We start from the raw sequence: 72,089 nt of genomic DNA, 5'->3' as shown, positions 1-72,089 counted from the left end.
GCCTCAGTTTTCTCTGGTAACAATGAAGCAGAAAGGATGATATTTCTTCTCGTCCTTGGAGTTTCTGGTTATGCAGATTTTAAAAAATGAACTTGAGAAAGAAAATTACCAAGCATCACCTTAGGCTTCATAGTTATATTCCACAAGGAAATAACAAAAAGTGCTGATGGAAAATACCAGACTATGTTTTTTTTTTTTTTAAACCTTGCAAACATCTTTAGAGAATGTAACCTACTACCCCAAAAAATTACATTAACAAAATTACTTAGTTGTATAATTAGAGTATTCTACTAGCATACATAAATTCTGGAACTGAATGCTGTCATTTTTTATTTTAAAAAATATATCTTGTGATGGATGAATGATAATCACACCTGGAAACAGTTTTATAAATAAAAAAGTTAAATTGCATGAAATTATATTCAAAGGTGCTAATGAGTGTCAGTATTGCTTAAAAAGAGAAAAGATGATTTTTTAGACCTCAATATGTGCTCATGTGTTAACTAGATGTATTTTTTGCAGCCAATTTTGCTGTAGTTTAAATGCATAGAGATGGCATTTAAGCTTTTGAGCTGTGGTCATTTTTATTGTTTTTCATGATAACAGTTCCTCTAACCTTATTAACAAGCAATTCTCTCCCTAGAGTTTGTTGGGGCTTGAGCTACATACTACATACCAAGGCAAGCAGATGAAAAACTAAAACTCTGTCAACCTATTAATGCCTGTGTGATGCTTATTAAAACGGACGTGGTATCAAACCAGAGCCGCAGCTCATTTTCTTCTTCCCTGAATAGACTAATTTTGCGAATAAAATAAAACACTCAACTATTTAGTTTCCTATTGACAAAGTCATAAGACAGGATGACTTGAAAAATCATTTAGTGCATGGTTCTCATCCCAACTATACTGTAGACTGTGGCCATGGTACTTGTCGACCTCACTTGGCCAGCCACTTGAGGTCATGTTAATTTGTACCCGTGTAAAGAATATTTTCTTTTAGAGAGAGAGAGAGAAAAGAACATATTTCTGAATTGGTTAAAATAATGGAATTGACTGGTGTCTTCCAGTCTTTAATTTCTGAAGCACCAGGGCTAGTGGTTTACAAGTAGCACTAAAGTTAATTATTCATTTTCTTTTCTTCCAGTAGGAGTTGTAACTCACAGTTTTGATCCTCACTCTTTACCTCCCTTTCTCCCTCTTGGAATGATCTGGAGAGAAACTAGACCATTGCAAATAAACATCTGTCGAAGTCCCGTTCAGTTGATCCTGCCAATGGAATAAACAAAGACACATCTATTGCTGAAAAGGATTAAAATATATACATGAATGCTGGGATAAGACTCTTCTGCAAACCTATTGTCTTTGTATTGAGTAGGGCCAGAGCGGATCTATTTTGGCCTCCCAGGAAATGCTTGTGTCTGGGAAAATCCTACTAAAAGCTCAGGTGTTGTCCCAGGGAATATGCCACTAATTTGAAGGAATGTAGGGAGGTAGACTATAATTCTGCAAGTTACAATTTGGCTGGAGTGCCAAGATCGATACCTCTCTTTTTAATAAAATTACCAAGGGATTGTTAATGATCACAGGAAGTCTGACCAAGATTAGACTTTCAGAGCATTTATTACTTACTAAAGCTCTGACTGCATAAAACCTATAAGTGAGCCATCCTTTACTTAATTGGCTTTGCTTGCCAATCATAATGGCCATTTGGACTGACTATACAGTCAATAGAGTATATCTTTAATCGGTTTGAGTATATCAGATTGACCTTCCACTCTGTGGTCTGGAAGTGACATGGACACGGTAACATCAGAGTGGATCTTACTTGGTTAGTTGGACTTCCTAGGTGGCCAAATTACTTCTGTGAATGAATGGAGCACTTTTTTGAGAGTCACATGAACTCTTAAGTGATTAGCAAACTATATGGTTAACAGAGGAAAAACCTGAAGCCCAGGGAATAGCTGGAGTTGTGAGAATAATTTTTTTCTGTGCATCAGATAATCAATAAACAGTACCCTGAGGGTTTGAAGAGTTAATTTAATTTCTGAAGCTGTGAAAGTTACTCCTAGAGAGTAGTTTGGCATGCATGGAAAAGAGTTCAATGAACCATCATAGTCTTTTACAGTATCTGAGTTCACCTTTGAAATCTGTTTTGAAATGGTTTCCCATCTCTGATTTTAAATTTATCAAGTGTGAGCTTCTTGGTAGCATTTAAAAATCATAGAAATTAAAATCTTAGAAATTCTTTCCTGTTCTCAGTATCTTCTTTGAAATTTATCATATAGATTTTAAGATTCTCTATAAAAAAGGGTTTTTTTGTTTTGCTCTAAATTTTGTTTGTATCCTAATTATTTTTCAGGAAGAAGTGACAGCCGTACTTGAGTCATATTAACTGTATCTGAAATTTGTCTTCTAAAATTTCTCATTGTTAGTAACAACCTTAAGAATGCATTTGAAAGGATGAGATATGTGTTATCTGAGATACATAAGTTTGGTGCATTTTCAGTCCCTATTTTAAATGTATATATTTATTTGTAGTTGGACACGATGTCTTTACTTCACTTATTTATTTTTATGTGGTGCTGAGGATCGAACCCAGTGCCTCGCACGTGCTAGGCGAGCAATCTTCCGCTGAGCCACAACCCCAGCCCATCCCTATTTTAATACTGCTTATACTTCATGAATATAGTATGTTTATATAATGCTATATATTTTTGTCCTACAAATATATATAATTGTTGATGTGGTACACACTAAGCTCATAATAATGTTTGCTTATGGAGAGAAGGAAGTAGAGTTAGACCGGGAAGGAGAATAGAGAAAACATCAACTATATACGTAAGGTTTTATCTCTTTAGAAAAAAAGTATGACAAAAATATTAGCATATGTTAAAAGTATCTGATGTTCCATTCATACTAAATTCTTATCAATTGATTTTTGTTTAACTTCCTAAATTCTTGCTCTTTTTCTTTTTCTTCTTCAAAACCAGAAAATTACTTTGGCATTGTTTAAAGAATGATAAAAGTCTCATTTAGATATGGGTTGAAAAAGCCCTGCTAATTCATCAAAGCATTTATTTATTTAAAAAAAAACACACATTAGTTTAAGTCTGTCCCTCAGACTGTCACATCATTCTTAAGGGGCTTCTCATAGTCTTTAGACGACTCCATCTGCTCTTCTAAAAGGGGAACATCAAACTAGTTTGTTAGACGTGACACAATTAGATCTCAGATGCTCAGTTGCCTGACCATTTGTAAAAGCATTTTCTGGAAATTAGGAGGCGACCGCAGAATTCTGACTTTTTCTTCAAGGCTTTTATTTAATCTTGATTTTGTGCAACTTCTATTCTACTTCCTTTGTTGGGAACATGAATCATTTTGGTTCAAACTTATTTTCCCCACAGAATTTACACTCCCTGTAGTGCCCCCACAGGTAATTAATGCAAGGTGACTTCTTCACTTTCACATGCCTATCCATGTTTTTTGTTGAATTGTGTATGTTTGCATTAATGGCAGTTCTCCAGGAGTCAAGAGATGATTCCCCTAGACTTAAACATTATATAGGCCTGAAGAATTAATGCACACAGAGAATGAGCATGTATATATTTAATTAGACACATAGTAGGGATGACATCTTGAAAGGTCAGCCACCTTACCAACAGAGTCTCAGGATGACAGTACTTTGGTATAGTCACCATGTTTTAGATCAACAAACTCAGCATTGACAGTTTAGTCATATGGGCAAATCTGATTTATCCCAACTCTCAAAATACTGATGTATAAACCAGATGCCAGTTCATTAATTTATTCAGAGAAAGCCAATTTATTTTTTCATTCTTTCCTTGTAAGGGGCGCGGGGGGGGGGGGAAACATAAGACATTAAATTATAACCAGAAAGTTTGGCATTCGTGGTATCAGAGCAAGAGAGTTTGGTTGAATGGCCTTGATGTGAAATATCCCTATCTAAGACCAACTTATTTGGACTGATAACACCATTTGACCAGAGTGCTGCTTTCCCTAGGCTCTGCTTGATAAGCCCTAAGAAAGTCTTCCTCTTTGGACTCATATTTTCTAGACTTCTTGATATTTCTCATTTTTTTATTGTCTTATTTTTTTTCCAGACTGGTTGAAGTAAAATAATATGATGATGGATTTATGTTAATACTTTAGATAATGTATTTAATACTCAGATCACTGTCAGGTACAGAGAAGTAAATGTTTGTTATGGGTACTAGGGAATCTATTCATCTGAGTGGCAAAAGCTGGGATTCTGTAGTCAAAGCTTGGATTTTCAGCCAAGTTCTGCCATTGGAAGTGTATGGCCATAGGCAAGTTACTTAACACCTTTATGCTTTACTTCACTTAGGGAGAAGTAGGGAAAATAATTGTACCAATTTTATAGTTTTGTGGTGAGGACTAAATGAGATTAAGCACAGTGGCACTGAGTATGCATTTAACTTTGCATATTTTTATTAATATTACTGCAGTCTTTTGTTTCTCTCAAAACTCAACTGGTCATTATAGTTTTTATCTTTGGATAGTTACTTTATGTGTGACCATTCCACCTTGTCATGCATTTTATGTTGACAATGAAAGAGAAATTTCCCTCTAGATTTGTTAAATTCAGGTATGGAGATATTAAAAAAATAAAATTAGGTACATTAAAATCTTATTGAGTTTATTTGAGCATTCAGTGATTCATGAATCAGGCAGTCCCAGACCACAAATAGTTCAGTGCTCCAGAAAAGGAAACATTTATAAGGTGTTTGCAGAGCCAGTGCAAAGCAAATATATTTATTGGTTAAAATGGAAAGTTCCTAGTTAGAGATTAGTTGGTAGTTTCTGATTGGTTAGGCCTAAGTTTTTGTTTTGCTGCTTATATTGGGTTACAGTTTGCTTATGTAGGAAGTCAAGGGTCTGGAGCTGTCTCAGGCTAATGGCCTCCCAATCAAAAAAAAATTTTTTTTTAAACATGGATATACTAATTACAAAGTCTAAAAGTTGTAATAAAACAAGACTCTCAACAAGGTACCCTGACTCATTTGATATTATGCATAGTTCTTACTAAAGAGCATGGTAATTAGGGGGAAATGCTTGCTAGTTTACATGAGAGAGAACAATTTGTGCTGTTTTACAGAGCCAGGGAGTAACCTCCCTAGCTCTCTTACAGTTGACAAATGGTACCCATAGTTTCCTGAGGAAGAATCTACATTTAAGCATCTTTGTTACTATATAGCTATCCACATAGACTTACAGAGAAATATTCTGGATAAGACTGAGCTGGAGTTCACTTTCTCTCCTTGGCCCTCAAACATACCACCTTCTACAATTCTCTCCTGTGGGTCCTCTTCTCTCAAGGGTTCCTTACCAGAGTGTGGAAGTGTATAGTTCTTGGGTGGTGGGAGTCTTTCAACTTGTCCTTGAGTAAATTATGTTCTCTGGGGTTAGGCTGGCCTGAGAATGGTGGCCCAGCAACAATTGCTTCCAACTTTTCATGTTTTTACTCTCCTGTAGATTGGCACTCTGGGGCTTGTGACTACCTGTCACTGCCAACATGAGTTACTGTGTTAATAGGGGAGGCAGGAAGCCATTAGCCATCACATCTTTGGTGAAGAGCAAAAAACGAGAAATAACCATAACTTTTCCCCCAGATATTGATCTCTGTGTTCTTGAAGCATTTTTATATGTGCAATTGTGCAAAACTCAAGCTTCGGAAATAACTTTAAGAACTAATATGACAGATTCTAGACTCTGGATGGGTAACATATTTAAATACATTCAGTCACTCTGATAATTTGATTGATTTTCTAATGATAAATTTTCAATGTATTAATGGTATTTTCAAAATGATATTTAATGATATCATCTTAATGATATTTTTGAAAGAGAGGCAATCTGAGGCCATCATTCCTTTATCAATGTGATCCAGGGATGAAGAACTAAGGTGAGCCAGACATCAGGGTTGGGGAGGTGGGGGACATGGACTGTGAGTTATCTTTGTATCCTCAGTACTTACCAGACTTGAAGCGCAACAGGAAGGGTTAAAGTTAAGGAGTGAATAGGAGAAGGTAGCTGGGAGCGGGCAATCTGTGTGAGGCAATCTGTGCCAGAGCATTCTCCCCCAGTTTCCAAAGTTCTTGAGAAATGGGCCTCCTTGATTGTAGCCAAGGTCTCTCTTCCAGAAAATGAGGATCCTTGTGAAGGTGCTAGAAGGGGAGGGGACTGGTCTTTCACACTCCGTGTAGCCCAGCCTGATAAAGCCATGGATGACCATAATAGGATTTCAGCCCCTACTTCCCATATTTCTCCCACTTTTTGCTGATAGTTGAATATTTTCTTTAAACAGAAGATAGTCTTTCATTTTATAGAGCAGAAACAGAAAGGGACAGTGTGCATACTCCTCAGGTGGGCATCTACCTCCTTCTCTAAGCCATGTACTCATGGTCCAGGGCTTCCCCTTAACACTTCTTGTGGTCTCCCCACTCAGGAGCCTCCCAGGAGCCTCCCCTATTGCTGTAAACCACTGGGTTACCCAGAATCTTGGTTCTTAAAGCATGGTCCATGAACCGGCAGCATAAGCATCACCAGAAACTTGTTAGAAATGCAGACCCTTCAACCCCATCTGAAGTGAATGAGTCAGAATCTTCATTTTGACAGGATATCCAGATGGTTTGTGATTTGTATGAACATAGAAGTTTGAGACGCTGTGGCCTGAAATATATTTTTTTTTCTATATAGCCCTAACTGAAATCTGATTTATAAATAATGGTAAAGGTCTCAGGACTTTTAAATATCTCATTAGCCAATTAGTATTATCATGTCTTTGACAAATATTTATTGAGTACCTACAAGATTCTAGGTGCTCCATGTGCTAGGAGTTGGAGATATGGGAGCTAGTGCTACAGTACAGCAGGATTATAGAAACAAAACAAAACAAAGGAAAACACCAAAATAAAATAGATTTTATTTCCAGATTGTCCAAGGATAGGCCCTCTAATTAATTAATTATTTTTCTATTCACATCTTTCAATTTTCCCCACCCCGATTCCATGCACTGTGAGAAAAATATTTAGAACTTGAAATGTTGCCCTCTTTCCACTCCTCCCCTCTCCTCATTTCATAGTTGTTTTTGTTTTTTGCCAACATGCACACACATGAGTGGTGTTCTCAGCTCCAAATGGAAAGCAAATTATTTTTTTTAAAAAAAAGATGTAGGAGAGTATTTGCTTTTCCATTTTATCAGATGATTTTTCTACATAAGCATCTCCTCTTCTATAGACAATGTATCTCTCATTATTGCAGGGTATATTCTGGAATGTACCTTGTTTCAGTTGGGGTCTTTTTTTAGAGGGTGGAGGCAGGGAATCATTGACTTTGTTTTTTTTTTTTTAAACTCAGCCACACTTAATTAATTTTGAAGCATCTTCAAAAAGATGCTTGAAAATATAGTCCATAGTAGCATCACAGAATGTGAGCCCCAAAGATAACATTGAACAAGGATATCTTAGTGTATTTTCATGAGTTTAGAAGAACTGACTCTGGTGACTTCAGGAAAAGTCCTGGAGAAGAGTGTGAAGGAGCCAACTCCTCTATTGGGAAGACAGCTGCTGCTCCTGCTGCCAGGGCTCCTGCTGTCCCTGGAAGTCAAAATCTAGTTGATGAGAGGACAGGTCTTTCTGACAGTATCAGATGATGTGAAACACCCAATTTTCTTATGGGAATTCACGTCATTTCTCTGTGTTTTAAGAGAGTGTTCTAATGCATATTTCAAAAGATATATATATATATTTTTCTGTAAATGAAATGGAATTTCCAGCATTATTGCTTCTCCTCAGTAGATTTTGCTGTTTTAGACTTTCACTACCTTTGTCCACTGGAGTCTTAGCTGTCAGTGTGCTGACCCAGCAGGGTGCCTTGGTCTGAAGAGGCATGAATAGCATTTAAGTTGCTTACTCAGCATGTTATTTCTCTTGGGAGCAAAGTGCAGTGGTTTCTGGTCAATTTTTGAATTGATTTTAGGATGGTTTTAATGATTTCTAAAGTAGCATTTAATCCTATACATTTAGGCTTTGTTTGCCCTATGAAATCAGCTACTATGTGAAATTGTCTAAGGCAGCATTGGTCATCCTCTAAAGACACACGCACAAAACGACTAGAGAAAATTCTCTGCCAGTCTCTGCTTATAATCAAAGATTCATATGTGCCTGTTTGACTTTTTGAAAATTAAATTTCAGTGATTTCATCCTGTCAAAAATTAGATATTTCAAAAAATAAAAATATAACTTATACAAATACAAAGCACATATCAAAGAAATCATTTGTGTCTCTGGAGTAAAAATGCACAAGTTAGCATGTAATCTCTGAGACTGGGTTATGATCAATGGTTAACAGTAAGTGAAGAAAAAGTACATTCTTGCAGAGAATTAAGTAGACTTTTGGCAGACATATTAGAGAATGCCACAGTATGACACTGAAAAGGCAAATTGTCTCTGTTTTTAGGTTTATTTTCAAGTTTTGGATAATTTTCCTCCTCTTAATCCAATTATAAATAATCTCCAAATAGTATTCTTGACCACTAAAAGGATCAGAGGAATATATTCTGTTGTTCTATGGCAGTGTGGGGTGAATATAATTAACAATAATGCATAATATCTCTTAAAATAGAAGACAAGGAATTTAGTCATCATAAAGAACTGGAAAAGTTTAGGATGTTGGATGTGCTAATTGCACTGAGTTGATCACTACCCAATGGGTACATGAATCAAAACATTACATTGTATCTCATAAATATGTACAAAGCTTATATGTCAGTGGTTGGGGGGAAGGTTAGTTATATTGTGTTTTGTCCCTGTTTGTTACTATACATAAATACAAGGTATATTAATTATCCTGAATAGGCTTCTTTACCACATAGTCAACAAATAGCCAAGTGATGTTGAACACCTATTAAACTGGAAAACTAACTTCTATCTAGTTATTATCTGGTTCTTCAATTACATATATTTAGCCATTTGGGTATTTTTCTATAAGACCTCAAGGCTTTGTTCATCTTTTCTCTAATCTTTTATCCTCTCTCTTTTTCAGATTGTATAATTTCTATTGTCTACCTTCTAAATTTGCCAATTCTGTTTGTTTTACAAAATAATTAAGTTTACAACAATTCAGCATAAAGCAGAAGTTATTCTAGTGGGATATAGAATCTCTGTTACTTGGGAAGATAACAGAAAATATAAAGAATATCTTTTTATTGTTTCTTATTAAGGCTAGATTACTCCAAAGAACAATTTTAAATTTCAAGAGAGAGAAACCTAATTCTTAACCTTTCATTAAAGCATTATATTTTGAGTTAACACATCAAATTAAGTATACCTTAATGATTTTTTAAACATTTCATATGTTCTTTTCTCATACATTATTTGTAGGCATTCAAGACTGCAGCAAAAAGTGTTTACTTACAATCTTCTACAACTTTCCATATCCATTTATTTTGTCTTTCATCATTCCTTTACAAATACTGAAGACACTTTAAAGTCAAACTGTTCTTTGTTTCACTTGGAAAAAGCATTATACATCTCCCATTTTCTTGAATACACATTTGTATTTCTCTGTCATATTGTTTTAGTACAGCTTTGACAACTCTGCATTTAACCAAAGTAAATAACATTTATTAATCTGAGAAAATTTGGAGGTAGGTAATTGTGAACTGTCATTCCCAAGCATTTTATCAGAGTATGAAACTCGTGAGCACATGCAACCTCTATAGCTGCACATGCCTTTTTATATTCTCTTGTTTTGGGTACTGCAGATTGAACCCAGGGAAATTCTATCACTGAGCTACACCCCCAACCTTCTTTTTATTTTGAGAAAGGGCCTAAGTTGCCCAGATCAGCCCCGAACCTGTGATCCTCATGCCTCTGCTTCCTGAATCACTGGGATGATAGGCGTGTGCCACCATGCCAGCTTATATTCTCTTAAGGCAGCACAAATGATTATATTTAACAAAGCTCAGAGGCATAGCCTCTCTTCAATGTGTAAAAATAAGACACAAGGAGATGGGGTTGTGGCTCAATGGTAGAGCACTTGCCTAGCATGTATGAGGCCCTGGGTTCGATCCTCAGTACCACATAAAATAAATAAGTAAAATAAAGATACTTAAAAAAATAAACTTATTAAAAAAAATAAGACACAAAAATACAAAGCCAGATGCCACAGCACAGACCTGTAGTCCCACTGCTTGGGAGCATGAGGTGGGAAAGTCATTTGAACCCAGAAGTTTGAGACCAGCCTAAACAATATAGTGAGACACCATGACTCACACAAAAGTACATATATTGAAATTGTAATTACTAAATAAATGTCTAAGAATTATTCACTAATTAACTCAAGTTAGCATTATTTTTATATCTAAATATTCAAAAAATTTTAGAAAATAAGTCTTAGCTGATGTACTGCAAGAACATGATTACTGTTGATATGAAATGTTCATTAGAATTATAATTTATTTAAGTGAACATATAATTTTTTATTTTCCCAAATTAAAAAAATTGAATAAAAATAATAGTAGCTTTTATGATTTTATGAACCAGTATAAAAAGTCTAGGAACTCCAGATTCTTGGTTTCTTTGTGAGAAGCAAATATAAATCTTGAAAAACTATGCTTTCATGATACTCCAAATTGAGAAAATTAGAGAAAAGACACAAAGCACTTTTTAAGCAAAAATTCCTTCTGATTTGTTCAATGATATTCACTTTTACTACTTGAACTTGGATGCTTTTATAAAAATCCTTCTGAGCTAACAATTTCTGTAGAAGATTTTGTTTTTAATACCTTTTTAAAAGGTTAGCATATTCAGAGCATTTGAAGTTTAGTCTTTTTTTTTTTAATAAGAACTCTGGAAATATTAAATTTGATCAGGCCTTATTGGTCTCCATAAACCAAGCAGAACAGAGCCTCTTTAAGAGTTTTTATAGCTTAATGTATTAATATCCTCCAGTGGTAGAAAAATATTTCATGCTCACACAATGAAAGAAAAATGTTTTCCTTTTCAATTACTGACACAGAGACCCACAGAAAGTCTGTAGCTTCAATTTTGTACCTACAGACACAGGCCTGAAGTAAACAGAGACACAAAAACCCACCAGTCCAGATCTCAAAAAGAGACTTTCTCCTTTTCAGAAGGCTTAGAATTTTTCCTAAGTTGAGCTTGTAAACATAAAAAGCAAGCAACCAAAATATTAAACAATCTAGATTAGCTGTCATCTTTTACATGACAAAGAAAGGTCCCTATTATATTGACAGAAATGACTAAATGGTCACACCTTATTTCAATAAGGGATAACTTATTAGTCATGTATAGATCAGTCTCATGCATATACAACGTGATAACTATACTACCTAATGGTCATTATTTACTAAGCTCTGAGCTGAAGGGTGAAAAAAATTAGACCAAACATAGGTGGAAAAACAGACTGGACCAATAACCAGAAAGAAAAATAAAAACATAAAATCAGAAGAATGAAATCAGAGAATCAATGAAGGGAAAGTTTTGCTGTCCTTATGATCCACTCCAGGGCAAAAAGACATGAGACCCAAAAGACATTCCCAGGGGAAATTAGCTCATAAAGGTGAACAATACAGTGCAATAGGGTCCAGCAGAAAGTCTGTCTTAGTGGGAAAAAAGTCACAAAATCTTAAAATATATTTTTCAGAAGTTTAAAACATGTCTCTTGTAAAAGGATCTTCAAATGAAAAGATTTAATTCATGCTATGCACAGTGGCACAAGGCTGTAATCCCAACTACTTAGGAGGCTAAAATAAGAGGATTGCAAATTCAAGGCTAGTTTAAGCAATTTAGAAAGACCCTGTCTGAAAATAAAACAAAAAGGACAGAGGGTGTCACTTGTCTAGCATTTGTAAGAGCCTGGGTTCAATCCCAGTATTGCTAAACAAACAAGCAAACAAATAAACAGAAAAATTATTAAAAAGATTTAACTAATGAATGAGAGACCCAGCTGGAGGGTAAAGTTGGTTTAAAGAAGAGTTAGAGGAAGAAAGATTTATATAGTCATTCATGAAAAGCATGATGAAATAATCTTGCTGAATCAAGGAAAAACAAGGTATGTTTTACAGAGCAATAAAATAATAAAATATAGGATTATTTTTTCTTTTGGGGAAAATTGATTTCTAATAGAAATAATTTCTTTAGACAAAAATCCACAAAGTAATTTTAATCTTCATAGAGTTTAGGGCTGTAATGAACAGAAATTTCCTTAGAAATTTAAATAAGACTTGGGCTGACCTGTTAAACCATATTCTGATTTGACATTGAAAAGTAATTCTGGTATTTATTTGCCTTAGTTCCAAGTTTTTGATTGTTTTCCTTTTTTGTTCCTAAACAGTTCTAACATTTTTAATAACATTAGTCAGCACTTCTTAGTATCACAAAGACATAGAAACATGCTCAAATGACATTTTTTTGCTGCATCATGACTTATTGCTTTTAGCTCCTTGAAATACATAGTGAAGAAAATCTCCAAATTTGATGTGGTATTTAATTTGTTAGGCCTTAAGTTGGTAAAGGGAGACCTATCATTTATTTGTAGTATTCAGAATTTCAGTGGTGATTTTTAAAAAGGTCACAAGTTGTGTGGGACTCCTTTCTTTGCTTTAAGAGGGGAAGGTTCATTCCCTTTCCCTTGTGGGTGGTCTGAAATTCATGAGTTGCTTATATCAGATTGAATAGAGTGGAAGCGATCATGTAGAACCAATGAGACAAGGTCATAAGAGGCATTTGGCTTCTTTCTCTCTCTCTTTCAAATTGTGTGTTCTGGAAGAAGCCAGCAGCCATATTGTCAGGACACTCAAGCAACCTAAGTGGGGGAGGAACTGAGGTCCATGCCAACAGCCAGCATGGAACAGCCTCTGACTAACAACCATACAAATGAGTCATCTGGAGCAGAACTTCCAGAATAACTGCAGTCCCTAATGACCTCGTTTCTGTAACTTCATCAGAGACTTTGAGCCAGAGCACTCAGCTAAGCCACTACTAAATTCCTTAATCATAGAAACTGCAAAATAAAACATGTTTGCTGTTTAAGCTACTAAGTTTTGGAGTAATTCATTGCATAGCAATTGGTATTTAATATAATCCCTAATAGAAAATTTTCTCTCTTTTGGAAACTGGAGAAGTAGAATTTTGTCCCCATTATTTTTTTTTTTTTTTTTTTTTTTTTTTTTTTTTTTGTGGCTCATTAGCAGCCTGTGGTCTCTTTTTTTTTTTTTTTTTTTATTGTTGGTCGTTCAAAACATTACACAGTTCTTAATACATCATCTTTCACAGTTTGATTCAAGTGGGTTATGAACTCCCAACTTTACCCCGTATACAGATTGCTGTTTCACATCAGTTACCCTTCCATTGATTGACATATTGCCTTTCTAGTGTCTGATGTATTCTGCTGTCTGTCCTATTCTCTACTATCCCCCCTCCCCTCCCCTCCCCTCCCCTCCCCTTTTCTCATCCCTGTTTAATGTAAATCTTCTTCTCAAGCTCTTCGTCCTTACCCTGTCCTTGTTTACTCCCCTTATATCAAAGGGGTCATTTGGTATTTGTTTTTTAACGATTGACTAGCTTCACTTAGCATAATCTGCTCTAATGCCATCCATTTCCCTCCAAATTCTATGATTTTGTCGTTCCTTAATGCAGAGTAATACTCCATTGTGTATAAATGCCACATTTTTTTTATCCATTCATCTATTGAAGGGCATCTAGGCTGATTCCATAATCTTGCTATAGTGAATTGTGCTGCTATGAACATCGTTGTAGCAGTGTCTCTGTAACATGCTCTTATTAGGTCTTTAGGGAATAGACCGAGAAGGGGAATAGCTGGGTCAAATGGTGGTTCCATTCCCAGCTTTCCAAGAAATCTCCATACTGCTTTCCAAATTGGCTGCACCAATTTGCAGTCCCACCAGCAATGAACAAGAGTGCCCTTTTCCCCGCATCCTCTCCAGCACTTATTGTTGTTTGACTTCCTAATGGCTGCCAATCTTACTGGAGTGAGGTGGTATCTTAGGGTAGTTTTGATTTGCATTTCTCTAACTGCTAGCGATGGTGAGCATTTTTTCATGTACTTATTGATTGATTGTATGTCCTCCTCTGAGAACTGTCTGTTCAGGTCCTTGGCCCATTTATTGATTGGGTTATTTGTTATCTTATTGTCTAATTTTTTGAGTTCTTTGTATATTCTGGTTATTAGGGCTCTATCTGAAGTGTGTGGATTAAAGATTTGTTCCCAGGATGTAGGCTCCCTGTTTATCTCTCTTATTGTTTCTTTTGCTGAGAAAAAACTTTTTAGTTTGAGTAAGTCCCATTTGTTGATTCTAGTTATTAACTCTTGCGCTATGGGTGTCCTATTGAGGAATTGGGGGCCCGATCCCACAGTATGTAGATCATAACCAACTTTTTCTTCTATCAGATGCCATGTCTCTGATTTAATATCAAGCTCCTTAATCCATTTTGAGTTAACTTTTGTGCATGGCGAGAGATAGGGGTTCAGATTCATTTTGATGCAAATGGATTTCCAGTTTTCCCAGCACCATTTGTTGAAGATGCTATCCTTCCTCCATTGCATGCTTTTAGCCCCTTTATCAAGTATAAGATAGTTGTAGTTTTGTGGATTGGTTTCTGTGTCCTCTATTCTGTACCATTGGTCCACCCGCCTGTTTTGGTACCAGTACCATGCTGTTTTTGTTACTATTGCTCTGTAGTATAGTTTGAAGTCTGGTATCGCTATACCGCCTGATTCACACTTCCTGCTTAGCATTGTTTTTGCTATTCTGGGTCTTTTATTATTCCATATGAATTTCATGATTCTTTTATCTATTTCTACAAGAAGTTCCATTGGGATTTTGATTGGCATTGCATTGAACTTATAGAGGACTTTTGGTAATATCGCCATTTTGATGATGTTAGTTCTACCTATCCATGAGCAGGGTATATTTTTCCATCTTCTAAGGTCTTCTTCTATATCTTTCTTTAGGGTTCTATAATTTTCATTATATAAATCTTTCACCTCTTTTGTTAGGTTGATTCCCAAGTATTTTATTTTTTGGGGGGATATTGTGAATGGAGTAGTTGTCCTCATTTCCGTTTCAGAGGATTTGTCACTGATATACAGGAATGCCTTTGATTTATGCGTGTTGATCTTATATCCTGCCACTTTGCTGAATTCATTTATTAGCTCTAATAGCTTCTTTGTAGACCCTTTTGGGTCTGCTAGGTATAGGATCATATCATCTGCAAATAGTGATAATTTAAGTTCTTCTTTTCCTATTTTTATGCCTTTAATTTCTTTTGTCTGTCTAATTGCTCTGGCCAGTGTTTCGAGGACTATGTTGAACAGAAGTGGTGAGAGAGGGCATCCCTGTCTTGTACCAGATCTTAGAGGGAATGCCTTCAATTTTTCTCCATTCAGAATGATGCTGGCCTGTGGCTTATCGTAGATTGCTTTTACAATGTTGAGGTATGTTCCAGTTATCCCTAATTTTTCTAGAGTTTTGAACATAAAGGGATGCTGTACTTTGTCGAATGCTTTTTCTGCATCTATCGAGATGATTATATGGTTCTTATTTTTAAGTCTATTGATGTGGTGAATAACATTTATTGATTTCCGTATATTGAACCAGCCTTGCATCCCAGGGATGAATCCTACTTGATCGTGATGTATAATTTTTTTGATATGTATTTGAATCCGATTCGCCAGAATTTTATTGAGGATTTTTGCGTCAAGGTTCATTAGAGATATTGGTCTGTAGTTTTCTTTCTTTGAAGTGTCTTTGTCTGGTTTCGGAATCAGGGTGATGTTGGCCTCGTAGAATGAATTTGGAAGTTCTCCCTCTTTTTCTATTTCCTGAAATAGCTTGAAAAGTATTGGTGTTAGTTCCTCTTTATAGGTTTTGTAAAACTCTGCTGTATACCCATCCGGTCCTGGGCTTTTCTTAGTTGGTAATCTTTTGATGGTTTCTTCTATTTCCTCTATTGTTATTGGTCTGTTTAGGTTGTCTATATCCTCCTGACTCAATCTGGGCAGGTCATAAGACTTAAGGAATTTATCTATGCCTTCACTATCTTCTATTTTATTGGAGTATAAGGATTCAAAATAATTTCTGATTATCTTCTGTATTTCTGAAGTGTCTGTTGTGATATTACCTTTTTCATCCCGTATGTTAGTAATTTGAGTTCTCTCTCTTCTTCTCTTCGTTAGCATGGCTAAGGGTCTGTCAATTTTATTTATTTTTTCAAAGAACCAACTTTTAGTCCTGTCAATTTTTTCAATTGTTTCTTTTGTTTCAATTTCATTTATTTCAGCTCTGATTTTAATTATTTCTTGCCTTCTACTTCTTTTGCTGTTGTTTTGCTCTTCTTTTTCTAGGATTTTGAGATGAAGTATGAGATCATTTATTTGTTGGTTTTTTCTTTTTTTGAGGAATGAACTCCAAGCAATGAATTTTCCTCTTAGAACTGCTTTCAATGTGTCCCATAGATTCCGATATGTTGTGTCTGTGTTTTCATTTGACTCTAGGAATTTTTTAATTTCCTCCTTGATGTCTTCTAAAACCCATTGATCATTCAGCAACCTATTGTTCATTCTCCAAGTGATGCTTGATTTTTCCTTCATTCTTTTATCGTTGATTTTCAGTTTTATTCCATTATGATCAGATAAGATGCATGGTATTATCTCTACCCCTTTATATTGTCTAAGAGTTGCCCTGTGACATAATATATGGTCTATTTTTGAAAAGGTTCCATGTGCTGCTGAGAAAAAAGTGTAACTACTTGATTTGGGGTGGTATAGTCTATATATGTCAATTAAGTCTAGGTTGTTAATTGTGTTATTGAGTTCTATAGTTTCTTTATTTAACTTTTGTTTGTAAGATCTGTCCAGTGGTGAGAGAGGTGTGTTGAAGTCTCCCATGATTATTGTATGGTGGTCTATTAGACTCTTGAACTTGAGGAGAGTTTGCTTGATAAACACAGCCGCACCATTATTTGGGGCATATATATTTATGATTGTTATGTCTTGTTGGTGTATGGTTCCCTTGAGCAGTATGAAGTGTCCTTCTTTATCCCTTTTGATTAACTTTGGTTTGAAATCTATTTTATTAGATATGAGTATGGACACTCCTGCTTGTTTCCGCATTCCATATGAGTGGTATGATTTTTCCCAACCTTTCACCTTCAGTCTATGAATATCTTTTTCTATCAGATGCGTCTCCTGTAGGCAGCATATTGTTGGGTCTTCTTTTGTGATCCATTCTACTAGCCTGTGTCTCTTAATTGGTGAATTTAAGCCATTAACATTTAGGGTTATTATTGAGATATGATTTGTTCTTCTAGCCATATTTGTTTATTGATGTTTCTAAACCTGATTTGTTATCCTCTTTGACTATTTTTCCCCCTTTACTGTCCTATCTCCCATTGTTGGTTTTCAGTGTTATTTTCCATTTCCTCTTCCTGTAATGTTTTGCCAAGGATTTTTTGAAGAGATGGTTTTCTAGCTGCGAATTCTTTTAACTTTTGTTTATCATGGAAGGTTTTAATTTCATCTTCTATCCTGAAGCTTAATTTCGCCGGATACACGATTCTTGGTTGGAACCCATTTTCTTTCAGTGTTTGAAATATGTTATTCCAGGATCTTCTAGCTTTCAGGGTCTGTGTTGAGAGATCAGCTGTTATCCTGATTGGTTTGCCCCTAAATGTAATCTGCTTTCTTTCTCTTGCAGCTTTTAAAATTCTCTCCTTATTCTGTATGTTGGACATCTTCATTATAATGTGTCTAGGTGTGGATCTCTTATGATTTTGCACATTCGGAGTCCTGTAGGCTTCTAGGATTTGTGATTCTGTCTCATTCTTCAAGTCTGGGAAGTTTTCTTGTATAATCTCACTGAATAGTCTGCTTATTCCTTTAGTTTGGAGCTCTGTGCCTTCCTGTATCCCAATGACTCTTAAATTTGGTCTTTTGATATTGTCCCATAATTCTTGGATGTTCTGCTCATGGTTTCTTAGCAGACTTGCTGAGCTGTCTATGTTCTTTTCCAGTTGAAATACTTTGTCTTCATTGTCTGATGTTCTCTCTTCTAAGTGATCTAATCTGCTGTTAGTATTCTCAATTGAGTTTTTAAGTTGGTTTAATGATTCCTGCATTTCCAGGATTTCAATTTGTTTGTTTTTTATTACCTCTATCTCCCTGTGAAATTGATCTTTTACTTCCTGGATTTGTTTGTCAATGTGATCTTTCATTGTCTGATTTTGCTGTCTCATGTCTTCCTTGAGACTCCAGATCATCTGCAGCATATATATCCTGTACTCTTTATCTGACATTCCGTCTGTTGCAGCTATTACCTCTTCTAAAGTTGAGTTGACCTGCATTGCTTGTGGACCTTTCTTTCCTTGTCTTTTCATACTGCTCTCGTTTCTTCCTGCTTGGTGCAACTGTTGTGTTTTTGAAATTTACCTCCTATTTATTTATATTGCTCTTGTATAGTTGGGAAGTCTCCCTTGCAGGGCGGGTAGTGGCTGTGCTCCTCCCCTAATTAGGGTGGTCTGTCTACCACGCTAATTGGTCGCAGGTCTGCCCCCACTGCAGGCACTGGTGGCTGTTCTGCTCTGACCCCACTCCAATTGTGGTAACGTAACTACCACACCCTGGGGTCGTTGGTCCTGATCTGGATGTGGGTGGCGGCTCTGCTGTGCCCCCACTCCAATTGGTGTGACGTGTCTACCACGCTGGCAGACCTCTAGGCCGGTGGGTCGCAGTTCTGCACAGCCCCCACTCCCAATGGGGGTACCTGACTACCTCTCCAACGGGTCGCTGAGCCCCCTCCGGACCCAGGCGGCGACCCTGCTCCACCCCCACTCCAACCAGTGTGACGCGACTGCCTCAGTGTTACGTGTCCACCACGTTGGCAAGCTACCTGGCCTGTCTTGCCAGTGGGTCGCTGGTCCTATTCTAAGCGTGGGCGGCTTCTCTCTTCAGCACCAGCTGCATTTGGGGTTTCATGGTACCACGCCGGCGGGTCACTTGGCCTGCTCTGGGCGCAGGTGGAAGCTCCACTCTGCCCCCACAGCACCCAGCAGGACCCTGGCCGAGAAGCAGTCACCGCCGGTTCCCTAGCCTTGGGCCAAAGCAGCTTAGGTAGCAAGAACCCCGCCTTTCCTATCCGGATACACTCTCTCCGCTGGGAGCTGGCCCCAGCGAGTGACCCCCGGGGTTCCCCAGCCCCAGGCCAAAACTGTCTCGGGAGTCAGAACCCAGTCGCCCCAAGCTCAGCGCACGCTCCACTCGGAGCTCGCCTTCACAGGCAGTCTCCGCAGATTCCTCAGACCTGGGCCCGGTTAGCCCTGGGAACCCAAGTCCCGGGAACCCAAGTCCCGCTGCTCAGTGCCCGGAGCACGCCTTGCCAGGCACGAGCCTTCAAGAGTATTCTCCACAGGATCCCTAGTCCCGATCCTGAGCAAGAAATCTGTCTGCTAGACGAAGGCAAATACCAGCCTGAATTCACCTGTTCCGTAGCTGAATGAGCTGAGATCAGCAGAACAATGGGATGATTACATCATCTCTCCAAGATGGAGGCCGCCGTCCTCCGTGGTCAGACCGGTGACTGGAACCGCCGCTTCTCTCCTCTGTCTCAAGCCGGAACTCCGCACCAAGCGCTGCCGATGTATCGCTGGCAGGAGCCCTCCGCATCCGTATCGCTGTTCTCCCTCTCCTCGCTGTTCTCCCGCTCCGGCTCCCTGCCGATTCCCAGCGCGCGCCGCAGACAACCCACCGCGGAGCTATCAGGCTATGCGACCCTCCGTGCGGAGAAATGGAGCTCCCACTGCCGAACCTCGCACAATGGAAACCTGTCTATTAGATTCTGTAGCGCCTCAATTTCACTGGAAATTCCCAACAAGATATCCTTCAGCCGTTTCATATCTTCTTTCACTGGCTCAGTGATGCAGCGCACTGGGGTGATGCACTCCCTTCGCCGCCATCTTTCCTCCCTTCTCCCATTATTAAGTAAATGAATTTTCTATCTTGTCTAATCTACCCACTCCTTGATTCTCAGGTGACCTTGCATATGGCCTCTGGGTCATCACTTGCCCACTGAGCATTACTCACAATGTGCCTAGAATGGACTTCTGAGTCAACATCTGAGGCAGACAGGTGGGAGGTTGATCACTATGCTCATCCAGAGGAAACCCACTGTAATGATTCCCTCTTATGTTGTTAAACATAACCTGGACACCAAACTTGGATTTTGTTCCCTGGGTTTGTTTGGATGGCTTCTTTTTTCCCCATGTCCCATGGCTAATACACTGGAACATTTCTATATCCATTTATCCCTTTATTAAATGTGACATGTTTATGTTTGTAGAAATACATTTTTGGACAAATTATGAAATTAGATTCAGGTTTCCTACTTATTTATTAGACTGAAAAAATCTTTTTAATGCAATAGAAAAAAAAATTAAGATAAATTTCTGACAGGATGATAAGCCAGCATGGGTTGCTAGCTTCTCCCACAATCTAACCTTAAAGAGTCACATGGAGGAAAAAACAACATGTGAATAAATGAAATAAGAACTGAAAAACACTCAGGAAGAGAGAAGGTGGCTGTGTCTCAAAGTGTGAGTGCATGCGTGTCTGGAATGGGGAATGAGTTGAGAGGGAGCTTTTGGGTCGTAAACTTTTCCCTCTGGATGTATTGCCCCAGAGTTAATATTATTTGCTCTCATGTGACCATGGAAGAGGAAAATGGCAGTGCCAGCCCAATGCCATTGGTATTTGTAGGGCAATGAAGGGACTGTGCCAGGGACTGCCTTGAGTGAGGAGCTGATAGCAACAGATAAAGAAGACTTACTTCCTCCCAAGCATTTCCTCCTGCTCATTTCCATATTCTTTCCTATCCCCTATTGTGTCAATATATCAAGAAGGGAAAAAAACCCTTAGAAGAGAACAATTTGAAAGCTAGGGGAGTCAAATATTTCCTAGAAGGACGGGGTCACAGTAAAAGAGGCAATAAACAGAACTGGTCAAGACCCTGAGTGCCCTAGCCACAGTGACATCATCCCACTTCATAAATCATGAAGAGCACAAGTTGACGGATGGGCTTTGCCTCTCAGCTAGGACTGGTCATTCTTTAAGGGGAAAATAAGCTATCATTGGGAGAGAGCTGAGAAGCATGACATGCTTAAGACAGACAATTAACTAGACTATTTAAAATAGGTAGATCAGAATTAACCCAAATGATAGATTAAGGATTTACAATACATATAAATTAATGTCCTAAAAGAGATGAGAGAATATTGGTTACATGAAGCATGAAACAGTTACAATGAAGAGCCAATTGGAAACATTGAGTGTAAAAATTGTAACAATTAAAATAGAGAATTTCAATGAGGAATAAGTAGCATGAATGTTACAGGCAAAAAACACTAGGAAGAGACTCAAAATAGTGAATTAAAGAAGGTTGCTTTCCTGGGGTCGTTTTATGGTGTGAAACCAAGAATTCAGACACAAAGCTTTTCAGCAGGATGAGAAAGGGGAACTTTTCTGGCAATTAACTCTGGACATGCAAAGCAGATCAGGGACTCAGGAGGTTGGATATAACAAAATAAAGAAATCCCCAGATCTGCTGCCACTGGTAGTGGTGCTTGCAGGTGTGATCTCCCCTGTGCTAAAATAGTGGAGAGATACATCAGTTAAAGGAATCCCCATTTAAAAAAATCATTTATATACTGTAATTTGTTATACATAACAGAAGAATGCATTTCAATTCATAGTACACATATAGTGCACAATTTTTTTCATGTCTCCGTTTGTTCACAAAGTAGAGTCTCACCATTTGTGTCTTCATATATGTACTTAGGAGGAACCCCATTTTTAGGAGGTCTGAGGTGTGTCTGGATACTGAGATCAGAGATCAAAGATACTGCCCGACTAATCTAAAAGGTGTCCTGCTACTAAAGTGTAAGATCAGTCCAAGAATATCTTCCAGAAGATGGCAGGGGAATAATAACTTAAAAAAAAGAAAAGAAAATACAAAGGAAAAGGTAATAATAAAAAGGATAAATAAGAAGTGCCAGTGTATCTATGGGGCAGTCTCAAAAAGACAAAATAAATAAATAAATAAAATAATGGAGGTGAGGAACCAATCAACAAATAACTACCCAGGATTTTCTAGAATTAAGGAATGATTACATGGAAAAGATTATGGGAAATCAAATAAAGTAAACAAGGAAAACTTCACACCTAGTGGTGTGAAATTTAAGAACATCAGATTCAAAGGGAAAACATTAAAAGCGCCTAGGTACAGAGAGGAGATGACCCACAAAATTAACTAAATAAGATGGAAGTGAAACTTCTTGTTGGCAATACTTGATTCCAGAAGACTATGAGATAATAGTGTCAATGTGTTAATGAGCTTAAGGAAAAGAACTTCAAACTATATATTTGTCTTTAACAGTTACTAAGTACATGCCACAGTACAATTACTTTGCATACATTATCAACTGCCCTGACAGTGCTGCAAATTAGATATTAGCCTTCTGTCATTACAAATGAGAGAAAAATGAGGCTCACAGATATTAAACAAATTTGTGTAAGGTAACAAAGTAGTAGAATGGGGAATGGGTATTTAAACCCAGATCTATCTAATTTGAAAGTCTGTCCAAAGTTTAATTTTATGTTCAGCTAAAATTATCTTTTTTTTCCTCCCTATACTTGAACCTGGGGCACTCTAAATACTGTGCTACACTTATTTTTTTTTTCTTTTAACATTTTTTTTTTTTAGTTGTCAATAGACTTTTATTTTATTTATTTATATATGATGGTGAGAATTGAACCCAGGGCCTCACATGTGCTAGGCAAGTAGTCTACCACTGGGCCACAACCTCAGCCCTTGTTGTTTTTTCGTTTTGAGACAGGGTTCTCACTCAGTTGCCTAGGCTGGTTTTGAACTTGTGATCTTCCTGCTTCAGTCTCCCAAGTAGTTGGAATTACAGGCGTACACCACTACATCCAACTTGAAGTATCTCTTAAAGGCAAGATCTGAGCAGAGATATTTTGGGTCGTGACCCAGCCTTAGAAGTTTTAACATGTAAAGACCACATTTGAAAACCCTCCTGTAAGAAAAGAAAGAAATCCAGGAGTCTTTGCTTGACATATGTAAAATATGGTTTATAAATAACTTAAGAAAACTTATTATGATTCAGACAAGAAAGATTTTCCTGTAAAGACACAGATGTCTATCATAATTCAGAACTAAATTCTAGCATATTCCATGACCAAAGCCGGGAGGTAGGGTACAGCAACCAGAAGAAGAGAACTTGCACTGAATGTTTGTGCCTATGCAAAATTTATACGTTGATATCAAACCCTGGATTTGATGACAACTGGGGGTGGAGCCTTTGGGAAGTGAGTAAGTCATAAAGGAGGGAGCCCACAGGAATGGGATTAGTGACCTCAAAAGAAGAGGCTAGAGAGCTAGCTCCCTTTCTGCCCTGTGAGGATACAAGAAGTCACTGGTCTGACAACTGAGGAGGCCCTCACCAAGAATCTAACCCTGCTGACACCTTGCTCTTGCACCTCCAGCCTCTAGCACTATGAATAATGAATTTGTGTCATTTATGAACCACCCAGTCCAGGTTACTTTCCAAACAGACCAAGACAGAGTGTGATAAAATATATTTTACTTTATAAAAAATATTATTAAGTATTAGTAGCTTAGTAAATTGATAGAGATAAATGATCATGAATATGAGCCTTAATATGATAGAGGTATCTACCAGAGAAGACAAATACAATTCATTACATTTCTTTAGCAAAATAAATTTTGTTGTATTGAATAGAAGACAGAAAAGTATAAAAATAATGAATGGAAAATATGAAATAAGATGACAGAAATATATCAGATTACAGTAAAAATACAATAATGTATTGGCTAAGAGGCAAAGAAATTTTACAGTAAAGAAGTGAAAATATTTGCTAGGTAAAATTCAACTAGAGACAATTTTATTTTATTTTATTTTTTTATTTTTATTTTTTTTACTTTCTTTTTTTTTTTTTATTGGTTGTTCAAAACATTACAGAGCTCAAGACATATTATCTTTCATACATTCGACTCAATTGGGTTTTGAACTCCCCAAATACATAATACAGACTCACTTCTGTTACATACTCACATTTTTACATAATGGCATATTAGTGACTGTTGTATTCTGCTACCTTTCCTATCCCCTACTATCCCCCCTCCCCTCCCCTCCCCTCCCAACATCCCTCTCTACCTCCTCTGCTGTTGTTCAATTCTCTCCCCTTTTTTCCCCCCACCCCCTTGCCCCTCATAACCTCTTATAATTTTGTGTATCACTGAAGGTCTCCTACCATTTCCATATGTTTTCCCTTCTCTCTTCCTTTCTCTCCCCCCATTCGTCTTAGTTTACTGTTAGTCTTTTCCTCATGCTCTTCCTTCCTGTTCTATACTTAGTGGCTCTCTTTATATCAAAGAAGACATTTGACATTTGTTTTTTAGGGCTTGGCTAGCTTCACTTAGCATAATCTGCTCTAATGCCATCCATTTCCCTGCAAATTCTATGATTTTGTCGTTTCTTAGTGCTGCATAATACTCCATTGTGTATAGCTGCCACAATTTTTTTATCCACTCATCTATTGAAGGGCATCTAGGTTGGTTCCACAGTCTAGCTATTGTGAATTGTGCTGCTATAATCATTGATGTGGCCGTATCCGTATAGTGTGCTCTTTTAAGGTCCTCAGGGAATAGTCCAAGAAGGGCAATAGCTGGGTCAAATGGTGGATCCATTCCCAGCTTTCCCAGGAATCTCCATACTGCTTTCCAAATTGGCCTCACCATTTTGCAGTCCCACCAGCAGTGAACAAGTGTGCCCTTTTCCCCACATCCTCGCCAACACTTATTGTTGTTTGACTTCATAATGGCTGCCAATCTTACAGGAGTGAAATGGTATCTTAGGGTGGTTTTGATTTGCATTTCTCTGATTGCTAGAGATGGTGAGCATTTTCTCATGTGCTTGTGGATTGATTGTATGTCCTCCTCTGAGAAGTGTCTGTTCAGGTCCTTGGCCCATTTGTTGATTGGATTATTTGTTATCTTATTGTTTAATTTTTTGAGTTCTTTGTACATTCTGGATATTAGGGCTCTATCTGAGGTGTGAGGGGTAAAAATTTGTTCCCAGGATGTAGGCTCTCTATTTACCTCTTTTACTGTTTCTCTTGCTGAGAAAAAACTTTTTAGTTTAAGTAGGTCCCATTTGTTTATTCTTGTCATTAACTCTTGGGCTACGGGCGTTCTATTAAGGAATTTGGAGCCCGACCCCACAATATGTAGATCGTAGCCAACTTTTCCTTCTATCAGACGCAGTGTCTCTGTTTTTATATCTAGCTCCTTGATCCATTTTGAGTTAACTTTTGTGGCTGGCGAGAGAAAGGGATTCAATTTCATTTTGTTGCATATGGATTTCCAATTTTCCCAGCACCATTTGTTGAAGATGCTATCCTTCCTCCATTGCATGTTTTTAGCCCCTTTATCAAATATAAGATAGTTGTAACTTTGTGGATTAGTCTTTGTGTCCTATATTCTGTACCATTGGTCCACCTGCCTGTTTTGGTACCAGTACCATGCTGTTTTTGTTACTATTGCTTTGTAGTACAGTTTGAGCTCTGGTATCGCTATACCTCCAGATTCACACTTCCTGCTTAGAATTGCTTTTGCTATTCTGGGTCTTTTGTTTTTCCATATGAATTTCATGATTGCTTTATCTATTTCTACAAGAAATGTCTTTGGGATTCTGATTGGCATCGCATTAAACCTGTAGAGAACTTTGGGTAATATCGCCATTTTGATGATGTTAGTTCTGCCTATCCATGAACAGGGTACATTTTTCCATCTTCTGAGATCTTCTTCTATCTCTCTCTTTAAGGTTCTGTAGTTTTCATTGTATAAATCTTTCACCTCTTTTGTTAGGTTGATTCCCAAGTATCTTATTTTCTTTGAGGATATTGTGAATGGAGTGGTTTTCCTTATTTCCATTTCAGAGGTTTTGTTGCTGATATACAGGAATGCCTTTGATTTGTGCGTGTTGATTTTATATCCTGCCACTTTGCTGAATTCATTTATTAACTCTAGCAGCTTCTTTGTAGATCCTTTTGGGTCTGTTAAGTAAATTATCATGTCATCTGCAAATAGCGATAATTTAATTTCTTCTTTTCCTATTTTTATGCCTTTAATTTCTTTTGTCTGTCTAATTGCTCTGGCTAGTACTTCGAGAACTAAATTGAATAGAAGTGGTGATAGAGGACATCCCTGTCTTGTTCCAGATTTTAGAGGGAATGCCTTCAGTTTTTCTCCGTTTAGGATGATGCTAGCCTGAGGTTTAGCATATATAGCTTTTACAATGTTGAGGTAAGTTCCTGATATCCTTAGTTTTTCTAATGTTTTGAACATAAAGGGATGTTGTATTTTGTCAAATGCTTTTTCTGCATCTATCGAGATGATCATATGGTTCTTGTCTTTAAGCCTATTGATGTGGTGAATAGCATGTATTGATTTCCGTATATTGAACCAGCCTTGCATCCCAGGGATGAATCCTACTTGATCATGGTGCACAAGTTTTCTGATATGTTTTTGTATTCGATTCGCCAGAATTTTATTGAGAATTTTTGCATCCAAGTTCATTAGAGATATTGGTCTGTAGTTTTCTTTCTTTGAAGTGTCTTTGTCTGGTTTTGGGATCAGGGTGATGTTGGCCTCATAGAATGAATTTGGAAGAGCTCCTTCTTTTTCTATTTCTTGAAATAGTTTGAAAAGTATTGGTATTAGTTCTAGAGACAATTTTAATGTCACACAAGTAGAATTAAAGGCCAAAGTCACTATAGGATGAAAAGTGACATTGTATATGGCAAAAATGGAAACAGATAAAAAAAGATATCATGAAAAAAGTCACATATATTTAACAGTATGTTCAAAATATATAAAAATATTAACTTACAGACTTAGGAGGTTAGACAGATGACTCAATAATCATAATTGGAAATTTTAGTTCACTTTTCTCAGAAACCAACAAATTAAAGAGACAGTAAGTATTTAAGAGTGGAAAATTTGTTGAAGTTTTTTTCAATTGATTTTTTTTTGTTTTGCTGGGGACTGAACCCAGGACCTTGTGCATGTGAGGCAAACATTCTACCAATTGAGCTATATCCCCAGCCCTAGAATACATATCTTTTTAAAGTTGTAGTCAAACACAATACCTTTATTTATTTATTTATTTTTATGTGGTGCTGAGGATCAAACCCAGTGCCTCGCATATGTTAGGCAAGAGCTTTACCGCTAGACCACAATGTAATGCAAAAACAACAATAACAACAACAAAACAAGTACATGTATAAAAGCATGAATTGGTGTCAACATACTCTGTATACAAAGATATGAAAATTGTACTCTATATGTGTAATAAGAATTGTAATGCATTTTACTGTCATGTATTTAAAAAACTAAAATCAATGAAACTAAACAAATGAATATGTAAGTTTTTACATATTTACATTTTAAAAAACCATATATTTATGTTCAAAACTTGTACATATCTGTATAAAATTTTCAATACTTAAATACATAAATTTACTCATAAAATATATTTATGATATAAACTTTTAAATATGTCATATATTTTGTTTATATCTTATAAATCTACATATTACATAAATTTCTTCAATAAGCAGGAAATACACATCTTGAAAAGAATGAAAAGAACATAAACAAATTTCAAAAAATGAAGATCACACTGACATACTGTTACCTACCAGTGAATACTAAAAGGATAACTTTAAAGATCTCTAAAAAACCAGAAACCCAATAGTACTGAAAAAACTCTTAGAGTAATTATAAAATATTAAGATAATTGAAAAATAATTAGAATTAAAAGATAAGAAAAATTTATATCATAAATCATGTATAACACTATTTGTATGTTCTTTTCAAATAGTTTTATCAAAAACGTTGAGGTAACCACTCAGCTCAAGAAGATTAAAACATACTACTATAGAAGACCCAGAGAAATAAAAGAGAAGAAAATAAAATGCATAAAGGCCCAAATCCATGACATAGATGACAATAAAGATTAACAAAACCCAAAGTTGTTTCTATGAAAAGATCAATAAAGCACTCAAGTCTTTGGCAAGATTGATCAAGAAAATGAAAAGAAATGCAAAGAGACAAAATAAATAAATGAATGAAAATGAGTTCACTATTCTAGATGTGGTATTTTAAAAACCTGAACAATGATATACTAAGAAATTTGATAACTTAATATAAATATATTTCTGAAAAAATATAAGGTGACAGAAAATTTTAAGGATCTGATAATTTTTATCTTTATTGATTCATAATGGAAAACAACTCAGAGCTGTTTAACTTATTTATACAACCAGAATAACCTTAATTTCAAACTGCATAATGAAGAGGTATACATATCTATACTATGTGTATATCGACACAGCATACACATACATACTCCATTAAACATATGAAGATAGAAGTAAAAATCCTAAATAATTTATTTTCTAGTTTAATTATATAGTGCATAAAACAATATTATTAACATTTCATTCCAGGAATGACAGGTTGTTTTAATATCAGAAAAATAATTAGTATAAATGTATCTCATATGGAATAATAAGATAAAAATTTATCTCAATAAATACAGGAAAAGAATCTAAGTTCAATATGGACATATAATATAAAAAATCTTATAAAGCCAAGAATGGAATATTTTACTTAGTTTGATAAATGGTATACTGAAAACCTTTAGATAATATTATACATCTTGGAGAATTTAGCTACGTGGCCATCAAGATCAAGAACAAGAGAGAGACAGCCAGTACCACTACACTGTATAATGATTTTGAAAATCATTTCAATGCTTAAGAGAGATGTTAAATCTATATAAAAGATTTAACAAAAATCAATAGTGTTTTCTATAAAACAAAAAGCAACTAAAAAAATGGATGGAATATAAGGTATAATTCAAATTACAACAAAGCATATTCCTATTCTATATCTAGGAATCAAACTATAAAAGATGCATAAATCTTAGTAAAGATAATTTTGTAATCCTTTTTAAGGACATAAAGGATTATAATATAGAAATGATATTTGATATTGATGGATGAATATTGACTGAAGACTTATCAAGATGCCAATTCTCTTCCAAAAAATACACAAATTTAATGCTGGATACCAATATTTCTGAGGAACTTGTCAAACACATTCTGAGGAACTTGTCAAACACGTTCTAAAATATAAAGTAACATTAGTAAAAAGCTATATCAAATATGAAAAAGAACAAAATGATAATTCTCTACCTACAAGATATTAAGTGATATTATATAGTCATTAGGCATAAAAGAGTTTAATTGACTCATAATAGGCAAATTGGGTTGAGCATGGTGGCAAACGCCTGTAAATCCCAGCTATTTAGGAGGCTGAGGCAGAGGGATCACAAGTTCAAGGTCAGTCTGAGCAATTTAGTAAGACCATGTCTCAAAGTAAAAAAAGATTAAAATGATTGGGAGCATAGCTAAGTGATTTCATTCCCCAGTATTGAAATAAAAGAAAAAGAAAAAGAAAAAAAATAAACAGATCAATGTACTGTATATAGTATGTAGAATTCAGAAATAGATTTGTTTACATATGAAGAAGCTGATATACAATATATGCAGTGTTAGTAATGGGGAAAATATGAATTGCTTAATACACACAGTTTAAAAAGCACATTAAAATTGGGAAACTGCCGCAGTCTGGTTGGGCACAAAATACCTGGGAGGTCACGAGCCACTTGTAGGTTCAAAACAGGAACTACTTTATTGCCAGAACCCAACGGGAACTCTCCAGACCTCCCCGGAAACTCTGCGAGAACCAAAGGGAACTCAATGGGAACTCCGAGAGAACTCAAAAATAGCAGGCACCCGAGGTAGCAGGAGCCTCCTTATTGCCGGACAGCAGAGGTTTATATACACAACTGAATACCCAGCTTGTTTCAATTTAGCATCATCCAGTTACAGCAATCAGTCATTATCTTAATAATTATACATAGCTTAACTTAATTATCATCATTTTAATGGCTCACTGGCGTTACTTCTCAACCACTCCTTCTGGCAAAATGCCAGGCGCCATCTTGACTTTGTTGTGGCTCTCAACAGGAAACGATTGTTAGATTCTTATATATTAAAATATATTCTATATCTTACCATGTGCAAAGCCCAGGGTTTGTTTCCCAGCACCAACCAACAAACAAATAAATCATATATATATATTTTTCATGTAATACATGTATATAATACATGTAGAATATATTATACATATTGTACAAAATAAAATAAAATGCAGAGTCTAGATAAGTCTAAGATTGCAATGTTAAAGGTAAAAGTAAAAAGCTAATGAAAGAAATTTAAGGAAAAATTGTTTTCTTCTGTGAAGTAGGTATGTAGAAGATATCCTAAAGAAGACTGAAAAGCACAATCTTATAGTAAAAATTTAATGGAATTAACTACAGTAAGGATAAGTATTCCTCAAAAGCCCAAGAGTTAGTCTTGGTCTCCAGACCTGGCAATTTGGAGGTAGTGGGCCCTTTAACCGGTAGGGCTCAGTGGGAGGTCTTAGATCCATAGGCCCTCAAGGAGGATCATGGGAACCCAACTCCTCTCTCTCTCTCTTTTGAGTCCTGGCCATGAAGTGAGGGTTTCACCATGCAGCCCCGCAGTGATGTACTGCCCTGCCACAGGAAAAAAGCCTATGGAGCCAATCCATCATGGATGGAAACCTCTGAAATTGTGAGCCAAAATAAATCTTTCCTCTTTCCCAAGAAGCTAGGACTAAAGCATGGACCACCATGCTCTACTCATTTTGTGCTATTTTAAAGTTGATTTTGTTACAATAGCAGAAACTTGGTTAACGGATCAACTATATAAAACTTGTGAATTCCTGTTCAGTAAAAGTTATAGCAGACAATATTAACAGACAGAGGATGGAATGGAAAAAAAATGTTCCAGCATCTTAAATGGTCCAGGTTTAATACACAAATATAGAAAGAACCCTTGAAAATAAAAAAAGAAACAAAGAAACGGAAAGAAAAATGAGTAATAGATGTGAATAGGCAGTTTAAAAGTCTAAATAATCTAAATGATCAGCAGGTTAGTGAACTCATATGTAATTAAAGATATGTGAATTAAAATGATGATAAAATATTACTTAATAAAAAAATAAAAAATTTAAAAAGATGGATAAGTATCAAGTGTTGGCAAAAAGAAGAAACAGGAACTTCCTCTTACTGCTAAAGAGAGTATAAGGGGCATAATCATATGGACAGGAGTCCTCAGTGTTTGTTTAGAAATGGGCACATGCTCAGTGTCCCACTTGTGGATACTTATCCCTTAGAAGTACCTTCAGTGAAGGTTTAGCTGCATTGTTTGTGGTAGCCAAGAGTTGGTGATTGCACATTTGCCGTAGATTGAGCAATGATTGGTCCCCAAACTTCATTCTTCTATAACAATGTAACACATCTTCCCCCTTTCCAGGGAAAGGCCCAAGTATTTCTTGCTTGCCTTTGAGTTAGATGATGTGATGTTATCATACAACAACCCTTCCCTGAAGATTTTTATTTTTTATTCAAATAAAAATCTGAATGTCCCTAGCAGATTTATTTGTAGTGGCTAGAAATGGAAAAGACCAAACTTAACCTCCATAGGCAAAAGGTTTACCAAATACATTTATGTCAGCAACAAAAAGGAGCAGGTTGGGCTGGGATTGTGGCTCAGTAGTAGAGCACTCGTCTAGCATGTGCAAGGCCCTGGGTTCAATCCTCAGCACCATATAAAAAAATAAAATAAAATAAAGATATTGTGTCCAACTACAACTAAAAAAAAAAAAAAAAAAGGAGCAGGTTATTCTTATATGCGAAAACCTAGTGAAAGAAGTAGATTCCCAGAGTTGATATTTGTGTGATTCTACTTATATAGCAGTTGTTGTTGTTGTTGTTATTATTATTATTATTATTATTATTATTCGGTACCAGGGATTCAACTCATGGGCACTCAACGACTCAGCCACATCCCCAGCCCTATTTTGTATTTTATTTAGAGACAGAGTCTCACTAAGTTGCTTAGGGCCTTGCTTTTGCTGAGGCTGGCTTTGAACTCACGATCCTCCTCCCTCAGCCTCATGAGCTGCTGGGATTACAGGCGTATGTCACTGAATCTGACTTATATAGCATTATTAAAATGATAAAATTATGGCAATAAATGTTAGTGTTGGCAGGGCTTCAGGAGGAGGTGTAGGCAAGAGAGAAGTGACTGGAATTATAAATGGGCAGCAAGAGAGATGGAAATGTGCTACATCTTGCTGTATCAATGTCAGTATCCTGGTTGTGATACTGTACTATAGTTTTACAAGATGTTGCTACTGGGAAAAATGGGTAAAGGGTCCTCTCTTTCTAAACTGCATATGAATCTATAACTTTGTCAAAATAGTAGTTTAACAAAAATATATGAATTGACTCCTCCTACTTAGGCAAAGAGAGTATGAATGGGGCAAAAATATTAAGGAGGGAAACAGTAGATAGTCAACAGATCTTGAAATAGACTGATGAGGAGTATGTATTATAAGCTGATTAGAATGATTTTCTCACTTCATTCTCTAAGGATTTTTTTTTTAAAGAAGAAGAAAAAGATTGTTTAAGATTCAGGTAGCATTTTTTTTCCCTTTTGAACATCCATTAAATGTTATCATTGAATTACTTTTTCAATAAATCTGATTTTAAGGACATAGAATATGCCAAAACCTTTTGCTAGATATCTGACATATTCATGAATGAAATAAAAATCATCTCTACCCTCATGGAGATTATAATCATATTCTATTTCTAGTCTGGTAACTTTTACTAAAATAACAAGTCTACAGGAATTTTCCTGAATCCAGTTATCTCCTAAATTAAAATTATAAATAAGCATGTGTCAACTCAGCAAATTTTATAATGCCTTTGATGTTCGGAGACACTTAGGTGAGTAGGGAGATGGTGAAATTTTCTTGTGAAAAAGTCAGTGAAGCCAGTTTCTGAATATTGTTGGCCTTAAACTCACTTCCTTAAAATTAAATATTCAGAGAATGATCATCTGCTTTGGTTTTAGGAGAATGAGATCGCCTGGGAGGAAGCTGTCCAGGTCGTCTGAGCAGGACCGAGAGTCTGAGACTAGAGGGAGGAGAGAACTGGCCAAAAGGGATTTGTTAGCAGGTGAAGTTCTGCCAAAGTGTAGGCTGGAAGGAAGAATATTGTACCAATAGTGCACGAGAGTGAATCTATGGTGGGGATGAGGTTGGGAATAAAGACTGGAGGCAGAAAAGTAAAAAAAAAGAAAAAAGAAAAACACAAAATCAAGGTATGTCCATGGCGAAGGGGAAATCCGGAAGTAATTACAGGAAAATTGTGTGTCATTGCAGTTCATTTCTATGCATGGCTTGATTTGTTTCACCAGGCTGGGAATGTGGTACCAACTAGTATGGCAGAGTAGTGACCTGTCTTCCATCTCCCTCTGGATTGATCTGTGACCTTTCTCTGTGTCCTAGGAGGCTGACTCTGGGCATCCCCAGTTTCCTTGCTTTCTGGTTTCCAGAAACTTAACTCCACAATAGGAATTAAGAGCAGGAAATTAGGGCAGGGAATAAAAGTGAGATTGGGGTGTCCATTTTCCAGGGTTCTTCCCTGTGGGGTCCTTGTGGGCTGCTCGTCCATTCAGCAAAGGCCACACCCCCATCATCAGTTTTCTCCTGTCTCCCTTCAGCGTTCACACCCTCCCCTTGCTTCTTCAGACTCAGGGATAATGGCAGCTTGCTGCTGTTACTAACTTTGGGGTCTCCACCATTTCTGCTCCCTTCCTAAATGATTGTAAGTTTCTTTATTAATCTCTTCTCATTTACCCACTTAAGCATGCCATCTGTTCCCTGCTGGTACTCCGACTAATATAGAAGTCACTTAGCCCAGCCTTCCTCCAAATCTAAAACCTGTGCAGTGAGAGGAGGTCACTACATTGGGTGTCAGCCTATTCTGTTTCTTCTCATAGGTTCATGCTGTCCTTTCTCAGGCAATGTTATTTTTGTGTTTCTTATTTCTTCTTTTGTATAAATCCTTAAAAACTTGGATCACTTTAGTGCTCTTTATGCTACTTTGAATTTCTTAAAAACACTCCCTGTCTTCCTCCTTGGGAATCACTTGACACTGAATTGCCTAGCTTTCATGTTCAAGAAATTCTCATTTCTTTCAACTGCTCTCCCTTTTGCTCCTTATGCTTATTGAATCACATCTCTCTTTCTTCTGATATTTCACAAATACACTTTTCTTCAGAAAGGGAAAAGTAGCTCCTGACAACTAGGAACTGACTGACACACATCTTGGCTGTCACATTGCTGGAGTTGGCTTGACACAGCTAGACACAATGTTTTCTTGTTGAACATACACCATTTTATAGACCAGTAGCACTCTGGGACTGTGAGGGATCAAGCCCCAAAGAAGACCACTCCACAGTTATGTCTAAATACAGCCAAATAGATAAGCATTGCTCAAACTACAAAATGACCAAACATTTCTTATTCTGGCTAACACGAAGGGCCACTGCTTATTTACCAACCACAACTTTAGACACATTCTGTTCTTTTCACCTTATGGATTAGAATTATTAAGGAATCCAATCATGAGAATTACCTCTGCTTCCTGAGAGCATCCAACCAGGAGCAAAGCCCCACTTCCTTTAATCTTCCCCACAAGCATTTATTGAAGACAAGCTCAGATTCCAAACACCCTGTAATACCTTCTGCCTGAGAGGTCTCTCAGTTCTTCGTGATGTGTTCTCTTTCATTGCAGTATGTCAATAAACCTTTGTTCAACTGTGGATGTTCCTGATGTTTTCCTCTGACTAGAGGTCATGGACAATACGTATTTGACAATTCCTAGCATCTGCTGCTCTATCTTTCCTGGATTCTTCAAAGGCATAGTCAATTTCCCAGATTACTATTGCTACTTTAAAAAATGGTGCATTATAATGTTATGTAATAGTGGAATTCATTATGCCATATTTGTCCATGCACATAACATCATTTGATCAATCTCACTGCCCAGTAACTTTCCTTCTCTTCCTTCCTCCTTCTTCCTGATTGGCTTGCTCTCTCTCCTCTACTGAACATTGTGACCTTTTTCATGATGAGGAATCACCCTACAGAGGTGTTTCCTTCATTGTCTCCTCAATGTATGACAAAGAAAAGCCTCCTGAGTGGTAAAATCTTGTTGTGGTTTGAACATAAGGTGTCTCCCCAAAGTGCCTATGTTAATAGAGGAATATTCAGAGGTGAGGTGATTAGATTATGAGAGCTGTGACCTCGTCACTCCATCCTAATTTGAAAGAGCTACTAACGGAGTGGTAACTCTAGTAGGTGGGGCTTGGCTGGAGGAGGTGGGTCACTGGAGGAGGTGGATTAATCTTCCATGTGGCCCTGAACCTTGGTTTTGCTTCCTGGCTGCCATGAGCAGAGCAGTGCTCCTCTGCCTCATCCTTCTGCCTCACCTCAGGCCCAGAGTAAAGGATTTGGCTGATCGGGGACTGAACCTCTGAACAGTAAGCCCAGATAAGTTGTTCTTGTCAGGTGTTTTGGTCACAGTGAGAAAAACCCAACTAACACAAATATCAAGATTAAGCTCAACCCATCCATGTTGTAGAACTTAGGTTACTTGTTTCTTCAGCTTTGTATAAAGTTATCCTTTACAAAGATTTCTCTTTTTACTAATTATTTCACAAAGGTTCCTATTCCCTAGCTTTCTTCTGTATCTGATATTTACCAGTTAATGTGTTTAGGAGGTACCTACCTTGGAAACTTGTATTAACCACTAGAGGAGACAAAGTAGAGAAGGGCTGGGAATGGAATGTAAGAGAGGGCAGTGGGTTGATATTGAGATAAATACCCTTTTTTTGAACTTCATGCTTATAGTCAGTCATCTCTATGCTTTACCATATGGAAATTTCATTTAAATCTCATTTCATGGAGACCTCAAATCATCTTCATAATAGAATAAAATTGTTTCTATCAACTAACAGAAAAGTGCTGAACTTGTTTATAATATTGTTAGTATTTATTTGCACTGAAACTGGTTGGTTTCAATTTCTGTACTGTGTTGCTCACTTATCACTGAAAGTGGGAGTTTGGACAGTGAGAAAGATTAGGAGAAATATCCAAAAGCATAACTCTCCTTATTAGTCCACATTTAGGATAGACGTTGATTACTGAGTACATGCAGATGGGGAGCAGGGACAGTGGTGGGAGGCATCTGCGTCAATCATCAACCTATCAACCTTTGCTCTGACCCCTCTGATCCCCATTCTTTCCTTTCTTCAGTTTCAAGTGTTTACACATGTTGGCCCCTGGGAAGGTCAAACAGTCCCACTCACTCTACCCAAGAAAGTGCTGATAAGGGATATGGTCAAGGGCATAATTAGTCCCCATGGTATAGTGATGGAGCTACCATGGTTCTTCATTTATATAGAAGTCTTTTGGTTTTGTTTGGTATAATATTTGAGCTTTTACCTTTCTCTATTCTTCGAGTTCTTCTTCTTGGATTCTCTTTTCTGAGTATCAGGCCTTAATTAGTCTCTATTTTCATTGGCTACTATTCTACCTCAGCATCCCAGTTACTGGACAGCTAAGGTTGCACTTTGGTGTGGAGCTTTTTATAATCAGTCATTGTCTAGATCAACATTCAGCAAACTCTGGCCCAACAGCCAAATCTGGTTCAATACTTGTTTTTGTATCTAAAGTTTTGTTAAAACACAGCCCTGCCCTTTCATTTACATATTGTTGATGATTGCTTTTGTGCTACAATGATATGCTTCGTTAATTTTGACAGCAATTGTACGATCCACAAAGCTTAAAATATTTACTCTCTGGCCCTGCTATGGTTTATATGTTTGTATTCCTCCAAAATTGCATTGAAATTATCATCCCCAAAGTGTTGCTATTAGGTGGTGAAGCCTTGGGGAGGTGACTGGGTGATAAAGACTGAGTCCTCCTGAAAAGACTAGTGGTCTTTCAAAAGAGGCCTGAGAGACCCAGTGAGGCTGCAGTAAAGGCATTCTTTATGAGGAATGGGACCTGACCAGACTTGGAATCTGCCAGGACCTTGATCTTGGTCTTCCCAGCTTCTAACAAATATTTGCTGTGTATAAACTACCCAGTTTATGCTATTTTTTTTCTGTCAGCCCAAAAAAAAGTTTATTAACCTTCTACTCTAGAACATGAAGTATGATGGGTAAAACACTAATTTCAGGAAATATTAATGCTTATTACACAAAAGTGAGTTCTATGGTTCAATAAGTTTGCAAAATATCTTACTCATAAAATTCCAACACATTTCTTAATTATCTATAGCACCTTGATATATATTTAGCCGGTGTTTATATAAACAATCTTTATAAAAATAATTACATACATTTTATATAAGTATAAATATATAGTATAGATAGCATAAGAAATAATATTTGATAATTTAAATATATGCATTTAATTGCAATAGTATGATTTATGATTCTCCAATAGATAGCAACAGTAGTCCAAGTTTTTTCAAGCTTCTGGACCATATAATTGTTGTGACATGTATTATTCTGTGAGACTAGTGACTAATGGAACCAACTTTGGTATGCACTGGTTTAGATTCCTTAGACTGCTTATTATCCAAGAAAAAGTATTTCTCTTTGCTCATATAAATTCACCAGGATCAAGGTGCCTGCACACTTGTCTAGATCAAATCCTTAGCTAGTAATAAATGTATTCTCCTGATGTTCTCTTTGTATACTCTTTTGCCACTATGGAGGCTCTAGCATTGAACAAGAGTCTTCTGCATTGCTTCTAGATACAAAAGGTAAGGCTATGGATCTGGAGTAAGCTTATTATTACATGATTTTCTCCTGGAAGTTCTTTCAGATACTCATCCCTCCTAGCTGAGATTAGGTCAGGAACTCCTGCTAGTCTATGTAGAACTTTTCATACTTTATTATAGTGAGCTATTTTTTGTGATTTTCCTATAAATCCATATATTCTATAATGTTTGGCTCATTTTTGCAGTACAATACATTGTGGGTGCTTGTTAAATTGTTCTTAACCAAACGATCGTGCCTCTCAGGCCACTTGGCCCTGGTTTATTCCTTCAAGTGGTAGTTTTTCTTCTCCAGGGTCTTCCAGTCCTCAGGACTGGGCTAATGCTTTGGTTTCTTTTGTCTTCTAGACTCTTTCTGAAGTTCTGGGTGCAGCTCTTGAATCTCAGGAAGGTTATATGGCTCTTGCTGTTCTTACTGTTCACAGACTTCTTTCTTCTTTCGCAATGGCTGCATTTTAAATGGATAGATGGCCTTAGATTAGAAACTTTTGTTCTTGAAACTTCCAATTATCAATGGTTCCCTGGATACCATGTCATTGGGCTGGGACCTTGCTACCATCTGTTGCAGCCCTAGTACTGACAGTTGCCTAAATCAAGACAGAATTTGCCTCTTTCTGGACATTTGCCCTGCTGGACTGCTGGAACCCTGCTGTTGGCTGGGCTCATGTCTTGGCCCTGGGCAGTTGGTGTTGTACGAGGTCCTGGTTTCCTCATTCTCCTATTTTACTTAAGGCACCACTGTTAGTCCATCTGTAGTTTATCCTTAAAATAATCATGTGAGAAAAAAGATTCAGACTTTCTAAATTTAATGCCGCTGCTTTAGTATAACTTTATTTACTGTTCACTCTTCAAGGTCATGACTTGCAGACTCAGCTACTATCATTTCCTGCTATTATTCATGCAATTCTTATGAATTCAGTAAAAGAAAGTTTTTTTTTAAAATCCTGCTTTATAAGTAGGAAATTGAATCACGAAGATATTGTCACAGATTAGAAACACAGGACTTTAATTTGGAAAAACAAATGAAGAGAGAGCTTGAGAATGGGACCAGGAGGGACTCCTATTTTCCATGTGGTTTCTTTAAAATAAACTGGGTGAAGTATAGAATTAGGAAAAAAAAATCAGGATAACTCAATTAGATATAATGTTCCTTAAAAAGAATAAAGGAAGAGGGGTAACACTGTGAATTACTTTATTGATAGGCATTCTGCTAAATGCTTAATATTTAACTTCATTTTTTGCCATATAAGCTTAACCATTGATAAGCGATGAAATACAGCTTAAAGATATTTTCTTCTTTAAAACTTGTCATAAAAATTTCTTCTAAGATCATTTTTTTCCTTTCTTAAGGAAATATAATTCAGTCCAATAAGAATGTAAGCTTTAAGAATATATATTAGAAGTCCATGGCACTGTCTTTCAACTTAAAGAGTCTATCTTTTCACCAGGAGGTCGAGATTACATAATAAACCAAACTGGGAAAAAAAAAAAGAAAAAAAAATTAGAAGAAGAATGTCTAACACTGTATAAGGCTAGATCAAGGTCAAGAGTCTTATAAGAAGTCCTATCGCTACCCCAAGTCTCAGCAACTATTATGGTGCCAGAAGTATTTAGAAGACCAAGAAAGAACTACATGTTTTAATTAAATAACACATGGCAGAAAGCACAAGATACCAGCTTGGGTTTATCAGGCAGAACAGGAGCTATCCTTGTGCTAAACAGACAGGCACCAAGGAAAAGAGAGAACCCGAGAGACAAGTCTAAAAAAGCTTGGGAGCTATTTAATACAACATCCTAGGACAAAATCTAACACTACCCGTCGACGCGAGGGGAGCCACATTTAAGAAAGGCAGCCTGGTGTAGAATAATGATGGAGTAAAGTAAATGACACGGAACTATGACAAATTCAAAACCCAACTGGAAAATTAGGAAAGAGAATGAACTGTCGTGTATAATGACACCCTGACAATTACCCTAGAGCAGCAGGGCATGTCCTGACACATTTACCTATCCTGGTGCTGCTGCTTTGGTGTGAACAATGAGGCTTTGTGGCCCATTTTCGATCTCTGTGTCTCTGTCAGGCATGGGGCTGAGAATGGCTGGCTCTGTGGCTCGTTAAAAGGAGTTCAGGGGAACACGCAGCGGAGGACCCGGGGGGTCAGCTGTGTTCATGTCTTTCTAAGTGAAGACAGGATTAAAAAAAAAATGGAAATTGCTAATGCTAAACACCATTTATGAAATTCTACAATAAGGGAAAAACCCCGAAAAAGAAACTGACTCCAAGACCTAGTTGAGGTGTCAAAATTTAAGATTATTTTATCCTCCTGTATACAAAATTGCAGAGACAAACAAAGCAGCAGGAGGTCCAAGCATATCAATCAAAGAGGAGACAGCACATTCTAGACTGGGAATATAATTAAGTAGAAGATACAAAAATAGGATTTCCCAACCTGGCAAGTGGAAATAAAAACCAACTGGCAGAGGAAGGGCGGAGAGGATAATCCTACTCTTTTGGAATAACTATAGAAAAACATAAGGAAACAGAAAATGGAAATTGGTGAAGGAGTAAAGAAGGTGGGGGGGGGCAGATGAAGAAAGCCTATTAAGTGTGTAGAAGTGATGAATTTGCCAAGACCTGATTTTAGCCTCTGGCTAACAAATCTGGGGGCGACCATACGGACTTTTTTTTTTTTTTGTAAAAGATTGATAATCTTTGGAGTTTATCTAATACAAGATACAAATTTAGTAGCTATTTGAGTTAGTCCCTTTGCTCAACAGAAAATGAAATACAGTGACATCTTGAAAAAAATATTTTTACTGCACCCTAACCGTTAGTACGGAATGCTAGTCACTCTAATGTCAACTGCAGGAACCAGCAATACAGATTCTGCTTTTAAAGAGACCTGCGGTCCACACTGCAGTTTGTTCTATTAATGGTATTCAATCCACTCTGCTTCCTCCATCTCTTATATTAATTGCATTAAAAATAAGTAAGTACCAATATATGCCTTGTGTTCCTTAAAAGAGGCTGTGATGAAATGAAAAAAAAGCTGTTTAATAAAATATAATAAAAGTATTTCACATTCATTTCTCCAACGTAATAAGTGGAGTTATGGAAGGAGGAGGAGACCTCTCACAGCTGGGCAAGCCCTAAGACTCCTTCCCTTATTCTCTACTTAAAAGCTATCAATTTAGAGCTGTCCTATGTATTGCCCCGTGAATTGAACAAGCCTTTTCAGTCTTTAATTAAGGGTGAAAAACTCTTTGAACATCACTGCATTCATCTGTTCATGTGTGGAAAGCCTGGTGTAACAAAAGAATTTAATCAAACTACAAGCCTAATAAAGACTACATTGCCTGAACTAAATGATGTTATTGCAGTAGCGGCTCATAGTTTTACATTTAAAAAAGCGGGTCAGAGTGTTCATTCATCTTGATTAGCAATGCCAACCTAATTACTTCTGGAGGAAACAGTAATTAGCTGGAGTCTCACCTCATTAATCATGACATTCTTGTAGCAGACTATTTTTATCTGATAAATGGCTTGGATTGGAACAAGGTGTATATTTGAATTCTAGTTAATTGTACACAGCTTGCCGCATAACATTTCACATTTTATCATTTAACTACTTCCTTTCTGTGGGCCTCTTGAGGAGCTTTCCTTGGTTACTTGCATTCTTGTCATGAAAAAAAAAATCTGATTTAATGAGAGGGTCAGTTGTTCTTGTTAGTTAACATATCAGAACTGATATCGCAAGGCATCAGAGGACAGGATGAAAGATCTCCATATGTAGATTAAGTCATTCAAGTTCTGTAGGACAGACACAAAGTTTCTGCAGTGAATTCAAGATGAAGGGGTAGCATTGTCTTACCCTGCACAGTAGTTTTCATATAATCAATAACAATCACAGACAACAAGCAGTGCATTATTATATTTTAGCAGGGGATTTAATAAATTAAGTCCGATTCTCATTCTTCCTAAACCAGTGCTTAAGTTTGTACATATTTTAAAAGAGGCAGTAATTGGAGTCTAGCCTTTACTCAGCTGTGCCTAGGGTTCTTTTTTTTTTTTTTTCCTGCCACATGGTTCTGAAAACTTAATTGTTCTTCTCAGCCTTGTACATTATTTTCTAAGATTAAAATACCCATTAATCAGAATATAATTTTTGTTGCTTTCTTTGGGTCCTCTTCAACATACAGATCTTTCAGTGAATCCCAGGAGGAACACCATGGAGTACAGAGAGAATTGTTGAATTATTGCTTGTAGAAATGTAGAATGCTTGCTTGCAGTTAAGAGTGATATCAGGGTAGGCCAGCAGCGATTGCTCAGTTACCTAGGCCCAGGGTCAGGTACTCAGTCTTGCAATGTCTGCATAAGAAATGTTGTCCCATATTTTAAGGGCTGACTCACATTAACCAGGGTTAAGAGACTGATGTATAAAATAAGAAAGCTGATTTTTTAAATTTTGATGAAAACTAGCTTACCATGGATGGACACAGGGTCAATGTGAATTTTCTTTGTTGTCAAGCTACACAGAGAGCAAAAGAGTAATCAGCCAAGTTAATTCTACACAATGTGAAATTATGTTCACAAGGACAAGAATGTTTATCTTGGGATCTATCAGCATAGCGTTATGTTTCTGCAGGATCTCAATATAGAAAGCCAGCTTACAATCTGAAAGTTGCTTGTTGATAGTGTAAACAGAAAGGGAAGTTAGATGAATTGCATGTTTAATGGAATAAGCCGGATGTAATGCAATGTGTCCATCTTTCCATTAGAGTTGGCCTTGGCAGCCTAGAAAACTCAAAATCCATTAGTGTTACCTCCTTTGTCCTGGACAATGCTGGGATGGATTCTGCCATTCTTTGCCTCAATAACTCCTCTGTTTCTAGACTTTTACTTTGGGTGAACAATTTTTTTTTTTTTTTTGCCTAATTTGTTCTTTGTTTTGATTTGTTTGTTTAAAAAATAATATATTTATAATCAAGTCTTGCTGTCTTAGAAGCCATTCTCTTCCTTCATGAGACCGTGTATCTATGTGTGCTGTGGTTATGGAGTGGTTTTCCCCCCACCTTATTTACAAGTTTTCTGAGCAACTCACTGAAGCTAAGAGTGGAAGTCCCTCTACTTATCAAAAAGCGTTTCCATGTCTATTGTGCATTAATTAGAATGGCATGATACCACTTTAAACATGAAAAGTGTAGCAGAGGCTTTACAATTAGCTCTACAATTAATAGCAAAGCTGCAGCAATATTCTTAAAGTCTTAAACTTACTTTTCCGAGTGCATTCCCACAAAATATTAGCTTTAAGAGGGGAAACAACGCATGCTATTCTCCCGATTAATCATACACTTATCACACACTTTTTCTAAAACAGATTGGTTTTGTCTCGTTTCAAATCTGGGGGGGTTGGGGTTTATGGAAAGTTGTTTCCAGCTCTCCATTGGCAGCTGGGGCAAAGCCTTGCTGTTCCTGGTGGAATTCTTATCACCTCTCCACTCCATAGGAAAGTGGGAGGATTCAAAGGAGGCCTTGACCTACTCATTCAGGGGTTGTAACAAAAGTTTCATCTGTAGCACATTTGCCACACTTAACATTTAAATTCTCAAACAAATAACCAGTCTCAATAAATTCCCTTAGGTGGCCAGAATTCCAGCTTGGATGCTCATTATCTGGTCATGCCCTCCAAGTTGTCCGGTGTCCTTATTCAAATCTCTCCTGTCTGCTGCTAATTACTGTAGATTGAGTAGATCTGACATTTTTCAAATGTCACATGATTTACTCTTTTTCCTAAAGAATACTGCTTATGGTCCAGCGATTCATCTCACCTGCATATGTAACAGTTCTTCATCTTTCCACTATTTTCACTTAAAAACAATTTTAAAAAACCCTTTCTCCTTTCTTCATCATAGTCATATAGACTGGAAATGGTGTGGCTAATAATAGCTTTATAATTATAAAATACCTCAAAACCAGACACAGACACAACAAACAGGTGCTCTGTGAGACGAAGTAACTGTGGGACTGCCTATGCCATCTCTCGGTTACTAAGTGGACTAGTTTGTCTTTTGTTTCAAATTTTTATTTATTTTAAAATTTTAGATTAATTTTAATGGATAACCTAAAACCATAAAAATTGTACCAATTTATGTGTTGTTTTCTTGCTTGATGTGAAGTATTGTTTTCTTCTTATAAATGAAAATTCATAAGTGTGTAGGTTAAAAGTTGAGGATGTTCTATTATGAAAATATTTTGTTGATGACAAATATTTTTGTTTTGAGTTTGTTTAATTTTATTATAAGCAATAATAATAGTTACTAATTCTTTTTTGATGTTTGCTAGGGTCCAGATACATTTTCAAGTGCAGTAAGTCTATTAATTCATTTAATTTTCATGTCAGCCTTATGAGGTAAATATCATTTTTATTCCCATTTTACAGATGAGGAAATTAAGTAACTTTTACTCAAGGTCACTTGGAGAGAAAAAGAGTAAACCATGGTGTGTTGGCTTCAGAGCCCATTCTTAAGCATGTATTAAATGACTTTGCATGTAACAGGCTCCTTTTCACAATATTTGAAAATACAGAAAATGCCAAAGGAAGAAAATAATTCCACAATCCAGACAAACTATTATTTATATTTTGATACATAAATTTTTAGATATTTTTCTAGAACAAATTTGCTTTTTTGTTTCACTCAGAAAATATTGGGAATATCTTTACATGTGTGTAGATATATTTACTGCATCCTTTTTAGAGATTGCATTACATTTTAGTATTTTTAGTTATAATTTACTGAAACAATTTGTTTCTCATTATGAGAAATGACATGATGCATAATCTTGTGGAAAAATCTTTGTTCACATACTTCTTTTCTTTTTTCTTTAGGAAAAGTTCCAGAAGTGGAATTACAGGATTGAAGAAGAGAATGGATATTTTTAAGGCTTCTTATTGCCAAATTCCTGTCCAGAAATGCTATATGAGTTTATACTCCCACCATCACCAGATGAGATGTCTGCTGTCCTATGCCCCAAGCATCGTGAGTTTCTAGTATTCTTTTCTTTTTCTCTTTTAATACATGCCTCATCTTGAATCTGTGCCCTTTGTGTTTCTCCTTAGGTAATATCACCCTTCAATTGTCTTTACCTTGGTTACTTTATCTCTCCATGCCTTAGATTTCTCTGGATAAAAACGAGGATAATAATAGTAGCTACATCAGTGCTGTTGTAGAAATAAAAATTTTCTTTAAATACACTGCATGGAAAAGTTCCTGACACATAGTGTTTGGCATCATTTTGTTATTGTTATTTACTACTTTTGCTATTATTTTATTATTTTTTTCATGTTAGGTAATTCAACTTTTTTGGGGTTATTTTGAAGTTTAATTCTCCATGGAGTAGCCATCCCATGAAGTTCAATCCATTTGTTCTCTTTTATAGTTAGCCATTCCATGATTTTAAAATAAACTCATATGCAAATTTATTTTTGTATCCAATTAGGGAAACATTTTTTTTTCTATCTGAAGTTTAAAGTTGAAATAAAAAAATCTCTGTTGTCTAATCTGAAATCATAATATTGGAGAGAAGAGTCATCCTAGAGCAATGAACTTATTCCTGAGCATGTATTGTCCTTTCTTCCCACTTTGGGGAGAATCTTAATACCTCCTCCACCTCCTCATTCCCAGATGTCCAGTTGGTTTCAATTGCTGGGCTGGTTCTGGTGTCCTTGACTGCCATCTCAGGGCAGGCCAACAACCTCAAATTCAGACTCTGGCAAGGTTGGAGACCCATCACAAAGAAGTTCACATCTTGCTTCCAGAATGGCCTGGCTGCCCTCAGGCTCAGGAGGAGATCAAGAAATAAAGATCTCAGGCCACGTGCTGTCTTTTAGTTTTGTCCTAGTGAATAGGCTCTGGTCTTGGTCTTAACTTCTGTTCTCTTCAACAATTCTGGGCCATCAAGTGAGGACTTCATGTCTGTGTCCTCGCTCAACTAAGAATTTCAAGATGAAAAGAAAAAGCCCTGAAGGCCATATTGTTCATTCCTTTCCCATGAGAGCTGCCTCTGTTTCTGCTCTGTTTCTGTGGAACATCTGGACCACAGGAACTTCCATAAGTCATGACAACCCATCTCCAGACAGTTCCAGTTGTGAGCAGAGGTCCAGGTGCAAGCCTGACCCCTGGAGCCTCCTCCAGCCCAACTGTGTCCCATGGGAATTTATATCTCCTTCCAAGGGACAGGCTTCCTGCCTGCCTAGAGGCCACAGTTGTGGTACTTCAGTCTTCCTTCCGAGCAATCTTAGTTTGGCCTCATTTTTAAAGCTTTGCAAAAAAAAAATTCATGTCTTTTTACCTGACAGATGATGCTCCTCTCTGGTTTGGCACTGTGTCTCTGCAGCATGGATCCTAAGATACGACCCAATCACCAGTGCAGAGTAGGTGTTGCTTCCATGATTCTGGATTTTGTAGTTCTATTAATGTCTAAGAGCCTATTAGGGGTTTTTGTTTCAGCTACATTGTGCTATTGATTTATGACTGTGAGCCTTTGGTCAAAATCTTTTTTTCTTTTTTTCATATGCATTAATATTAACTTTTCTCCTTTCCTCAACCTGCCCCCATTTTGCATTTGTATTTCGCCTAATCACAAGTAGAAATTTAAATTTATTATTCAACTTTTCTTGTAGTCAACTCATGGTTGTATCCGACAGGGATCTTTTGGGTTTTGATTCTGTAAGGTGGCATACTAGATAACTTGTCCCACTGTATGGTATTCATAGTTTTGAATATTTATTCTTCAAATAAATTAATAATGAAGATGTTAAGGACAACCAGGACAGAGCCTTGTGTCACCCGATGGGAGACCTCTCTTCAGGTCAGCAGTTTCTATTCATAGTTATGGTCAATTCAATAATTGTAGATGCTTTTAATTGTAGATTTTATTGAGTACATCTTTCTTGTCCCAATAAAGCATTTCCCAAATTTTATTTCCAGAAGATATTACTAAAATGTCTCTATGCAAAAGTGAGTGTTGTGTTTGAAAAACTTTTTGAGATGTAGCTCTCTTCTCTGAGAGCCACAATGCATGTTATCACATATATATGTTACTCTTCAAAATCATGAAAAAAATTTATATTTTGTTTAACTCATATTTCTCAAATATATTTGTGTATATTCCCTGCATACCTATGAATATCCTGTGGAAGTCTGTTCTTTACACATACCAATTTGGGAAATACTGTACTCCCTGTAAGGGTAAAATGAGAGAGCCTGTCAAATGCCTAGCTGAAATTCAGACACATATGTCCTCAGCATTTTTCTTGTCTCCCGCTCTAGTAATTTTATCAAAAGAGAAAATGAGTTAGGTCTGGCTTGAATTGTTCATCACAAATCCATGCTGGCTCCAAGCTGATCCAGTTTGATTTTCTCAATTCTTGCCTTGCCCAGAATCAACACAGAATTTAAAAGAGTTTAATTAATGGAGTTCACCCTGCCCCACTCCTCATCTTTTAAGTATAGCAAGTCAATATTAGCTCACCTCTGTCTTCTAATGCCTTTCTTTTTCCACCAGTTTCCTCAATGCAGAGTTCAGCCAGGTTCAGCCACTTGGTTTTGTGTTTTGTCACAGAAGCTTGAAACGGAATTCACCTGGTCAGAAGCACTTAGCTTGTTTTATAAAGGTAGCTGCCAGGTGTGAACACGATTCTGCCCAATCTTGGACGTTAATTCCACCTTTGAGGTTCATTCTTGCCTCCCTGGGCTTTATTAACATTTCCCTCAGCAGAAGATAAATACAAAACATGAACTGATATCCTGCAATTTCTGTCATTTCTTCCGTTTCAGTGGCTCAAAGCCATGTATCTCTTCTTTTTTATCTTCATCTGCTTCAAACAGGAAAAAAAAGCTCTTTTTGTTGATTGTTAGCATTTTTGAAAGCTTGTTCTCATTCGTGGTTGTTAGCCTGCCTGACACTTTTCATGCAGTTTCCTGACACTTGTCTGTGGCTCACCTCCATTTGAGTGCCATGTCTTCTTCCTTCTCCTCCTCAGTGGGTTATTTGACATGGTGTTGTCAGAATCCTATGTGTGTGAGCCTTCCTTCCCCTTTGAGCCATCCTCCTGTTTGGAGTTTTTGTCTCAGGGATCCTACTCAACTAATCTTTCTGAAAACTCTTTCTACTGTCAGCTCTTAACATACCCCAAGGTGAAACAACTGGTTTGTTCTTCAAGGTCCTCTGTCCTCCATCTAGCTTCATTTCTTAAACACCATTCGATATTAGAGTTTCTCTGAATCGTTTGCTACTTTCTTCCTTCAGACAGATGAAAAGATTGCCTGGGAAAGTCAAGAATCAATCGTACCAACAGAAAACGGCTCCTGATGTTTATGTTGGTAGAAGAAATTCCTAAGCCATTGTCCAGCAAGAATTTGTTCCTTGCAGACAAACTTCTCTTTTATCTTAAGGTATTCGAAAAGTGTGAGTAGTGTGAGGGAAATGCAATTAAAGGAGGCCTATAAATAAATAAAATTAATTAAAACAGGTTTGTTGTGATAATTAGCTTGGTTTACAATAGGGCATGTGGATGTTGTTAACAGGCCTAGAATGCTTTAGGGTAATACTTTTTATTTGCAACTCTAGCTCTTGAGGTGTTCTGTAAATATATATCACAAGGAATGAGTTTTACTAATTGATTTTTGTTATAAATTATGCAGTTCTGGGAAACATAAGAATGCATTTTAATTTGCAAAATACATTAATTCTTTTAGTTCTCCTTATTGATCATCCCTGGAGCAATAGCAGTTGATGATTTAGCCAATGAGAAAAAGAGGGGTCATCTGATACTACCAAGAACCGGTAAAGGAGCTCAGCCAAGAAATCATAGGACACCAGCATCCTCCTTCCAAAAATGTGTGATGGCAGAGGGAGGGCTGCTGACAAAGTGTTATAAATTATCAAAATAATTAAAATTTGATATTTTATTTAGCTTTTTAGCTTTACCATGGGTCAACTTCCATACAGCTATTTAGATTTATGAATTATTAGAGCTAGCGCCACACGGATCCTAAACTAGAAGGATTACATTTTCATTGGGTACTCAGATCCTCATCATGACTCAGCATACGTTTGTAATCTATGATTACCAATCGTTGTTTGCAAGGGTGAGAGGAACTGTTGTTGTCCTTAGCCAACAGAAGGCAGAAATTACTGTGTATTTCTGCAGAGTGCTTTGCTAAAACAATTTTAATCAATACATGATTATGTAAGGGAAACTCGGAAAACTGAAAACAAATAATGAAGGAGTCTTGATTTTCCATAGATTCTCCCTCCTCCTAAGGATCTTTGATTACTAAGGTTCTAGAATGTTCCACAAAGACCCATGAATTAGAATAAGCATGGTTCCCATCTTGGTGCTATTGGAAGGTACTAGAACCTTTAAGAGGTGGGCCCTAGTGGGAGGTATTTATGTCATTGGTGATGTGTCATTGAAGGGGATTGTGCAACCTGAGTCTCTTCCTCTCTTTTACTTCCTGGGACATGAGGTGAGTTGTTTGGCTCTGCCACATCCACCCCTGCCATCCTTCCATGATATCCTGCCTCTGCCCAGGCCTGAAGGTAATAGGACTGACAGATCATGGACTGGAGCCTCTGAAAATCTGAGTTGAAATAAATCTTTTATAAATTGATGATTTCTTATATTTGTTGTAGATAGGAAAAACTGGCCAGTTCATTGACTACTCATTGACAATTCTTGGAGGAGGGACATATACATAACACATGTAGTAAGAAGAGGAAGGGGAAGGGAAGAAAGGGCCTAAGGGAGCCAGAGTCACTGGGAAGAAGCTGGGGGGGGTGACTTTGCTCATGCCTCTTCTAGGACAGGCACTGTGTGAGCAAGTGAGGTCAAGATGTGTGTAATTTTAAGCATCGAGGGCAGGAAGACCTATTTGTCTGAAAAGACAAAACTATTTTTACCTTGGGCTTTCATGATTGAACCAGATTTTTAAAAGTAGTTATTTTATTGGTGTGTAATTATCCAAGTTGTAGTTAATAATTTAATTTCTAGAAGTAATTGAGCCATGAATAACGCAGTAATAGCTACCATTTATAAAGTACCCATTATGTGCGAGGCACCAAGGCAGCTTTTATATATACTTACACATTAGAGAAGTAAATTTCAGATGCTTTCAGCAATTTGCCTAATGCCACCTAGCCAGAAAGTTTAGAGTTTGAATTCAGCCTGTTTTGTTCCCTACAAAACCCATCTTTGTTTCCTGTCTGTAGTCAACAGATAGCTGCATCGCTCTGGCTGACTCAAAGGATTTGGTTAAACATAGATGTGGTTCCTTTAATTTATCATTTTAAACCCCCAGAGAGGGGTTTGAGTTCTTTGAATTTTTAAGTGCTTAGAACTAGATATATCTTAAGAAAAATGCTATGGCTCTCATGAATTTTAATCCTAGAAATAAAATGCTTTTGAGGATATGTTAGATGGGAATCACAAAGGAATTAACTATGGAAAAGAAAAAGACAAACAAGTGTAAAAATAGATTAGAAAAGAGACTCACGAAAGAATATTATGATGTCAAGGGATTCCTCTGGAAGAGTTTGGAAAGAGAAGACTGGTCTATTTTTCAATCATGTCTCATGTTTCTTCTGTTTTGTGAACTTTGGGGAATAGCGACACATTTTTTTTTTTTTTTTGGATACTCAGGGCTTACTATGGATATTTAAACAGGGTTGAATAAATGCGTCAACATTTAATAGATGCTTCGGTGGTGATCAGTTCAAAGGTCATTTGTATTAGAGAAGAGGGAGGTATACAATTTTAAGATTCCTTATGGTGGACCAGACCCCTGATTTATCTAGAGTGACAGATGTCAGATTTAGTATTTGTAATTTTTTAGTATAATTATCTAATATAACTCTTCAATCATATATGCCTCTGTCTCCCCTTCATGGGTATTTGCCCTCCTGTTTTTTGAAATTGATCCATTTATGACAGAGTATATTAACTCATAAAGGTGAATAGAATATTTTGTGAGTGATCTTCTGATGGTGCATCCCCCCCATCTCCTCCACACACCCAGGCCCAATCCAATAGCTACTGGAACTTATAGATTGTATGGTTCCTCCTCTATGAAGCTGGTCTACTGTGTGAAATGGTGTATAACTCTAAGGAAGATCTCCTGGCCAAAATAATGCAAGTGGATTAAAGTACATTTCCTCAAGAGGAATGCCATGCATTTGATATAAGATGACTAATGCTTTGTTTTGTTTAATTTTTATTTTTAATCGAGTAATTAATTAATTCAGTTAACACTTAGGCAGAACAAGGATCAGGTGAATGAATGGACTTGTGGTGCAGGTGAGGGCAGAAAGCTGCACTGCTTGAAAAATAGGCTTGAGAAAGTGGCTGTGTGCACAAGCCCAGTATTTAAAAAGCACAGTGCTGAGCTCTGCCAGAGGTAGCAGCTTACTTGCATGGAGGCTGGTGCTCATGACAGTCCTCCCTGTAGGGGGAGGTGTTTCTGCTTTTCACGTCTAAGGAAAATTGGCAAGGGAGGTAATTGTCTGTTCTAAAGCACATTTTGTGAAATGAAAATCCAACACTGATTGTTTTAGGGGAAAATAATTCCTCACTTACACAAGTCATGAAAATATTTCAGACTCCACTCTCCTCCTTCAGTAGCGGATGCTCTAGGCCATATTTTAAGCAAAGTAAAGTTTTCAAACTTTTGTTGGAATCAGGATGACCAGGGAGACTTGGTAAAAATAGACAGGTCGGGACCCTCTCTCACTTCCAGGGCAGCCTCTGCCATTCTTAGGTCTGCAAGTAATTAAGATATCACCCAAGCTAGAGAGCCAGTGCTCTAGGAGTGGTGTGGGGTTGGCTTCCTTTTCTCTCCCTCCTTGGTGTTTGAACCTGCTTCTGCACAATTTTGTCTCCTGTCCCTCATCCCAGGTTTTTTTTTACTTTGCTTCAGTTATAGAGTCCTGCTTCTGCTACCCTTTTTAGATCTTAGCTCATCCTGACTATCTGAATTCCCTGTGTTCTGCTTGCATAGCTTGGAGTCTAGCTCCCTCCTGCCTCCCTGGCCTCATGTATCTCCTGGGCCTCAAAGGACCTGTACCCTCCTATAAGGAGGATGAAGTAGGGACAGCATTCAGACACGCAGCACATTATCGTATGCACTTTTATTCCCTGTTGACCAAAAATGAATTCATGACTTTCGCTTTAAAACTACATCAAGCATGATACTAATACAGTTTCTTAAAATATAAATCTCATGAGTAAATCACTCACAAAATATTCTATTAACCTTCATGAGTTAATATAAAATCTGTCATAAATGGATCAATTTCAAAAAACAGGAGGGCAAATACCCATGAAGGGGAGACAGAGGCATACTTCCACTGTGACTGCTCATGGATTCTTTTTATTGACCTCAGGAAAACAAAGTGATATACCTCATATCTGGCCAACAAATATTAATGGATAGCCATATAATTCAGAAAAGATAACTGGTAATGAATATAATGTTGAAAAAGTGTCATCTAGGATTTGTGTTTGGGAACCATAAATACTATTTATTGTACAGTGTTGAAATATACTTTGACCTGTAATAAATGCTTGTGTATCATGTATGAAGTTTTGGTTGCATTATTCTTCCACTGAGCTATCATAGTCCCTTGAAGCTTCTTAGCTGTGGTATATCCAGAACACAGTTCAGAATCCATCCAGAAGGCATTCATTTGCCATGTTCTCCAGAAAGACATCACTGCATACAAAATGGAGGGAGCAAGCAAGAAGGAACCGTGAGTTAAATCAGCAGATAGAAAGGAGTGGGCCTTTTCTCTGTAAAAAATTAGAAAAAATTTGTTTGTCTCAATCTTGGTACCTAAGGACCAAGCAGGACATTAATAGGTGGGAAAGAGTAATCACTCCTTTTGGAGGATCTTGATTCAAAACAATTTCAAAATGAATTACAGGAGATGGGGTAGAGAGAGAAGATGGGAGGAGAGGGGAGGTGAGTGGAGGGGGGATAGTAGAGGATAGGAAAGGCAGCAGAATACAACAGACACTAGTATGGCAGTATGTAAAAAAGTGGATGTGTAACCGATGAGATTCTGCAATCTGTATACGGGATAAAAATGGGAGTTCATAACCCACTTGAATCAAAGTGTGAAATATGATATGTCAAGAACTATGTAATGAACAACCAACAATAAAAATTAAAAAAAAAGCATAATACTGTATCCTACACTTAAGTGACATTTCAAATTCAGTTCCTAAAGAAGAAGATACCTATTTAGTAAACACTATTTTATTCTTTTTGGCTCTCTGACATCTTTACTTACTTTCCAGAATCTAAGTATTTTCTATTTTATGAGGTAGATACTGTTCCTGTTCTAAAGCTGGACATTCAGATGATCACTTTCACAGGTGTTCTTGGCAGGTACAGAATGAGCCTCTAACCTAAACGTTCTGCCAAACACATGCTTCTACCCAGACGTGTGTGGAAAGCTGGCGGAGGGGAGAAGGAAGTGTCCAGATGCTGCTCTGATGGAGGAGATGATGGGCGGCTTGGAGGAGTGAGACTGACAGCAGCGGAGGCCTAGCTGACAGCAAGTCTGCTCTGCTGTAGGTTGGAGTAGCAGCACAGGAGGTGCGCACAGGAACTTCCAGTGGGAATTCCATGATTTTGGGATCTGTTTTTGACGGAGAGACTCTCAGGATTGATTCTCTGTCTTTTCTTACCTGTGAAAGCCCAACCCAATATAATTTCTTTTATTTTTAAAATCTCCTTCTCTGCTTAAATGAGTCAAGGGTTCGTTTCCTTCTGTTTTGCAGGAGGTCTGACCAATGTGGTTACTTTTCTGTAAAAGTTTTCTTAGAATGCTGATTAGAACTCACATATTAGATTTTACTGGGCAATCTTCAGAAAGTAGTTTCCCAATTATAAAATTTTGAAAACTATCTTTTAGTGGTACAGTTCCATTTTGTTGACCAAGATAATCTTTCCAAAAGGCATTTTTTTTTCTATTTGCATTGTAATATTGGCATAAAACCTGTTTCCTGTACCAGTTAACACACTTGCCATGGAGGGAGGAAGAGCTGGGACTATGAGCTGCATAGATGAGTAAGTGGGCTTGTTCCTTAAAGACTCAGTGGGGAGGAGAAGATATAGGGTGGGCTTAGTCTTCCTGAAATTTCATTCTTAGGGTTTTAGAGGTTTTAGGGAAATTGTCTTGGGTGAGTACCAACACAAGTAGCACCAGATAATGTGGTGGACATGAACAAACTCATGGTGCACACACGCATTCTGGGATGCTGTGCCTTACCCTTTGGATTGAACCTGGAGAAATATGTTCCATTATCAGCTCTACAAGGGGTCAAAACATCCAGATGAGTAGCCCTTGAGTCCCTACCTGGCTTAATTTAAGGATTAAATCTAGGGTTTTTGAGAAGTTGACAATTCATCCTTTATGTAAGCTTTGTGTAACATTTTGAGGTTCCTGTAATAGTATAATTGAAAATTAAATTGTAATAAAGAATTTAAGGTTAGCTTTATCGAAAACACCTGAGAATCCAATGCTCTTCTTTGATGATGATCAGTGAATAACTGGAGGAAAGCAGGTTTGACTTCTGGGTAAAGAAGGAGCTGATCAAGTCACAAACTTGAAGAGATGACCACACCATCTCAGGAAGAAGTTGCCAAAGAAGTAGCTGGGGTCAAGCACAACTGTATTTCCTGGAAGGTGAGTTAAGACAATAGGTTCTATGGCTGCCTTAGTAAAGAACAGCAGTTAGCTCTTAATTATTTGTGTAATAATAAAGTGGTAAATGAATAGTTTAGGGCATAAATTAGCATATATTTGTAAAAATATATTTAATTATAGTTAGTCTAAACCAAACATAATGGAATACACTCAGGCTATATTTTTAAGAAGTATAATAGTAGAAACCTCAAAAACTTTGCTTCCTCTCTTTTTAAAATTAATTAATTTAATTATTTTAAAATGCTCACCACTTCTCTATATTTGGACATAGATGTGTGTTTTAGGAATCAAAATATCGAACTGGAACTTTTATTTGTTGAGTTTCTGTTGTGCTCAAAGGCAGTGGGTTAGGCACTTTTTCTGTTACCTGATTAAGTCCTCACAAAACGCTACAAGAAAGGTACTGCTAATTTTACACATGATTCTGTAGATTTAGTGTGAAGACCCTGCCCCAGAGTCTGTCTCCAGTAATATAAAAGTATTAAATCAAATGAAAAATAACCTAACGAACTCACAAAAATCAAAAATTAAATTTACACCCAATTGCTAATTAGTAAGCCAACTGCTTTATTTGTTATTATTAACACTGTAGATAATCAGTTTGCAGATATTTGAAGATTTATTCCTTCTGAATATTTTCACAGGAAATTTTATAATGACTGAAGATGACAAAATCAAAGCAAACAGTTCAGGGAGTAGTACCTTGATTGTGTTCAGCTGTGCAGAAACAAAATCATAACTAGATAGACCTGATCATTAATTTTGTTTTCTTAACCACACTGGCCCTCGGCTGGGAGTGTTTATATCAGCCCCATCTTTTATGCTCATTAAGGTGTCCAAGGATCACGTTGACATGCTAATTATCCCAAATTTTAAGTCAGCGGTGATCACACCTTTATATGCATAAAAATTAGCCAGAGTGCTTGTTAAAAGAAATATTTCCGGGTTCTACCCAGAATTTGTGATTTAATCTTTTTGTAATTGATGTAGGGAGTTTTGGGTCCACTCTGTGGGAACTCCTTCATCAGATAGTAGCAATGACTGAGGCAGTATCTCAGGGAATGGGTCAGGTAGTAGTGAGATGTTCACCTGCCACTTTATTTAGTGGGAGGCTTTTCCTTGCCTATGCCCCATTTCCTTTAAATATCTGATTCTGTCATTTTCAATTCAAGTTCCCAATGGACTCCTCTCTGCTACCATGAAATCTGTTTATGATACCAAGAAACCATCTTGCTGGTTAGTTGCCCAGGCTTAGTCTCAGTAAATGCTGAATGCTTTTCTCAACTATGTCACCCACATCTTGGCTCTCGCAATCTGAAATTTCACTCTGAATGAGTAAACACATTCTGAATTAATGAACAATTCTCCTCCTCTTTCAGACCCTTTACAGAAGTGTAGGTTCTCTTCTGTGGGCACTGGAGATCACAAAACCCTGAGTTTGAACTGGGGCTTGGTCAAAGACAAGTTGCACAATTTTGAGCAAGTCTGAATTCATGTTCTTAGTCAAAAACTTCTGTCATACGCAAGATGGAAATGATCTCTATTTTACTTAATTGCTCTGATAACTTGGTGTCATCCATTCAACAAATATTTATTGGGCGCCCACCATGTACCAAGTGCAGTAGGGAATGTAGCATTAAATATAAAAAAGTCCCTGCTTCAGGAAGTCTACGCTACAGAAGAAAAAATAAACAAAAAGTAGATACCATATGATGGGTTGAAATGAAGTGTTATGAAGAAAAATAGAGAAGGGTGCTTGAATGGAGAGTGATTCCCATAAGTGCTTGGGTGGTGGGATAGTGGAGTGAGACAGTTAGGTTGGAAAGTCTCATCAGGTAACATACAAAAGACTGTATAACTATTAAGCTAACATCAGTTAAATTTGAACTCATCCAAGTCATTCTTTCTCTTGTTCATGTTTTTTCCTTTTGTGTATATTAAGCATCCTTATAACTATTCAGTTACCTAGTTTCCTGTTATAGTCCATATGAAACTAGCATTTATAAAGTTTTTATAGTAGCATAAAAGATACATGAGAGATCAAAAAAGGAACATACACATTAATGTATTTAATTATCTAGCATTTATTATTTAACCTACAATATGTTAGACACTTTATAGAAAGCATAGATATAGAGGTAAACAAGACTGACGTAGTCTTAATATTCATTCATCTTATGTTCTAGCAGGGTTGACAGATTTAACTATCAGGGAAGATGGATATTAAATACCAATTGTACAATTAATTATTGAAATATAATAAGTTCTATAAAAATGTAAAGTGACCTATAAATAACAGAAATAATCTCATCAGGTTGTGTGATGGTGACAAAAGAATATTTTCATGAGGAAACAGAATATGAGCAATGTTTTAAAAGAAAAATGTGAATTAAGTGGGCTCAAGGAAAGGAGAGTGGGTTTGGCCAGGAAGATGCTTCAAGGAGAAAGCTAATGTTTCCTTGAGCAGGAGGAAATATCCCTGTGTGGGAAGGAACATGACATATCTAAATGACCTGAGACTATGTCTTAAAAATTGGTCTGCTTGCTAAAGAATTAGACTCTAAGAGGCAAGTATATAATGGGAGAACTGAACGTTTTAACTGGGGATTAGGGAGATTATATAAGAAATCAAATGTACAAGTCTTGGAAGTTGATTGCACATGGTGGATGGAGGTGATGACCAACTCTCCTGTGTCTGGCTCTCTAAGTGCAATTAGGGGAAGTGTCAATTCATCACAACTCTGTTGATCTTGTGTGATACTGTCATTTTATCCGTAGGTAGTAGGAATTATGACTCCTGTGGCTTTCTTGTGTTTTGCAGGGTATCACTAAAAGAGAAGTGGAGTGGAAGTCAAAGAAATTCATTTTATAGTGACAGCTCTGTCACTAACTAGTCTAACAAGCCACTTAACCACTTGGTGTGGATTTGGTTTTATCATTTATAAAACACTGAATTGAAAAATATTTAATATTTAACCATTCCAGGTCTAAGTTTTTATGATGATTTCTGATGTGAAATAAAATAAAATAAAATGTAATTAGTAAACTTTAGCATCTATTAAGTCATAGCAACCTAATTAGTCCAGCTACAATTTTAAACATTATTGTTAAATTCTTTTCCACAATAACATCTCTGATTTTGCATCACATCTTGTGAATTTTACTTACTCAATATATCCTGATTTTATCCACTTCTTTTTATTAAACTACTATTGCCCTAGTCTAAGTTGTTATTCATTATTTCCTGGACTACTATGATATTATCTTACTTGGTCTTCCTTGTACTCTTGCATTCCCATAACCTGCTCTCCATGTAGTAGCCTGAGGGATGTAAATCAGATTAGAGAACGTCAATGCCCCGATGTTTCTGTTTCCTTCCAGTTATAGAGTAAAATCTGAGCCCCTACTCTTTCATACAAAGCCCTCTGTGGTTGTTTCCTGCCCAACGCTTCTTCCTCATCACCCATCACTCTTCTGTTCCATATCCAGGTTCTGGCTCCACCACATTTACTTCTTTCCTGGAACATGGCAACCTCTTGTGGCTTAACAGGCTGATCCTTCTGGAGGGTGCTTTCTTGGCTCACTGCATGGCTGGTTTCTCCCTGTCATTCATTTCTCATATATTGTTGCCTCTTTAGATAGATCTCTCTTGATACCCGATTAGTGGCATCTTGGTTAACTCTCAATTATGTTGTCCTATTCTAATTATCTGAAGAGCATTTATCATCTCTGCCATGGACTGTTTATTGATGGATTGGCGTCTCTTTCCACTAGAATGTAATTCTGTGAGAGAAGCAACTTTGGTTTTCATCATGTCCTCTGGGCAACTCCTCATAATAGCCAAGATATAGAATCAATGGGGGTGTCATTGATGGGTGAATAAAGGCATATATGCACATTAGGATATTATTCCATCATAAAAGAAGGACATCCTGTAATTTTCTATAAACTTGAAGAAACTGGAGGACTTATAAGTGAAATAAGCCAGACATAGGCAGATGAATATGACATGTTCTCTCTCCTGTGGAAGCTAAAAAAGTAGAAGAGATTACGAGAGTTTTTATTAGAGGTTGGGAAAGTTAGGAGGGAGGGAGGTTGGTCAGAGCTTGAGTAGCAAACAGGTATCAAAACATAGTTGGATAGGAGGAACAAACTCTAGAGGTCTGCAGCATGGTGGGGTGTCTATAGAACCTGTCAGACATTTTATGAAAAACTGTGAGGGAGGTGCTGGAAGGCTCCAAAAAAACAAATAAATGATAAGAAGATGAAAATGATAATCACCCTAATTTAATCATTATGCATTGTAAGCATGTATGGAGATAGGACATTGTACTGATAAACATGTATATATTGTTAATTAAAAATAAAAAAAATAAAAATAAAACAAAGCACAATAAAGTCTTTCATATATTAAGTCCATGGAAAATGTTAAATAAATGAATGGAGACACATAAGGAAGGAAGGAATAGTTCTTACACTCATGAATTCAATAACCCAGCAACGTGCATCATTTTTGTACTCTCAGGGATTATGAGAGCAGTCAGGTATTTAATATTTTGCAATTTCAATCTCAAGATTCTTTTGGCACAGTCTTAAGCCTGCTTAGCAGCTGCTGCTGCTGCATTAAAGACATTTTTTTTTTTTTAGTAGGGTAGGTCATCCTGTTTAAAAAAAAAAAGAAATAGCTCTTGGCCTAATACACTGATGAAAATATTCTGGAATTCTATTATATTCAAATAAATAATCTGTATTCCCCAATTGTTGGTATTGCTGGAACTATATTATATACTCTAATGCACAATTTCAATAGAATGTTGAATATTTTTCCAGTGTTTTATGAAATCTTCAGGCAATATCATTTATAAAGTTTCTGTAAAAGATTCTGGCCTGGAGTCAGTACCATAGTTAAACTTTTTTTTTTTTTCTTTTTCTTTTTTGCTTCTAACTATTGTGATTTCTGGGACTCTCTGATCTCTGTTACCCTATCTGTAAACAAAATAATCTAGGAGACATATTTTATTTTCAGGTAACATAGGAGGCAACAAGTTAGATTACTTCAGTTTCACAGCTACTCCCTAGAGATTCTTGATGAATCTTGGAAAAATCTATTGGCTCATTTACTGAACTGCTATTCTGAGGGCAGACTGCCAGTTTGGGATCATGTGGGAGCAGTGTAGGGTCTTATTTTTCTTAATTCTCTTTTCCCACTAGCCTTCCAGAATGTCTGAAATGTGTACCACAAGAATTGTTCCTTTGGGTTAAGAGGTTATCTCCAGGGAGACATGCTTAAGATTAGCTCCTTGTGTAGAAAACACATGAGTGCCAGTTAGTGCATCTGCGCCAATTGGATTATTAGAATTGAAGCTGCCCTTCAGAAGAAAACTGGAACTAAGGGTGTAGAATATATTATTTCTGTTCCTTTCTCCCATGCACCCATCCAACCTTGAAGCTGTTCAACAGTATTTCAATAATCTAAGGCTTTGTTGGGGAGCCAGATGTGGTGATACACACTTGTAATCCCAGATAGCAGGAGACTAAGGCAGGAGGATCATCAGGTTGAGGCCAACCTCAGTAGCTTATTGTTAATAAAAATTAAACAGAGGACTGGGGAATGTAGCTCAGTGGCAGAGTTCTTGTCTAGCAGGTGCAGAGCCTTGAATTTAATTCCCAGTACCACAAAACAACATAGAACACCTCTGTTAGGTCACAAAATTAAAGAAAATAATGGCGAACAGCTTTCAGGATAGTGGCTGTTGAGTACCTAAACATTAACTAGATTACAAAGGCAAGATAAATAAACAGATGAGATTATACAGACAGGGTCAGCTCTTGTTGCTATGAAATGTTGGGAATAACTTTTTGGAGACATTTTACTTGAGCTTGAAACAGACTTGGGAGAGCAAGAAGGATTTCAGTAGACAGAGGTGGATAATAGGGCTAAGAGTAGAAAGAAGAGACCTTCCTATTCCAAGATAACAACTTAAGCTAAGACAGAATGAATTCTGGTGAAAATGAGAATTTGGGAATTATTTGGAGAATAAGTTGTTTCCTATGATTTCTTTACCAATGACTTTATTGAGTACAATTGATATTCAATAAGTTGCATTCAAAAGTGTGTAATTTGATGAGTTAGATGTAGACATCTCTGAAATCATAGCCAGAGAGAAGATAGTAATGAATATAACATATGTATTACATCACAAGTTTCCTTTGTTATCTCTTCCTTTGACCCCTTTAAGGAACCACTGATCTACTTTCTGCCATTATAGATTAACTTGCATTTTCTAGAGTTTTATATAATTATCACTGGAAACTTGGGTTGATTCCAGTTAATGGCAGTTCTAATGATGCAACAATTTTTACATGGCATTTTCTATCATTTTTCTTTGATAAATACTTAGGAGTGGAATGGGTGGATTGTATGGTAAATGCATGCTTAAATTTTTAATATACTGCCACGTTGTTTTCCAAAGCAGTTGTACCATTTTGCATATTTACAAGCAGTGAATGAGAATTTCAGTTCCTTCACATATTTATCAACACTTTGTAATGTCAGGCATTTAAATTTTAGTTATTATAATAGATATGTGGTGATATTTAATGGTGCATTTAATTTGCATTTTTATAGAAAATTAATGAAAAGTGTTAGATGCTTTTTTATGTATTTGCTTTCCATCCATATATGGATGTGCCTTCTTATATATTTTTCTCATTAAAAAAACAATTCATGGGCTGGGGATCTGGCTCAAGTGGTAACGCGCTCGACTGGCACACGCAGGGCTCTGGGTTCGATCCTCAGCACCACATAAAAATAAAGATGTTGTGTCCACCGAAAACTAAAAAATAAATATTAAAAAATTCTCTCTCTCTCTCTCTCTCTCTCTTAAAAACAACAACAACAACAACAAAAACAACCCCCCCCAATTCATTGTGATAAGGGCACCTAACAAAAAATCAGCCTTCTTAAATGTTTGTGTATAATACATTATTTTTGACTATAGGTACAATGCTGCACAGCAGATCTTTAGAGTTTATTTATTTTGATTATTATGCCTATATTTACTACTTATTTCCCCTACTCCCTCACCTTATTCTTGGAAATCATTATTCTGTTCTTTATGAATTTGACTATTTTAGATACCTCATATAAAAGGTAACTATACAATGTTAGTCTATGACTGGCTTACTTAAGTTAGCATAATGTCCTCAAATTTTATGCATTTGTTGCATATTGCTGAATTTCTTTTTTAAAGAAGTCTGAATAGTATTCTGTTATATGTATATACTACATTTTATTTAGCCATTTCGTCATGTAGATTATTTTCACATGTTGGCTATAACTACAAAAAACCATAAGAATACTAATATTTCATAGATATCTAGATTTCTGTTCTTTTAGATAAGTAACCAAAGTAGAATTACAGATTATGTAGTAGTTCTATTTGTCTTCTTTTGAGGAAACTCCATGCTCATTTCTATAGTGGCTACACCCTTTTGCATTCCCACCAACAGTATTTAAGGATTCCAATTTTTCCACCTTTGCCAACACTTTTTTTTTTTTAAAAAAATAATAGTTATTCCAATAGATGTGAGGTGGTATCTCATTAGGGTTTTGATTTTCAATTCCCTGATGATTGGTGACATTGAGCACTTTTGCAACTACCTGTTGGCCATTTGTTATCTTCTTTGGATAAATGCCTGTTCAAGTGTTCTGCCCATTTTAAGTAAGATTTATTAGTTTTTTAAAAAATATTGAGTTGTAGTACTTTCACATATATTCTGCATATTAATGCCTTATCAGATACATGATTTACAAATATTTCTCCCATTATTTATCTTGCTTTTTCCTTATGTTTATTGTTTTCTTCAAAGTGTGGAACCTTTTTTGTATGACATGGTCCTAGTTGTTTATTTTCATTTTTGTTGCCTGTGCTTTTGGTGTCATAGCTTTCTTCCTGTGTTTCAGAGTTTTAGAGTCTTAGGGCTTACATTTAAGACTGTAATCCATTCTGAGTTGATTTTGGTGTGTAGTGTGAAATTAGGGTATAAATTCTTTCTTTGACATGTTGACATCCTGTATTCCCAGCCCCATTTAAAAAAATACACTATTATTTATCCACTGTGTACTCTTAGCACCCTTATGGGAAATCAATTGCCAATATATACATGGACTGATTTCTGGCTCTTGCCCATTTTTTTCTTTCTTTCTTTCTTTTTTTTTTTTTTGACATAGGGTCTTGCTACGTTGTCTAGGCTGGCCTCAAACTCCTGGGTTCAAGCAAACAGCTGGGACTACAGGTGCACCCCACTATACCTGGCTTGCCCATGTTATTTAAAAAAATATATTTTATTAGGTTGCTTCCATTTTACCAGTTTAAAGAGTTCTTTCGATACAAAATCTTGATTGCCTATTAGATTTACAAATTTCCCTATGTCCATGGCTTTTCTTTTCCCTTAGTGTCTTTTGAGGAGCAGACATGCTTAATTTTAATTTTTTTTTAATATTTATTTCTTTTAGTTATTGGCGGACACAACATCTTTGTTTTTTTTGTATGTGGTGCTGAGGATGGAACCCGGGCCGCACGCATGCCAGGCGAGCGCGCTACCGCTTGAGCCACATCCCCAGCCCGCTTAATTTTAATAGATTATAATTTGTTACTTTTTGTTTGTATGGAAAGTCATATCCATATTTGCATATGCTAGGCCAATGCTCTACCACGGAGCTATACCTCCAGCCCTTTGTTTAACTTTATTTTGAGACAGGGTCTCATTAAGTCACCTAGACTGGCCTGAAACTTGTCATTCCCCTTCCTCAGCTTCCTAAGTGATTGGGATTGCAGGTGTGCGCCACATTGATATGCATATATTTGTATCTAATAAATATTCGCTTAACCCAAGACCACAATAATTTTTATTTTGAAAAGAAGGTTTAGATTTTTTTAACCTAACATGTAGATCTATGATCCATTTTGAGTTTGTTTTTGTATATAGTATGAGGTATGGATTGAAATTCATTTCTTTCAATGGCAATATTTTCTTCTTTTCATTATATAAATTTTAAATATATTTAGGAGATTTATCCATAAATATTTCATATTTCTAATGCTATTGTAAGTTTTTCCAAAATATTGTATTTTGATTACTCATGGCAGTATATAAAAATTAAATTTAGTTTTGTATTTTCATCTTTTAAATTTTGCTAGCTTATTTATTAGTTGTAGCAGATAATTTTTGGATTTCATTGAATTTGGACATAGCTGACCATGTTGTCTCTGAATAAAAATAGTTTTATTTTTTCCTTTTCTATTTCTTTATTTTTATTTCTTGCTTTTTTGAGATGACTAGAAATTTCAGTACAGTGTTGAATAAAGTAGTGGGAACAGACATTCCTGCTTTTTTGTCATCTTAGGGAGAAGCCTTGTCTCTTGCCATTGTTAATGGGATGAATTGTGTCCTCCATAAATGCACATGTTTGAAGTCTTAACCCTTAGTCCCTCAGTATGTGACCATTTGGAGATAGAAACTTAAAGAGGCAACTAAAGTAAAATTAATTCTACCTTAATGAGTGGGCCTTAATCCAAAATGACTGATGACTTACAAAAAGAGATTAAGACCCATATATGTGAGCCCAGTTGAAAAACCATGTGAAGACAGAGGAAGAAGACGGCCATCTACAATTCAAGGAGGCAGGTCTTAGAATAAAACCAACCCTGCCAACACCTTGATCTTATTTTCTAGTCTCCAGAATCATGGGGGAAGTTACTTTTTTTTAAAGTCACCCAATCTCCAATATCTTGCTATGGCAACCCTAATAGAGAAGAAATAGAACCATTAAGTATGATGTTAACTGTAGGTTTTGGCCCATTATCAAGTTTAGGAATTTTGCAGAGCGTCTTTATCAGTAATGTATGTACCATGTGCCAATGTTTTTCTGAATATATTGAGATCATAAAGTTTTTTTTATTTTTATTTACTTTTTATGGTGCTTAAATTTTATTTACTTATTGTGGGTCTTAAACTGAGGGCCTCACACATGCTAGGCAATTTCTCTACCACTGAATCTCTACTACATCTCCAACTCTGGTTTTCTATTTTTTATTTTGGTAATATAGTGAATCAGTTGGATTGTAACAGTGATTTAATATGCTATAAAAATTTGTATGTGCAGGAATTAATGGTATTAATTATTATTATGGGATAAATGAAGCAAAAACATAATTAACCATAACTCAGCCAATATAGGTTGGTAAAATTCTTGGTGGAATTTCTAAACTAAAAAAGAAGCAGTGAGATTGAATGAGAAATAGTTAACCCTAAATTGATTGTCCTGTGAACCCTCAATTAATTTAAAAAACTTATACACTTGGCTTTAAAATAGAAACAGGATAATAGAAAAATGAGGAGTGTGGTGAAAACAAAAAAGACTCAAACATATAATATGTTGTCTGGAGTTGATTTTGCTTTTTATTAAATTTCTTAAATACATCTATATCCATAATGGGAATATGAAGAATGAATAGTTGCATAGGTGATATTGGAGGGCCTTCAGGGAGATATCTCTCTCCTCTCCTACAATGCTTTATTAGCAGTTCATTTCTTTAATTTAGCCTTTGTCTCTTTTAAAATTAGATTTCATTTAGAGAGCAACACTTTAGGCTGTTTAGCGTTGGCTAATGTTTTGAGTTGATTTATTTTTCTCAGGGCCATTTGGCTGATATCTGAGCACCGAGGAGCTAAGGATCTTATGAAGTGGAGGAGGGATGATATTGAAGCATAGAATAATCTCATCACAGGACACATCCTGGATGACAGCTTGGTGGTGGCACCATGAGGGCACAAGGCTAAGGCTTGGGGCTGGGAAAGTGACTCATTCTAGGAAACAAAGTGTATAAAGGAAAGTAGGTCATTTAAGGTTTGATTTAATAAATACATATGAGCACTCTTATTTGCCAGGTTTGTGTCTGGACATAGGTATAAATAAGAGAGTACCTTGTAATGGGAGTGGAATGGGAGTAGAGGTGAGAAATGATGTCCAAGAGAAGCAGGGAGATGGAAAGGAAAGAAGGAAGTGAAGTGAGTGCCCAGTGGTCTGAGAGATGTGTTCAAAATAGAAGGGGGAGTGGTAAGGCAGGGATAGGGGATGTGAGAGGGACTGCAGAATGCAATTGACCAAATTATGCTATGTGCACACATATGAAGATAGCACAATGAATTTCCCTTTTATGTGTAACTGTAATGCACCAATTTCAAAAAAGAATACATAGAAGGAAGACCAGTAGAGTACAGGACATAGAGGGGAGGGGATGGGGGAGGGAGGAGAGGAGGATAAGAGGGCAATACTCAGGATTGAAATGGTACAAATCATGTTAAATGCATTTATGAATATGTCAAAATGAATCCCATGATTATATGTAACTATAATAAAATATGAACACAACAATAGTGCACAAATATGTTGGATGCAAAAGTTAACTAAACAAAAGCCAACTGTAAGTGAAAAAAGTTGTGTTCAAGTTTGGCTGGAGCATGGGGGAGGCAGTGCTGAAAGGGGCAGTGAGAGGGCGTTGGTTAGAAAGCCCTAGGCGGAGCCGACAAATGAATAGTTAGGGTTCGAGGACGTCTGGATACTCCTGTAAGATTCAATTACATGGGAAGATCAAATTATTTTCTATGTTTATTAGGGGGGGGAATGATAAAAAAGGAAAAGAGTTTGCAGGAAGAGAGGAATATTCTGTGCAACTTTTAGGGGAACAAAAAAGTCTACTGTTGCCAGTCTCTGGGCAACCTGGCTTATTGAAAATTTATGCATGTAGAATCAGTTTTAATCCATTAGTGATACTTATTGCTAAACATGTAAAAAAAGAAGATAGTATAGTTAAGTATGATAAGAGCAAGGACACTGAACCATGCTTTCTAGATTCATCTCTTAATACTTTGTGACTTTTGGGCAAATTAACATTTCTTTGCTTCAGTTTGTCCATTGGAAAATGGAGTTAATAGAAAGTATTTTTTTTGAGGATCAGTTGAGTTAAATTTGCAAAGCGCACGTGCCTAGCACATATAAGCACTTATAAATATTTGGTATTTTTATTATAGTTTTCCTATGTAATATATGTATGAAAACATGAAATTAATATATTTATATATGTTTATCTGTATAGTGAATTTATACACCTATTTTATAATATGCTTGTATATTTTATGTAGATAAAAAATGAATGTGAGTATAGAATATGGGTTTGAGAGAAAGACACTCAAATTTAAATCTTGGCACTGCTATATATTTGTGGAGCTTTAGTAGCCATTTAGTTGCTTAATGGATATAAAAAGCTTTGTAGAATTATTTGGAAAATTAAAAAAAAGATATAATATTGTCTAATCAACTATCTTGTTATTAGGAGATACTGCATTACCTTTGTCTATTATTATTACATATTTGTAATGGTCATCTTTCATCATAATTATTTTATAATCACCTTTATAAAGATATTACCAAGAAGTATTACAGATGTATGAGTTTAGTGATTTCCTTTGTACACTATAAATTGAGCCAAAATGGACTCAGATTTATAAATTTAGCTGTTCATATCTATTTCTGTTTCAAGGAAGAGAGAATTGAAAGTATGATGTATCAGATTTTGGTTGGATTTACTAAGCAATGAACTAGCATTTTATTGACTAACTGTTACACATTTATTTGTTTACCAACTTATGAGATAACTCTGATCACTGTGAAAAAGATGGAATATATTTTATAAAACAATATTGATATTGGGATGATAAGATGGTCTACTGGGATGAAATGAGGTTCAATCCATAGCTCACATAATCCATCATGGTAAGTTCAAATTTTAACCTGATGTAAAATATGAAACTATAAAAGTAACAGAAGAAAAAACATGGATGGATTTCATTCTGAGCTTGGGTTTAGGGAAGGATTTCTAACTATGATCAGCATTATAAAAGAAAAACTGATATATTCGATCGCATGAAATCTACCTATATAGCTGGGTGTGGAGGCTACCTGTAATGCCAGCGACTTGGGAGGAGGCTGAAGTAGGAGAATCACAAGTTAGAGGCCAGCCTTGGCAATTTAGTGAGACCCTGTATCAAACTAAAAAATAAAAAGGGCTGAGAATGTAGCTCAGGGATAAAGTGCCCCTGAGATTTTTCCCCAGTACCAATACACACACACACACACACACACACACACACACACACACACACACACAGCAAAAACTATCATGAGCAAATCAAAGAAATAAAAACTATTAAAAGCAAGCCAAAATATGAATAGCACATAACAAAAATGATTTTCAACTCAAAATATTAATCTCTGCAATTTATACAGAGATACTAGTAATTGTTAGGAAAAAGACTATGTGTACCTTTAAAAATGTAAAAAATGCTCAAAGTCACTCATGATAGGATAAATGCTAATTAAATCTATGCCCCAAAGCAATTTTTCACCTATCAATTAGGAATGGTAGAATTACCTATAAAGTATAATTTGGCATTATCTATCAAAATCATAAATGCATTTTCTCTTGCACCCCAAAATTTCACTTTTGAGAATTTATCCTGAAGATAAAACTGAACCTGTAGGGAATGAATCACAAACAAGCCTATTTGTTGAAAACTTGTTGGTAATACAAAAGATTGGAAATAATCCAAGCGTACATCAACTGTGGACTGAGAAGATAAATGACAGTCCATTCCTTACAATGTCATATATGGTAGCTCTAAGAAAGAAAAATAAACTGAAAGTGAGTGGTAAAAACAAAAAGATCTGTAAGTGCATATAATCTATATGTTGTATAAGAAGACAGTGGGAAGTGCAGGAATAGAAATTTACAGTTGATTACAATTTAATTATGAAAATATGAACAGATTCAAAAGAAAATTGGTTACCTTTGAGGGTGACAGGTGGCAAACAGGACTGGGAGAAGCAGGAATGGGAATGAGGCCTTTTACTACATTGTTTAATATTGGTTTAATTCATAACTAGGAACATTTGTTACTTACTCAAAAATAAAATAAAATAAAATTTATTTGTTCCTTGAATCAACAGTCACAATCCACAGTCATGGGAAGCTACAGATAATGAGGTATGTTTCTTGAATTAATTTAGCCTTACCACTTCCCATTTCATCTTATTATTAATTCTCCATAAAGCCTCAAAGAACCTAATGAGTCCAGAGCCCATCAGGAGATGATGAAGTGGCCCAGTCAGCCACAGGCAAACTTGGACCAATTAAAAAAAATTTCCTTCTGATCCCTTAATAATTTCAATTTCCTTTGTTAATCCTATTTCTCTAAAATGAAAATAGCTCAGATGGTGCTAATTTAGCATCCATTGTAGACAAGGCACACTGGACAGACACTGTGTTAGAATAACTTCTAGTATAAACCATTTATGACAAGCTAGATCATTTCTTACATGATTATTCATTTTTGATTGGAAATAGTGCTCCATGTCATGTACGAAGTTCAAGAATTGGCAAAGAGAAAAAAGATTTTACTATGAGATATTTTACTGGAAAAGGCCAAGTGTTTGATATTTTTGGCCTACAAAGCTGATTAGCTCACTAGAGTCAAACAACAGATTTAATTTTATGAAATTAACCCATGTTAAATGTACAGAATTAAAAACGATTTTTTTTCTTATTTATTAACATCTTAAATGTTACCCCTTGTACTTTAAAATAAAACGCGAGGCTCAACCTTATGATTGAAAGATTAGATGAGGCTTGAACCAGTAAAAATAGATTTTTTAAAGGAAAAGTTATTTTGAGTAGAGTGCTAGCTGTACTAGACAAATTCAGTCGGGCCTCCTCTTCAGTCTTGTCAAAGCTTAGCACAGTCCAGAAGGCACTAGTGTGTATGCCAAAAAATCAGAGCAGCAGCAGTTAAAAAAAATAAGTGCACTAAGAAATATTAAATGGAAAGCCAATGCCTATAAATAAAAAGGCAAGTGAGCACTAATCAATCATAAGTAACTCTGAACAGAAAATAGGAGTTGGAAGGGTGAGAGAGATTTCACATACAACATATGAGACTAGATACAAATGATTTAATTAAACTGTGTTCTTTCTACACAAGACGCAAAATCTCTAAATGTTAAGAAAAGCTGGAGTACAGAAATGCAACGTCTTGCTTTGCAATCTATAGCGGATGAGTAGCAAGGCATATGCCAACAGCAGAAATAGAAGCAGTTGATGAGTCCTGGGTGAGTGGAGTGTTTTGTGATCTCTGTCTGCTTCTTGCTGTTCATCTTAGATTCATGGCTCTTACTGAAGGACCGAACCCCATCCACTATGAACAATAGCAGCCTCCACGAACTTGGAGTTTTTGGGGAAAAGCCATTAGACAAAATGCAAAGCCAGTTGGAATGAATCTTGAATAAATGTGATAAAAAGTTAAAGCAATTCAATTAATAATTAAAATTAATGTGGAGGGACCAGAGAAAAGGTAGGAGGAAGGACAGGGGAAGGAGATTGGTTGTCACCAGTGTGGAAAAGGAGAAAGGTGTTCATGCCTGTTTACCAGCCAGCCTCAAAGACACAGGAAATTAGATAATGTCTAGTTGACCTTAAAGGCTAGTCTTGTCTTAGGAGATTACTTATGCTGCTCAGCAGAATTGGACCATATGGCCTTTTTTCTAGAAGGGAACTTGAATCTTTTCAAATAAGAGGCCCACTCAGCGCTGTGACATTTAGATTCCAAGAAATAAATATAGGTTTATAAAAACATGTTCTACAGACTTCTTGGATAGCCACGATTTTACGTCTTGATTAAGTTAAAAAAATAAATAAAAATTACATATCCTCTCATATACATTTAGTTTTTAAAATAAAAGGGATTTGAAATTCTGGAATTAAAATCTAAGAGACTTTCAGAGACCTACGTCTCTGTCTCTATCTATATATCTATATCACTGCTATATCACCACTATCGTTCATTCTCAATTCACTGAAGTTATATGAATATATGACATACCAGAGACCAGAATGAGTTTTACTCTTATCACAAACTGGAAGGCAAAAAGCTAAATCCACACATGAACACCAAAAATCAGTTTTCCAACCTAAGAAATGACAGCCAGAATTCTGAAGGGAAAAGGGTTATTTTTAAAAGCAAAGATGATTTTGATGGTTGGTAACTCTGATAATGGGTAGCAAAAACGGCTCATGGGAAAGGCACATGTACTGCTAATAGATTGACTGAGAAGAAAAACATTATTATTGGTGTTTTTCCCCCCTACCAGATCCAGTGATATCACTACCGCAATCTGTTATTTATGTAGAAAGGCAGTAAACAGTGGAAAGGAGAGTATCTGTACAGGAACATCTTCTCTGAGAAGTTGCTTGAAAAATAAGCATGTGATGAACATGTGAGAAGCATTTATGCAGTTGGCAGCATGTAAATTCTCAGAACAGTAGGGGATAAAAATGGGGCAGATAAAGAAAACTAAGGATTAGATTCAGATCAACAATAGGACATTTGTAGCATATTTATTTACCAAAAGGTTGGGAATAGGAGCATACACCTTAAATGAAACCCAGACCAAAATGAAATTTAAAAATCAGATTAGATTAAAAATTTTAAGACTCTAAATTTTTATTTTAGCTTATATTGTATCCATAACTAATAGGATGTTATGGCTGTATTTTTTTTCCTAGGCTTCAGAACAACTCAACACAGCCTTTCTGTGAAGATCAGTCTGTGTTTGGGTTTCTCACTTTGGCACTATTGACGTTTTGTGCCAGATGATGCTTTGTTGTGGAGGGCTGACCTATCCTTTTTAGGGTGCTTAACAGCATCCCTGGCCTTTGTCCACCATGTGCCAATGGTGTCACCTCAGTGGTGGTAATCAATAATGCCTCCAAATATTGCCAAATGTTCCTTGAGAGGCAACATTTCCTCAGTTGAGAATCATTGGCCCATATCCATCAGAGTAGAGAATCAAGCAAAGTTAAAAGTTACAAAAAGATGGAATTTTTTTTAAGAACCATGAATTTATGTTTTAAATATATTGATAAGGATTATGTGAATGATAAAACAAATTGAAAAATGGCCGAGAAAATGAAATGTCTGTAGCAAAGAAAAAACAAAAACTCAGATGGAATCTTTAACACTAAATGTATCACTCAAAACCCATTCTGTTTTCCAATTGTTCCCTTCCCCTGTTGAATTTTATATGTAATTCTCCCTTCCTGATTTCTACACACAGTCAAGTGCCTACCCAAAGAGAAAATCTTGAGGTCCTGTTATTT

Source organism: Ictidomys tridecemlineatus, chromosome 6 (genome assembly GCF_052094955.1).
Source record: "Ictidomys tridecemlineatus isolate mIctTri1 chromosome 6, mIctTri1.hap1, whole genome shotgun sequence".
Classification (NCBI taxonomy): domain Eukaryota; kingdom Metazoa; phylum Chordata; class Mammalia; order Rodentia; family Sciuridae; genus Ictidomys; species Ictidomys tridecemlineatus.
Note: the sequence above shows the minus strand (reverse complement) of the source record.